At 33.7% G+C, this 72,089-nt stretch overlaps 5 protein-coding genes and 1 pseudogene across 5 annotated transcripts in view; 5 read left to right on the forward strand and 1 right to left on the reverse strand.

Annotated features, from left to right (window-relative positions):
• The first annotated feature begins 15,598 nt into the window (after positions 1–15,598).
• On the forward strand, positions 15,599–16,213 carry LOC120158051. Its single transcript, XM_039168990.1, has one exon. The coding sequence runs from the start codon at positions 15,599–15,601 to the stop codon at positions 16,211–16,213; it is 615 nt and encodes a 204-aa protein (XP_039024921.1).
• A 914-nt stretch (positions 16,214–17,127) lies between these two features.
• LOC120158052 lies at positions 17,128–18,235 on the forward strand. Its single transcript, XM_039168991.1, has 2 exons — positions 17,128–17,713; positions 17,874–18,235. The coding sequence occupies exons 1-2, from the start codon at positions 17,128–17,130 to the stop codon at positions 18,233–18,235; spliced, it is 948 nt and encodes a 315-aa protein (XP_039024922.1).
• A 1,996-nt stretch (positions 18,236–20,231) lies between these two features.
• Positions 20,232–23,377, forward strand: LOC120158091 (guanylate kinase 2-like). Its single transcript, XM_039169023.1, has 11 exons — positions 20,232–20,494; positions 20,865–20,899; positions 21,034–21,141; positions 21,279–21,355; positions 21,477–21,606; positions 21,703–22,065; positions 22,305–22,426; positions 22,509–22,644; positions 22,758–22,803; positions 22,887–22,992; positions 23,068–23,377. The coding sequence occupies exons 2-11, from the start codon at positions 20,897–20,899 to the stop codon at positions 23,183–23,185; spliced, it is 1,209 nt and encodes a 402-aa protein (XP_039024954.1). The 5' UTR covers positions 20,232–20,494; positions 20,865–20,896; the 3' UTR covers positions 23,186–23,377.
• Positions 23,378–44,056: 20,679 nt separating this feature from the next.
• Positions 44,057–46,170, reverse strand: LOC120158054 (galactan beta-1,4-galactosyltransferase GALS1-like). The gene is made up of 2 exons (XM_039168992.1): positions 44,949–46,170; positions 44,057–44,721 (listed from the first exon to the last, which is right to left on the reverse strand). Exons 1-2 carry the CDS (start codon positions 46,044–46,046, stop codon positions 44,314–44,316), a joined length of 1,506 nt encoding a protein of 501 aa, XP_039024923.1. The 5' UTR covers positions 46,047–46,170; the 3' UTR covers positions 44,057–44,313.
• A 15,463-nt stretch (positions 46,171–61,633) lies between these two features.
• Positions 61,634–62,711, forward strand: LOC120158055 (annotated as a pseudogene).
• Positions 62,712–72,035: 9,324 nt separating this feature from the next.
• LOC120158093 overlaps positions 72,036–72,089 on the forward strand; it is a 658-nt gene continuing 604 nt past the window's right edge. The window contains exon 1 of the mRNA XM_039169025.1: positions 72,036–72,089. This exon is cut by the window's right edge and continues 251 nt beyond it. Coding sequence (XP_039024956.1) covers positions 72,071–72,089 — 19 coding nt within the window. The 5' untranslated portion in view covers positions 72,036–72,070.

Genomic DNA, 72,089 nt, shown 5'->3' on the forward strand with positions numbered 1-72,089 from the left:
TGAATTGACCAATCGACAGGCATTAGTTCTGAAAACTATTCATCTAAGAGTTGTCCGATAATTCGATCAATCGATAGATAATATAAATGTCCTGAACCTTCATTTCTTCCTTATCAGCTCAAGTCACTTTCTGAATAACTGATGATTCTGTCAGTTATTGAACTCTTTCAATAGTGATTCTGAATTCCGATATTCTATCGGTATACTAAAGATCCGTGTTCCCCTACTTGTTAAGATTATCCAATATCTTTGAATACTATCTGTAAATTCTGGTGTGTTCCCTACTCACATGAATATTTTACCTGATTTTCGATTTGATTTCTGATCTGATACTTGACATGGATTCTGATCTGATATCTGACATGGATTCTGATCTGATACTTGACTTGGATTCTGATCTGTTACTTGACCTGATTTCTGATATGATACTTGACCTGATTTATGTTTTGATTTTTGATATATCCGTTTACGGACGGACATATCTTACTTGGGGGGTAATGTTGGAGGAAGTATACCTGGAGGCTCCTCGGCTGTGTGCTCAGGGCCTTATTTACCGGTTCCTCGGCTGTGTGCTCAGGGCCAACTGGACTTGATGGTGGGTGTATGGTTCTGGGGAACCTACACAACTTGGACTTGTTGGATGGGGGTATATATATATATGTTTTTAAAAAAAAAGATCTGAAAAGTTACATGATTTTTGGGAACACACTAGAAAACCTGTTCTGATCTCCTGAACCTAGACATCCGAAATATTTCCATCTGAAATGAATACTATTTGTTACTACATGCGATATCATTGGACCTCAGCTCATATAAAGATCTGTAAATATCTGAACCAATAAGGAAAATATGTTTATCTGTATCTGCACGTTTTTTCAGCATCATCTGGTAGTTCTGTATTACTGAGCTTTTCGAAGCTCACTCTATTACTCACCTTTTCAGGTTAAAAGAATTGTACCAGTGCATCTATCGACTTCAGTAAGGGAGTTCTTCCGGCGTTGTTGCAGAGTATGGTACATGTGATTAGGGGGCATGTAATTGTATTTTGATTTATATACGAGTCTGGAAATATGTTTTATTTTTAAATAGTGACAAATGATTTTATAAGTTTACATGTTCTGATAAAAAGTTTTTAATTTTCCGCTATTTTTACAGTGGGTCGCTCCGGTGGCCCTAATGTGACTTCCCGGATCGGATCGGGCTACCCCCATCGGTCTGGGGGGTTACATTTAGTGGTATCAGAGCTATGGTTTGAGTTAAAATTTTTCAAGATAGACCGGCCGGTCAAATGTCAAAATATGTCTGATCAGTACATGCCCCTAGACTGCAATCGTACCTCTCTGAGCCGGAACTCCAGGGCTGAGTCCCTATCTGTATTGAGTAAACCAAAGTTTCTATCTGCTAAGGCTATACTTGTACAGAAAGGAATACCAGTAACATCTGTCTAAACGCTGTAAAGTATATCATGAGCCATGTGAGAGTTATTCATCTGAGAATTTCTGACTCGACTCCGGAAATGAAATTGAGATATGTTGCTGCTCTACGAGCCTATTCACGTAACCATGGCTGAATTGATTTCACAAGGATAAAGTTGTTTTAATTATTTACTTGGACTGAGGGAGAATTCTGAAGAGATTGATTACTCGAGAAAATTTTAAATTCTTTATTGAAATAAGGAAAATTTATGATAAGAATGTATGCTCAGCTGGTTAAGGATAAGTGGAGGAATCATACTTTTATAAAAACTATTGATAGATTTGAAAGAACTGATGGAAGTTTCATTTATGCAATTATGTGACATAAATGAATTTCGAGGACGAAATTTTTTTTAAGGAGGGGAGAATTGTAACACCCCAATTTAGGGCTAAATTTAAGAAAATATAAATTGGTGGATTTAATTTGGTATTTTGAAAGAAATAAGGGATTAAATTGTAAGATTTCAAAGTTGACAGACCGTTTTAAGAAGTGCAGGAAGTTCAGTGGCTAAACTCTTGGTTTAGCCATTTTTAATTATGAGATGTTATAAACCCCCCATACTCCCGTAGTTTCTGGAAAATTTTCCAGTTTTCCTCTCCCGTTCTCCCTACTTCCAACTCCGATCTACTCGCCGTCCGACCTCCAAACGACAAGCCGAAACAACCATCGTGTTCGTTGTCAACCGAGGAACAAAACCCCTCAAACCTTTCGTCGTGAATCATCGTCGTTCGTCGTGAATTTCAGTCGGAAGTATCGTCGGTAATAACTCAGTTTTAGTTGGTTTTTCATCGATTCACGACGATCCGGTCATCCGTTTACGACACCTCCCGCACCATCGTGTTCCTTGTGCCGTTCCGAGTCCACCGGTGTTCTCCTTTTTCTCCGGCGACGGCGGCGCGTTGGGAGGTGAATCGGTCAAACTTTCCGATTTGTTGAAATCAAGCTCTCCGCCGTTCAAAATTGTGAACCGAGCTTTGTAAGTATCTCGAAATCGCTCAAAATAATTTTTAGAAATTTTTCCGGGATTTTATCACTGTTCACGCGCCCCCACGCGCCGCCACTGCGCGTGGGGAAGGGAAAAGTGACCGGTTTGACCGGTTTTGGAACTGTTTTGACCGGTTTGACCGGTCACAACCCGACCCGACCCGTTAACCCGACCCGACCCGTTGACCCGACCCGTTGACCGTTGACCCGTTGACCGTTGACCGGAGTTGACCACTGTTGACCAAAACTTTGACCGGCTTTGATCGGGCATTAAACGACCTTTGACTTCGACCGAGTATACCTATCCTGACATTTTTTCGACGTTCCAAATCCGATTCCGCTATCCGTTTTTCGAAATTCGAACCCGAAGGCCTCAAAATTGTCAGTCAAACCCGTTGACTTTGATTTTGACCGAAAATTCCAAATTTCCAAAAAGTCATATTTTATGCTTTCGACGTCCTGAATCCGAATCCGAAGTCCGTTTTTCCAAATTCGAACCCGGTAAGCCGTCTTTCACTAATTTATCACCCGATTCGATCCGTTTATCGTAATTAAGCTCCGTTTCTGATATAATTTATGTTGATATGTATCTGAGGAATTATTGGAAGTTGAATTGAAGATCAAAGGCGTTCGAATGGAATTTTTATGGTCGATCAGTATTGCACGAAAATCAAGGTAATACTTTACTACCTCTTTATGCTTTATGGAACATGTTGATATTGGTAAATGCATGAATAAGATAATGTTGGTCACTTTTGTGGAGTTGAATAATTTATTCACTCGATATGAATGTGGTAGAAATTCTGTAACTGAATACGGATCGAATGCCTAATATATGATATTGAAAGATTGTTAGAATTAAATTACAATTTTGTGAATAGTGATAAAGAAATCAGACATGGATTTGTAAATTATATTTTATATCATCAAAGGATTAAATGTTAAAGGTACTTGGATGAGAAATTATGAGAATACTTCGGTATGGTAAAAATAGGAAATTACCCTTATATTGGAAAATGATAAGAATTGTCCCTGAAGTGGACTAATAAATCTGAAAAGACATAATGATACGATAAATATATTGATGTGCATAAGAAATGATAGTTATACTTAGAAATTATGGATAACCGGTTTTTAACCCCAAGAGGGTTTATACAAGATACTAGAAGTGTGTTAAGGGAATTATTTCAAGATCAGAGAGTGTTCAAGAAAGCAATTAATCATAGGATCTCTAAATTATATTATTTTCGTTAAGAGCTAATATCGAACTTATCTGGTTAAGAAATTACGGAAATGCCCTTAAGAGGTAGAATAGTCTGAGATGACTCTGAATGAGAAAATACTTAGAGGATTCGTACTTAACTCAATTAAGTACGGATTTAATTGTTAAGATCCCGACTTCGTGCAGGAAAATTTATGATATTCCGTTTGTAAAGTCTGAGAAGACACTTGACCTGAAAATATTCAAATAATGAGTAAATACTTGAAGAGTAATTTATCGGGGGTATTCTGCTATCAGAATTGTTCGAACGGACTGGAATAGATAATAAATTGGAATTAAATAATAAGACCGGATTGAGGAAAAAGGTTGAAATACCGTGAATCTGTAAAATGACCAAAATACCCCTGTAATAGAAATGACCCAAGAATATCCCCAAGCTCAGAAATGATTGAATATCCTCGAGCTCTGAAATGAATGGAATAAAACTGAACATCAAAATTACCAAAATACCCTTATGGCCTAAATTAAGTAAATGTCTTGGATTAATTAAGGAATCCAAGTAAGATAAGTATTGGACTACCTTTAAAGGTAATGGAAAACAATTCAAGTGAATAGATCAACCCTAAAGCTATGTCAATACCTGAATGACATAAATATTACTGGAACATGTGTTCATCTTCTCAAGTTTGGCTCGATGATAAATTTTGGAAGTATTCAACTCAGCTCTAGATTGTATTCAGTACTAAGAATTGAACGTTTGTTCGACAATCAACCACGAAGACCAAATTGAATGGAATGGAAGTACAACATGTATCTGAAATTCAGGAACGTTTGAATTACTCTGGAAAATCCTGAAGTAACTGGAATAGAGATGACTGCTAAATGAAATAGGTAACTTCAATGACTGAGGATTTAGTAAGTGACTTGGATAAGTCTGGAAACTCTGATGAGTTTACGTAGTGTACAATTACAATGAGTTTGAACAAATTAATCAAGTACGTCAGCATTTCATGATATTGTAGAAGTGTGAAATGAAATAAAGACATTGGAATATCTATTCAACGATGATTCCGAAAATGGTCTATGGATAAGAATTGTGGTATTAAAGAGTAAATACCCTGGAAGAACAATGAATTGACCAATCGACAGGCATTAGTTCTGAAAACTATTCATCTAAGAGTTGTCCGATAATTCGATCAATCGATAGATAATATAATGTCCTGAACCTTCATTTCTTCCTTATCAGCTCAAGTCACTTTCTGAATAACTGATGATTCTGTCAGTTATTGAACTCTTTCAATAGTGATTCTGAATTCCGATATTCTATCGGTATACTAAAGATCCGTGTTCCCCTACTTGTTAAGATTATCCAATATCTTTGAATACTATCTGTAAATTCTGGTGTGTTCCCTACTCACATGAATATTTTACCTGATTTTCGATTTGATTTCTGATCTGATACTTGACATGGATTCTGATCTGATATCTGACATGGATTCTGATCTGATACTTGACTTGGATTCTGATCTGTTACTTGACCTGATTTCTGATATGATACTTGACCTGATTTATGTTTTGATTTTTGATATATCCGTTTACGGACGGACATATCTTACTTGGGGGGTAATGTTGGAGGAAGTATACCTGGAGGCTCCTCGGCTGTGTGCTCAGGGCCTTATTTACCGGTTCCTCGGCTGTGTGCTCAGGGCCAACTGGACTTGATGGTGGGTGTATGGTTCTGGGGAACCTACACAACTTGGACTTGTTGGATGGGGTATATATATATGTTTTTAAAAAAAAAGATCTGAAAAGTTACATGATTTTTGGGAACACACTAGAAAACCTGTTCTGATCTCCTGAACCTAGACATCCGAAATATTTCCATCTGAAATGAATACTATTTGTTACTACATGCGATATCATTGGACCTCAGCTCAATATAAAGATCTGTAAATATCTGAACCAATAAGGAAAATATGTTTATCTGTATCTGCACGTTTTTCAGCATCATCTGGTAGTTCTGTATTACTGAGCTTTTCGAAGCTCACTCTATTACTCACCTTTTCAGGTTAAAAGAATTGTACCAGTGCATCTATCGACTTCAGTAAGGGAGTTCTTCCGGCGTTGTTGCAGAGTATGGTACATGTGATTAGGGGGCATGTAATTGTATTTTGATTTATATACGAGTCTGGAAATATGTTTTATTTTTAAATAGTGACAAATGATTTTATAAGTTTACATGTTCTGATAAAAAGTTTTTAATTTTCCGCTATTTTTACAGTGGGTCGCTCCGGTGGCCCTAATGTGACTTCCCGGATCGGATCGGGCTACCCCCATCGGTCTGGGGGGTTACATTTAGTGGTATCAGAGCTATGGTTTGAGTTAAAATTTTTCAAGATAGACCGGCCGGTCAAATGTCAAAATATGTCTGATCAGTACATGCCCCTAGACTGCAATCGTACCTCTCTGAGCCGGAACTCCAGGGCTGAGTCCCTATCTGTATTGAGTAAACCAAAGTTTCTATCTGCTAAGGCTATACTTGTACAGAAAGGAATACCAGTAACATCTGTCTAAACGCTGTAAAGTATATCATGAGCCATGTGAGAGTTATTCATCTGAGAATTTCTGACTCGACTCCGGAAATGAAATTGAGATATGTTGCTGCTCTACGAGCCTATTCACGTAACCATGGCTGAATTGATTTCACAAGGATAAAGTTGTTTTAATTATTTACTTGGACTGAGGGAGAATTCTGAAGAGATTGATTACTCGAGAAAATTTTAAATTCTTTTATTGAAATAAGGAAAATTTATGATAAGAATGTATGCTCAGCTGGTTAAGGATAAGTGGAGGAATCATACTTTTATAAAAACTATTGATAGATTTGAAAGAACTGATGGAAGTTTCATTTATGCAATTATGTGACATAAATGAATTTCGAGGACGAAATTTTTTTTAAGGAGGGGAGAATTGTAACACCCCAATTTAGGGGCTAAATTTAAGAAAATATAAATTGGTGGATTTAATTTGGTATTTTGAAAGAAATAAGGGATTAAATTGTAAGATTTCAAAGTTGACAGACCGTTTTAAGAAGTGCAGGAAGTTCAGTGGCTAAACTCTTGGTTTAGCCATTTTTAATTATGAGATGTTATAAACCCCCCATACTCCCGTATGTTTCTGGAAAATTTTCCAGTTTTCCTCTCCCGTTCTCCCTACTTCCAACTCCGATCTACTCGCCGTCCGACCTCCAAACGACAAGCCGAAACAACCATCGTGTTCGTTGTCAACCGAGGAACAAAACCCCTCAAACCTTTCGTCGTGAATCATCGTCGTTCGTCGTGAATTTCAGTCGGAAGTATCGTCGGTAATAACTCAGTTTTAGTTGGTTTTTCATCGATTCACGACGATCCGGTCATCCGTTTACGACACCTCCCGCACCATCGTGTTCCTTGTGCCGTTCCGAGTCCACCGGTGTTCTCCTTTTTCTCCGGCGACGGCGGCGCGTTGGGAGGTGAATCGGTCAAACTTTCCGATTTGTTGAAATCAAGCTCTCCGCCGTTCAAAATTGTGAACCGAGCTTTGTAAGTATCTCGAAATCGCTCAAAATAATTTTTAGAAATTTTTCCGGGATTTTATCACTGTTCACGCGCCCCCACGCGCCGCCACTGCGCGTGGGGAAGGGAAAAGTGACCGGTTTGACCGGTTTTGGAACTGTTTTGACCGGTTTGACCGGTCACAACCCGACCCGACCCGTTAACCCGACCCGACCCGTTGACCCGACCCGTTGACCGTTGACCCGTTGACCGTTGACCGGAGTTGACCACTGTTGACCAAAACTTTGACCGGCTTTGATCGGGCATTAAACGACCTTTGACTTCGACCGAGTATACCTATCCTGACATTTTTCGACGTTCCAAATCCGATTCCGCTATCCGTTTTTCGAAATTCGAACCCGAAGGCCTCAAAATTGTCAGTCAAACCCGTTGACTTTGATTTTGACCGAAAATTCCAAATTTCCAAAAAGTCATATTTTATGCTTTCGACGTCCTGAATCCGAATCCGAAGTCCGTTTTTCCAAATTCGAACCCGGTAAGCCGTCTTTCACTAATTTATCACCCGATTCGATCCGTTTATCGTAATTAAGCTCCGTTTCTGATATAATTTATGTTGATATGTATCTGAGGAATTATTGGAAGTTGAATTGAAGATCAAAGGCGTTCGAATGGAATTTTTATGGTCGATCAGTATTGCACGAAAATCAAGGTAATACTTTACTACCTCTTTATGCTTTATGGAACATGTTGATATTGGTAAATGCATGAATAAGATAATGTTGGTCACTTTTGTGGAGTTGAATAATTTATTCACTCGATATGAATGTGGTAGAAATTCTGTAACTGAATACGGATCGAATGCCTAATATATGATATTGAAAGATTGTTAGAATTAAATTACAATTTTGTGAATAGTGATAAAGAAATCAGACATGGATTTGTAAATTATATTTTATATCATCAAAGGATTAAATGTTAAAGGTACTTGGATGAGAAATTATGAGAATACTTCGGTATGGTAAAAATAGGAAATTACCCTTATATTGGAAAATGATAAGAATTGTCCCTGAAGTGGACTAATAAATCTGAAAAGACATAATGATACGATAAATATATTGATGTGCATAAGAAATGATAGTTATACTTAGAAATTATGGATAACCGGTTTTTAACCCCAAGAGGGTTTATACAAGATACTAGAAGTGTGTTAAGGGAATTATTTCAAGATCAGAGAGTGTTCAAGAAAGCAATTAATCATAGGATCTCTAAATTATATTATTTTCGTTAAGAGCTAATATCGAACTTATCTGGTTAAGAAATTACGGAAATGCCCTTAAGAGGTAGAATAGTCTGAGATGACTCTGAATGAGAAAATACTTAGAGGATTCGTACTTAACTCAATTAAGTACGGATTTAATTGTTAAGATCCCGACTTCGTGCAGGAAAATTTATGATATTCCGTTTGTAAAGTCTGAGAAGACACTTGACCTGAAAATATTCAAATAATGAGTAAATACTTGAAGAGTAATTTATCGGGGTATTCTGCTATCAGAATTGTTCGAACGGACTGGAATAGATAATAAATTGGAATTAAATAATAAGACCGGATTGAGGAAAAAGGTTGAAATACCGTGAATCTGTAAAATGACCAAAATACCCCTGTAATAGAAATGACCCAAGAATATCCCCAAGCTCAGAAATGATTGAATATCCTCGAGCTCTGAAATGAATGGAATAAAACTGAACATCAAAATTACCAAAATACCCTTATGGCCTAAATTAAGTAAATGTCTTGGATTAATTAAGGAATCCAAGTAAGATAAGTATTGGACTACCTTTAAAGGTAATGGAAAACAATTCAAGTGAATAGATCAACCCTAAAGCTATGTCAATACCTGAATGACATAAATATTACTGGAACATGTGTTCATCTTCTCAAGTTTGGCTCGATGATAAATTTTGGAAGTATTCAACTCAGCTCTAGATTGTATTCAGTACTAAGAATTGAACGTTTGTTCGACAATCAACCACGAAGACCAAATTGAATGGAATGGAAGTACAACATGTATCTGAAATTCAGGAACGTTTGAATTACTCTGGAAAATCCTGAAGTAACTGGAATAGAGATGACTGCTAAATGAAATAGGTAACTTCAATGACTGAGGATTTAGTAAGTGACTTGGATAAGTCTGGAAACTCTGATGAGTTTACGTAGTGTACAATTACAATGAGTTTGAACAAATTAATCAAGTACGTCAGCATTTCATGATATTGTAGAAGTGTGGAAATGAAATAAAGACATTGGAATATCTATTCAACGATGATTCCGAAAATGGTCTATGGATAAGAATTGTGGTATTAAAGAGTAAATACCCTGGAAGAACAATGAATTGACCAATCGACAGGCATTAGTTCTGAAAACTATTCATCTAAGAGTTGTCCGATAATTCGATCAATCGATAGATAATATAAATGTCCTGAACCTTCATTTCTTCCTTATCAGCTCAAGTCACTTTCTGAATAACTGATGATTCTGTCAGTTATTGAACTCTTTCAATAGTGATTCTGAATTCCGATATTCTATCGGTATACTAAAGATCCGTGTTCCCCTACTTGTTAAGATTATCCAATATCTTTGAATACTATCTGTAAATTCTGGTGTGTTCCCTACTCACATGAATATTTTACCTGATTTTCGATTTGATTTCTGATCTGATACTTGACATGGATTCTGATCTGATATCTGACATGGATTCTGATCTGATACTTGACTTGGATTCTGATCTGTTACTTGACCTGATTTCTGATATGATACTTGACCTGATTTATGTTTTGATTTTTGATATATCCGTTTACGGACGGACATATCTTACTTGGGGGGTAATGTTGGAGGAAGTATACCTGGAGGCTCCTCGGCTGTGTGCTCAGGGCCTTATTTACCGGTTCCTCGGCTGTGTGCTCAGGGCCAACTGGACTTGATGGTGGGTGTATGGTTCTGGGGAACCTACACAACTTGGACTTGTTGGATGGGGGTATATATATATATGTTTTTAAAAAAAAAGATCTGAAAAGTTACATGATTTTTTGGGAACACACTAGAAAACCTGTTCTGATCTCCTGAACCTAGACATCCGAAATATTTCCATCTGAAATGAATACTATTTGTTACTACATGCGATATCATTGGACCTCAGCTCAATATAAAGATCTGTAAATATCTGAACCAATAAGGAAAATATGTTTATCTGTATCTGCACGTTTTTCAGCATCATCTGGTAGTTCTGTATTACTGAGCTTTTCGAAGCTCACTCTATTACTCACCTTTTCAGGTTAAAAGAATTGTACCAGTGCATCTATCGACTTCAGTAAGGGAGTTCTTCCGGCGTTGTTGCAGAGTATGGTACATGTGATTAGGGGGCATGTAATTGTATTTTGATTTATATACGAGTCTGGAAATATGTTTTATTTTTAAATAGTGACAAATGATTTTATAAGTTTACATGTTCTGATAAAAAGTTTTTAATTTTCCGCTATTTTTACAGTGGGTCGCTCCGGTGGCCCTAATGTGACTTCCCGGATCGGATCGGGCTACCCCCCATCGGTCTGGGGGGTTACAATTCATCTCTAAAATTTTAAAATTATTTTATATTTTAGATATAAAGTTATAGTATTTAGCTTAATTTTAAAAGGAAAATAATATAAAATGATATGTTTTAAAAATAATGTTTTTTTTTAAAAAAACTTAAATAACATTTTTCTGGAAAAGAATTGCATCATAAAAATATAAAATTCACTCTATTCACTATCATTAACCAATCCACATTCCTTTTAAATATTATGTTGTTTGTAATATTTTAAAATTATTATTATTTATTTGCCCTTTTCTTGTGTCGTCTTTAATCTCTCTCTTTTTCCCTTTATCTTTATAATAGATGACAACACAACCTTTAGTCATGAATTGGTAGCATTCATTATTTTTTTTAGGCCATATCTTTATATTTTCTCTTATTTTTAATTTTTAATAGTTTTATCTTTATGATATATTTTCTTCTATCTTTATTTTTATGACATGTTTCATCTATTTTTTTGGTACGTTTTCAGTCATTTGACCATCCATTATTTTAGTTTATTCTTTTTCTCAAGGTTGTATTTTAGATCTTCATGACAAATCAATATAGCGCCAATTTGTTATCATATCGAATTGATTTTGGATATGCGATTTAAGTTTGAGGATAGTTTTCTCACGTCACTCGATTCTAATTTACAATTTATCGGTGATCTTTCAATAGTTTGATTCTCTTTTATAGTTTGTTTATATGTTCATATCTATCTTTTATTCGAGTTTATTTGGTAAAGTTTTAAATATTTTCATTATATGGTCATTGTAATCTTAAATGGCTAGTTTCTTATATATTTATTATAGAAAAATGGTCTTATTATGTGTTTTAGTTTAAGATTATGATTGTAAACTTTTATTATAGTTTGATTATTTTTTTTTAATTTTAATAATACTAGCAACTTTTATCTTGTAAAAAAATATAATATATAATTAGTTTAGCAAGTTGAAAATGTCAGATTTCATAAGCAATGACAATGATTTAAATTATAACGTTATGGGTGAAGTAAACTGTATTGAAATAGTCACTACTATAACAAACCTATATAGTACTTTATTTGAATTAGTTGATCAATAAATTGAATACCGGTAATTATGTAAAAGAAATATATAATCTTTAATATTAAATTAATAATAAAATAATGAACAAGTCATATCACTACCATTAACCAATACACTAACATAATTAAACTATATTGACGTCTAAAGAGATTTGTGTGTGGAATTAAAGCTTTGAAAAACTTTTTTTTAGCTAATTCATTTGAATAAGAAATTTATTTATATATCATTTAAATTAAATACGTATTTAGTATACAAAAATTATAGGGGTCATTCTAATGTTTATTATAATAATTTCTTTTAGATTTGAAAGTAGTTATTTGTGAGTTTTGAATCCTAGTTTTTGTCAAGGTATTAACGAATACATAATCGAATCAACTCATGTTAATAGTATAATATAGTATTATTTAATTTTCGACTATTTAACTCCTAACATGATAGAGAAAATGAGCGTTTATTGTTAATTGGTTGAGAGTCTTTGAACATATACTACTTTATATTTACCTAAACTTATCAAAAAAATATTTACATGATAATAAAAGGAGAGTTAAATTATGTTACGAGTCTTTGTACTCTTTATACATTTGAAATTTAGTCATTTTATTTTTATTTTCAGAAATTTAATTTTTCTATTTTTCATAATTAAAAATTTAATACCGATATTGTTTTTAAATTTATTGATGTGACATTTTAAAATAAAAAAATATTAATTTGGGAACCATATCATAAAAGAACAACGTTGTGATGGATTTAAATTTAACAGAAGAATTTAAGAACACTAATAATTAGACTTGAGTTTTTTAATTTAAAAAGTATAGGACTAAATTCTTAAAAAAGAAAAGTATAAGTAGTAAATTTTAAATATTTAGCCCATATATTTAGTGATAGACTTGATGTTGGATTAGATAAAAATTGTAGTAAAAAATAGGCCCAAATATTTCTTACCCAACAATATGTAAAACCATTTGTTTTGTAGAAAGAAAATAAGAAAATTAAGGCATACAAGTGTAGAAACACATCAAGAAGTCCCACCACGGCCTTGCATGTCGAGCCCCATATGGCATCGACGTCGAGACATCTGCCCCGGATTCAGTCAGGTGGAAGGTTGAAGTTGGACAATAGGATCACAAGCATGGATGGATTGATCGAGTAAGTACAGTCGTACAGCTAAAAATTTAAAATTATAGTATATTTTAGATTTTTTTATTTTCTATTGAAAGTCTATTTCCGTCATATTTAGAATTTTATAAATTATTTCTTTTTTAGAATTTTAAAATTTCATCACTAACATAAAATTTTATACATGTCTCTAATCACAAACATCAAAATAGTCAAGCCTACAACTTGAGGCATTAGCCACTGGATCAAAAAATTCAATGTGTCGGATGTCAAAGATAGAACCGTATTCATTTCGACGAATTATAGGATTTCAAGATTAAATGACCAACACCGTTGAGGTAGAGGAAAAAAGAGTTGAGGATTCAAAAACATTATTGTCTCTAAGAAAGAAAATAAAGAGTTGATAGTAGTGGTCTTCCCGTGAGTATGAAAATTAAGTAGGAATAGCGATATATTTAAAAATTTCAATTGTCGGTACTTGCTCACCTGGATCAATATGTAAATCCGTCAATAGAGAGAGACAATTACTAAGACAGAGGTCAACCATAGTTGGTAACCATGACAAGTGTAATATTTTAATAGAGCTGTTTTTTATTTTAAAAAAATTATGAACAAATTGAGCCAAATTCGAGTCTATAATGAAAATTTTCTTATCTCACCCGATACAAGATATGAATACAATTTTCTTTTATATATTTAGGGATAATTACTATAATATCTCTCTATCTATATTTTTTTTCCAATTTGATTTATACTTTAACATATCTAGTCAAATGTGACTTTTTATCATAAAATTTGAATCGAATTTTAATTAGATGAGATATCTTTAAATTTAAATCAAATTAAATTTAAATAAAAATATATATACTTCTCGGCTTCCTCAACCAGATAGGACATCGATTTTTTTTCTATTGTGAAGTCCATGCTGTTTTATTTCCACAACTAGGGGGAAAGCTACAGTACTACTGAAAAACGACCGAAGTACATGACGTCTTCCCATAAGACGATCGAAACACCCGACGTCTTCCCAGAAGACGATCGAAACACCCGATGTCTTCAAGGTTTCATCACTAAACTTCCATGGATAAAAAGCTTGAAGACGCTGGTGCTTCAGCCATCTTTCGAGTCATGTACTCTGGACGTCTTCTAATAACATTGTAAATTTTATCCTATTTCAACAAATAATTTTTTCGTCTTTTATTTCAACCATTTTTTCTTTCAACACCTCCATCGGAGCCATTTTTCCTATACTTCTCATATCAAAATAACAATAATAATAAAAAAAAAAAACAACATACTCCAACCCTATATCATCCATAACCCTTAGGGATGGGCATAGGTCGGGTTTTTCGTCCACCTGACCCGACCTGAGAACAAGGAGTCATCCGCTTGAGACTCGACCCGACCCGACTAAAACAAGTTTTCACCTGACCCGATATATAACTTAAAAACTCGACCTAGCTCGACCCGAAATAATAAAAAAATTATTTTTATTCAATAAAAATAGTGACTTGATTGAAATAATATATAGAGGGATATTATTGTAATTATTCCTAAATATATAAGGAAAATTATATATTTTTCGGGTCGGGTTAGGTATTTTTCACCCTAAACCCGAACCCGACCCGAACATCACATTAAAAAAAACTCGACCCAATTTTTTTAAAAAAAATCTGACCCGATCAGGTCAGGTCGGGTCAAAACCCATCAGGTTCGGATCCCATGTATATCCCTAATAACCCTAGTTAAAGCATGAGTCGCCTTGTTTGTATCTTGACCAGTTCGCTTCAATGGAGGTACAAATGCTAAAACACAAAATATCAACATTAAACAATCACTAATAACATTACTGATTCGATTAGATTCACCAATTTTAAGGGTAAAAAATTTAAAATTTAAAAAAAATCATAAACATTAAGAATAAAATTATCTTTATAGGCGCACGATTTTTCTCTCCAGGCGCACGTTAGCAAGTCTAATGGAGTCTGATTCTTCTTGTCGCGTCGTCGTTGATCTCACCGTCTTTCTACCGTTCTCTTCTTTTGTTCTCTTCGCATCTCACAATTTCTTCTCCCCTATGGATTGGAGAAAACTCTTTAGATGTCAAGAAGGTCAGAAGTTATCTTATTTTCCCCCCAAATCGATTGATAATTCCCCGATTGTCTGTCCACCACCGGAGGTCTTTGAAGCAGGAATAGCAGACTGGAAATCTTCCTTAGTTGGCCAATTTTTGGGGGCATCTCCTAATTTCTCTGCTTTGCAGAGAATCATTGACAACCTCTGGAACAATCATTTGAAAGGGGCAAGAGTTCAAGTCACTCTCGCTAGTAATAATCTCTACATTTTTTCCTTCAATTCTGATGCTTCGAGAGATTGGGTCCTTGAAAATGGACCATGGCACATCCTTAATAAGCCTCTTATTTTAAGGAAATGGGAGCCAAATTTGCAAAGACTAGACTTTGATTTAGCTCGACTGCCTATCTGGATTAATTTGTACAATGTTCCTCTAGATTGTATACCCATGATGGTCTAAGTTACATTTCTAGTGCTCTTGGAACACCTATTTCTATGGATACTATCACTGCTTCTAAATCTAGATTGCATTATGCTAAGGTTTGTGTTGAAATAGGAGCCAAAGAGGAAATTCCAAAATCTATCAAAGTAGAACTTGCTAATGGTCAAACCACTCTTATCTATGTTGAAGTTCCCTGGTTCCCGAGTAGATGTAGCAAATGTATCTCTTTTGGTCATTCTGATAAAAACTGTCATGCAAAACAATCAACATCTCATTCCACTTTGAAAATATGGAGAAAAAATACTGACTCTTCTGCTAATTTATCTTCTAGTAAAGAAGAATTGCAGAACCAAAAGCAAAACTCCTCCATCTCTAAGGAGCAGTCTGATACTACTGACAGTAATACAGAAGATGCTACTTCTAGTCATTCTCCTATCCTAACTGATCTTTCTTCCAAGGATGATTCTTCAGTTCCTCATAGTATCTCTGCTAGGGATGGAATCATTCCTTCTTTAGTACCTCACAGCAACCCGACTAGTGATGTAATTATTTCCTTAAATCCTACTTTACCTCCCAGTGATGAATCTGTCCAAGAGGAGATTCCCCCTGTGTCTCAATCTGAAATGATCAAGAGCCTCTCTTTATTCCAAAAAGAGGTAGACCAATAAAGGCCAAACCTAAAGTTTCTCTTAAAGGTTTAGCTAATAGGTTTGAAATACTCAATGCTGTTGATGAAAATCCTCTTAGTACTGAAATTCAAGTTAAGAAAACTAGACCTGCTGCCTCAGGAGTTGCAAACCTTCTCGAGGAACTTAAAGTTAAAAAGAATGAGCAAATTGTTAAAGTTAAAACCCCTTCAAATAAAGAAAAAGGGGAAGCCTCAAATTCTTTATCCCAATGACTATTTGCTTTTGAAACATCAGAGGATTAAACAATCCTCAAAAGCAAATAAAAGTTCTCAAAAGGGCCAACCTTTACAAAGTATATATCATTTGTTTGATGGAGACTCGTATTAAGGCTGATAAACCTGACAACATTTTACATTCTAATTTTGGAAGCCGAAATGTGTTCACTAATTATGATTTTGCCTCTAATGGAAGAATTTGTCTGCTATAGAAAAAAAGGAATTGATTTAAGTTTCTGTAATTTTTCTGACCAATCTATTACTGTCAAAAGTCATTACAACAATTCCCCATTTATCATTACTGCTATTTATTGTAGTAACAATGGCATTACAAGAAGACATCTCTGATAGCACCTTAAAGATCTTAACCCTCAATTTAACTCTCTCTCTTGGATCCTAGGGGGTGATTTTATCTCTTTCATTCATTTCAAAGAAAGCTCGGACTCTGAACACCTAGGACCTTATCTCTCCACTGATATAAAAGACTTCCAAGAAGTGATTCAATACCTTTTTCTTCAGGACCATCCTTTTTTTGGCCCTTCCTTTACTTGGAGTAACAAACAAAATGATGCTTACCTTGCAAGGAAACTTGATAGAGTCTTAATTAATTCTCATTAGATCAATTTATTCAAGAACTCTTTTGTTGAATTCTTAGCCCCGAGACCCTCAGATCATTGCATGGCTCTTGCTTGGTTAAACAAAGAAGCCCACATCAACCGTCCCAAACCATTAAAGTTCTTCAACTTTTGGTCCAATCATCCTAATTTCCTTGAAGAAGTCACTCTTTCATGGCAGCACCCAATTTATGGTAATCCTATGCATGCTCTTTTTCTTAAACTTAAACGTCTCAAGCCTTGTTTACAAGCTTTGAACAATAACTTTTACAGTAACTTATCTGCTCGTGTCAATCTCAAAAAATTAGAGCTGGAACAAGTACAAATTTATACTCTTAAAGGTATCAACCCTCTTGATAAGGAAATGTCCATTCAAAATAAGCTTGATGCCCTTGAAGAAGCTGAAAATATATTTTTGAAGCAAAAAACTAAAGTCAAATGGCTAAAAGAGGGATACAAGTGCACCAAGTATTTTCACTCAGTCATGGCCACTAAAAATAAAAATGGCACTATAAGGGTTCTTATCAATGCTCAAGAGAAAAGGCTGGATTCTTTTGAAGATATGTCCACAGAAGTCCTTGATTTTTTCAAATCTCAATTAGGTACTGCTGATCCTAATTTACAGCATGTTGATCCTCAGTACTTGAAAAGTTTACTCCAATTTGATTTGCCTACTGAGTTATCTTCAGACTTAGTCAAAACTGTTACCAATCAAGATATCAAAGATGCAATTTTCCCAAGGAAATGATAAATCCCCAGGCCCTGATGGATTTACTCATCTTTTCTTCAAAAAAGCTTGGTCTGTGGTAGGAGATGATTTTATCAAAGCTACCATATTCTTCTTCCAAGAAGCTTCCATCTTGCCTGTTTTTAATTATACTATTATATCTTTGATTCCTAAGCTTCAAAATCCCAGCACTGTTAAAGATTACAGACCTATCTCTTGCTGCTCTGTGGTGTACAAAACCATCTCCAAAATCCTTTTTAAAAGACTGAACAAGCTGCTGCCAGAAGTTATTTCTCCCAACCAGTCTGCTTTTGTTAGAGGAAGAACTATAATAGACAATACTCTCATTGCTCAAGAATTAGTGAAAGGTTATGGAAGAAAGCAAATATCTCCTAGGTGTGCTCTCAAAATTGACCTCCAAAAGGCATTTGACTCTCTTCATTGAGACTTCATTTCTGCTACCCTCAAAGCCATTGGCCTCCCAATTATCTTCTTAAGGTGTATAGAGGCTTGCTTTAAAGAAGCCATATATTCTATTTCTTTTAATGGCAACTTAGTTGGATATTTTAAAGGTCAAAGGGGGATTAGATAAGGTGATCCTTTATCCCCTATTCTGTTTGTGATTGCCATGAACATTCTCTCCAAAATCCTTAATATTGTTGTTTCTAAAGGGATATTTGGGTATCACCCAAAATGTAAAAAAATTGGGTAAACTCATCTCTCATTCGTCGATGATCTCTTAATTTTTTGCAAAGGAAACCCTGAATCTATTACTAGAATCATTATTGTTTTAAATCAATTCAATGATTTGTCTGGACTCAAGCTTAATGTTAGCAAGACTGAACTTTTTGCTGCTGGAATCTCACCTATAAATCTTGAAATTATTCATTTTATTTTTGGTTTTAAGCATGTCCATCTTCCTGTTACTTGGGGGTTCCCTTAGTCACTAAAAAGTTGCCTGAAAATGATTGCCAACCTCTGCTGGACAAAATTAAATTAAGGCTGTTTCATTGGTCTAGTAAAATGCTTACCTATGCTGGGAGACTTGAACTAATCAAAACAGTTCTTTTTAGTGTGGAAAATTTTGGTGCAGGCAATTCATGCTTCCTCAATCTGTTATTAACATAATCAATCAGCTATGTTCTCGATTCCTTTAGAAAGGAACAGATCAGGCTGCTTCTGGGGCTCAAGTCAGCTGGAATATTATCTCCTGCCCCAAATCAAATGGTGGTTTAGGCCTGAAGAATATCAAAACCTGGAACATTGCTTGTATGATTTTGCTTATTCGAAACATCCTGGCAGGTGAAGGATCTCTATGGGTTGCATGGTTGAAATGCTATGTTATCAAGATCAACGACTTCATTGACATGGCAGCAAACACTGCCCACAACTGGAGCATTAAAAAACTTTTGAAACTCAGATCTTCAGCCCTTCTTATTTTGAATGCATGAACTAATTATACTAAAGACATATAGGAAGCTGTCAGAGAAAGAAAAAGTAAGGTTCCTTGGCACAAAATAACTTGGTTCCCCTCTCATGTTCCTAAGTTTAGTATGATAGCTTGGATGGCCATCTTAGACAGACTTCCAACTCGGGAAAGACTGTTAAAAATGGGAATTCTCAATGATGGTCAATGTGTTCTTTGTAATGAATTTCTTGAGACCAGGAATCACTTATTTGCTGACTGTAGCTTTGCGAAATCTCTGTGGAACTCTATCTTAAATCTTTCTCATTTGCGAAAACCATATCTGTCGTGGGAAGTAAGGATTGAATGGACATGCGATGAATGGAGGGGTAAATCTCTTTTATCCACCTTACTGAGATTATCTTGGACTTCCTTCATCTATTTCATTTGGGAGGAGAGAAACCGAAGAATCTTCTAACGAAGATCTAGAGAAGCTGATCAAATCCTAACTTCTATCAAGGAAATTGTCCGGATTCAGTTTAGAGGCAAAATCATTAATAGAAACGATAATGTTAACCTTAATCTTTGTTGTAATTGGGGTATATACTAATCATTTTTATTGTTGTATATATTGTTTATACTCCCTTTTGGGATGATCTTGTAGCAACATTGATCATTGGACAATAAAATATAACTTATCCAAAAAAAATTATCTTTACACCTTAATTTATATTAAAATCTTACTATTTAAATTTATAAATGAATTCAAGATTCAAGTAAGTATATGTAAATTTAAATTCTAATCTTAAAATAATATAGATTCCTTAAATTTCAAAAAGATAAATCAATTTAAAAAACACACCAAACCATAATATAATAATAAATATACCATTATTTTTTTTTTTTTAGAAAAAACGAAGCTTCGCAAGCACCTTACAAGAAAATTAAAGTTAACGTTAGTTGAATGCGACCGGAAAGGAAGCTCCACTCTTGATAAATATAAAAAGAGAATGGATTTGAAGAGTTCTTGTTAACTTCTTCAATCCACCTTCTTCATCTCTTTTATTTTATTTTTTATTTTTGAATTCCAAGTTTTTGATTTGATTTTGACACTCCCCAAATTCCCATACTTTGGCCTTAATTAATAACTTTTTTTAAAAAAGGATCATCAATTTGAAGCAAACCCCTTTTTTCTCCCATATTCTTTTGTTATTATCACCCCTTTTTGCTTGCATAATCTGCCTAACCAATACAATGTTTTGATTTTGATTCCCACCCTTATTAAAAATAGTATCAAAGGTATGACTTTGATTTTCCAGCTTTTGTTCTTCCTTTTTTAGTTCTGTTGTTGCATCGACACATGGATTTTCTTTCGTGTTTTGATCTTTTTCTGGTTTTTGAGAAATGGGTTGTTTGAATTTCGACATAAAAACAGGCTGAAACTTGATTTTGTAGCTTGTTTCTCTGTTTTGTTGTTTTTATTTATTGTCTGCTTACACTTTTGATGTTATGCATTGTAATGTTTTAGAGTGAAATCTGGGTTTTTGCTGCTAATCCTCTGTAAATTGATTCTCTCTTTCACTATTTGTTGTTTTTGTTTAACATTGTATGATAGATCCAATAAATTTGAGTTGTTTTGATTTGATCCCTTATTTCTTCTATTGACCAGGCTGAATATTGTTTAGGAGGCATTTGTTCTCCATGGTGAGCCATTAAAACCATCATATAAATATTCATATACATATATTGCTGTAGAACCTTTTTTAGCAATGGCAATATGTATAAAAAATAATTTTTATTGTGATTTGATTTGTTTTTTTTAATGTTATGATCATCAGGGAGAGGCTCCAGCATTGTGTGTTGAGGATCTAAAAGTGGGATTTTCGAATGGATTTGGTTTAAGATCCAATGGCTTTCAGACATCTACTGATGTTGGGGACAAGACTGTAAGCTGATCTAATGCCTAAATTTGGTGTTTGTCTTCATAAAGTGATTTATGATTTGTCTGTCTTTATTATGTTTGTTAATATGTTTCAATCACCCTTTTTTGATTGAGGATTTGTGTTGGATCTCCCTGTGGCAGTTTGTGATTGGTTGCAATAACCATGATTCTACATCATCCCTTGAGGTTCAGATTTGTGACAAATCTCGAGGGAAATGGTTAGTTTCCGGTGTCGATATTTATCACAAATCACAATTTAAACCGTTGCGGGTGGCACAGTTTGTTTCTCCAAGTGTTAGTTTAGATTTTCAAGTTAAAATGTTCTGGTAATATTTTCAGGGTGATTCCTTCGGTGCTGGGAATAAAACCGAAGCCGTATGAAGGCCATTCAGCCATTCTTTTGAATGAAGATCGAATAATGATTATCATTTCTGGTTCCACCCCCGATGACTGCATTTGGTTTCTCGAGGTGGATGTTTCGAAAGCTTAAGATTGTTCTAGTTTAACTGTGGCCTTTTGGTACATTTTGAATATTTAGTGTTTGATATGTTTGAAATATTGTTAGGTGGACACCGAGTATGTTAAGCAGCAGAAAAAAGCTTCGGAGGCTGAAGTTGTTGCCTGGAGTAAGGGTGTGAGAGGTGATGCCGAGAAGCCGGTTGTTATCAGTGGTCCTTCCGGAGTTGGTAAGGGGACATTAATAAACATGCTTATGAAGGAATTCCCATCCATGTTTGGATTCTCCGTCAGCCATACAACCCGTGCACCAAGGGGTACAGAGAAGAATGGAGTTCATTACCATTTTACTGAGCGAAGTATAATGGAGAAAGATATAAAAGATGGGAAATTCCTCGAGTTTGCTTCCGTTCATGGAAATCTCTATGGAACCAGTATCGAAGCAGTTGTGGCAGTAGCAGACTTGGGAAAGGTAAAAGCCATCTCTTCTATTATTCTGTTAATAGTGTTTACTGTTTACATGATGCTCTGTGAGTAGCACATCTGATACTCGTTATTCCGGACTATTGAATCAGTTCCGAACATTGCACTTGATGATGCGACATTGGTTTTGGATTTTAAGTTGTATTTCTTCTGATTATACCATTTTTGTTCTTCAAATTTCTCGCTTTGCAACATTGAGGTTTCTGTTTTCTACTCGAGATTATATAGAGGTGCATTCTTGACATTGATGTTCAAGGAGCAAAGTCGGTGAGGGCCAGTTCGCTTGATGCCATTTTCATCTTTATCAGCCCACCCTCGATGCAGCAACTTGAAGAGCGGCTCCGTTTAAGGTGTATCCAAACTTTCCATTTGATCTTTTCTACCATTATACTGTTTTCCTACCTTTGATACATGTAGAAATGTTGTAAATAGGGGCACTGAAACAGAGGAGCAAATCCAAAAGCGCCTCCGGAATGCCAAGGCAGAATTCGAACAAGGGCAATCCTCGGGTATCTTTGATCATATATTATGTAACGATAATCTCGAGAAGTGTTATGAGAATCTTAAGGTGACATCTCTTTCTCTTGAACCATCATATGCATCTTAAATTCTTCTGTGATCCCTTTCCGAGCGATTAGCTCTTTAGCATACCCCGATCTGATGAGTTCAATTTTGTTATAGAAACTTCTGGGTCTAGATGGAAGCACACCGATTAACCCTAAACCTTGTAAGAAGACTACCTTTTGATGACTATTTTCTCAATTTCTTTTAATGCAAAGGGACTAAATTTATTTAAAATCTCAAATGCAGCCCTCGATGGGATCAAATTGCCTTCAAACCATTCGGTGTCAAAGATCGATAATAAGATCATCATTAAGCGAGAAACTCCGGAAACCGGGAGAGCATCAAAGAACCTGTAAGTTCATATTTCATTTTAAAGTCTCATGAATCACTCTGGTTGTTGACTAAGAATTTGCTGTTGTGTATTTAGGATCGGTCTCGATGTATCCTTGCTTAAAGGTGGAGCTCCCAGTCGGACAAGAGGACTGAATGTTTACACCATTGATTCTTTCTCGGATCTCTTAAACGGGATTCATAAACTGAGCTAACGACTGCGTCACATTACAAGCATCTCTGTTTAACTATGATACAAACTCTGCTGTTGTTTTAAGACCATTGCATAAGTTGGATTTTCATTTTCTTTTCTCATTCAATTCTTTGCTTGTCTAAGAAACAAAAAATGTAACAATCTAGTATTCCGACATGAGCTGCTATGAGAGAATTCATCGTTCAGGCAGCAACCGAACATGATTTCATTACACGATATGAAATTGTCGAGCCAGTTTCTGCAAGGCATAAAAAAACCTCAAAGGGTTAGTTTCGCTTCAGGTTTATGGTAAGTTTACGCTCAAATTGATCGGATCTAGTTCAGATTAACGAGTACGATTCACATGCATGTGAAACAAAACGAACAAGTTGGGGAACGAGAAGAGGATGACCGTTAATGCAGTTTCCAGTTGGTGAACCCACCAGACAAGTTGCATATGGTCTGTTGGGGTGTAGGCCCTCAGACAAAGTACTGTGATGGGGACTCGAGAAGCATTTAATTTCCCTGGTAGAGGTCGGCACTAGGCATGTTCTTGCTTTTGTGAATGTATTTTACCTAATATTTTTGCAGATTGGGGACCAGACAGAGAGAGTAGAGACAAGTTGATGTTGGGGACATGTCCATCCATATGTAAGTGTGGCTTGTGATACGTTATAAGGTCTCAAAATTTAGAAGTTCCACACATGAATGTCACCCAGGTTGTATTTTTGTTCGAAAGAAAAATAAACTTTCTGTTTAATTTTCGGGAAAGTTTGAAGATTTTGACAGTTTCTTTAATTGTTTTTCTTGACAAAATTTTGTTAAAAAAATTCTTTGATCTCTCGTAATTTTATATTTAACAAATTAATTCCTTTTATAAAATATTTCAATGATCTTATTTTAAAAAGTGATGCAGAATTTACCCATCTTTTGAGACGGATCTAGTTGGGATGGCTATGGGCACTTTGTTTTGAAGTTTTAGTTGTTCTGTAAGAAAGAGATCACATGATCAACAACATAACATGGATGTCTGTCCTGCTTCATTAAGACAGTTCTATTACAACCTTTTCGAATTTCAAGTTCTATTTGTTTTTGTTCATTGGTTGTATTGATGTGCGGTTTTATCGGGAGAAAGTTGGTAAAATATAATTTATTTAATACGAATTAAGCGATTTTAATGATTAAAATAATATTATTATCTCTCGAAATTTTAAATTCGAACACGACATTTCTAGGGATGTTTATAGAGTTTGTACTTAACAGTGCTGGACCTCATGACCTATGACCAGGAATGGAAATATTTGTTGGGTGGAAGGGACTATATTTCTTTATTTTATTTTTTATAAAATAATATTTTAAGTCATTATCAGTTTAATTATTAGTCAAATAAAATCTTTATTCTTTTAATTTTTAAATTTAAATACTTAATTGATCTTTATTCATCTTAATTGTTCTAAAAATTTAATTATTCAATGTCTAACAAAACAAACGAGTTCAAAGAAGATTAGAGTTGTTCATGAATTGAACGAGTTATTGAATTGAAATTAGAGATTAGATTTTTTAAACATTTTGGGTTGGTTTTCCGGACAAAGATAAAAAATAAATAATTAAATATATATTTCATTTAAATTTAATTATAAAAATATATAATTATTGATACAAACTTGTATTCTAATTATTCTAAATTGAAAATGAGTATTATGGGCGGACTTGTCTAAGCCCAAACCCAGCCTAGAAATTTATTCTAATTGAGCTTCGGTCCAATTTTTAATCCCTCTCGTTATCTCTAATATCTTTAATGTGTCGTTTTTAGGGTAAAGTTCACACATGATCCCGATTATAGGGGTTGTTTTGTTGAGTCTTCCAACTATTAAAAGTTATAAAATGATTTTCTAACTATAGACACTACTTTGTTGACCTAATTATTAAAAGTTATAAAATTACCAACTAACTATTCATAGGTTTTAAACTCATCATTTTTTGTTAAAAAATCACTGATCTTATAGGCTAGACGTTAAATACTAACTATGATATAATAAAATCAGATCAAAATCACAAACAATTGGTTTGTCTAGTGGACGAGGCACTAAATCTCTTAAGTAAAATGAAAAGTTCAAAATCATAACATTTACGAATAAAGTAAACTGAATTGATATGATCGCCTTCATGTGTATGAAAAACCAATTAAGAATAGTAAATAAAAATCAAATATAAACTCTTAAATTTTATATTAGGGTTAATACAAGTCCACGCCATTAACGTCCCTATGTATGAACCAAGCATATAAAGTGTTCTTCCTACTTTTCTCATTTTGTGTCTCACATATTTGCAAACATATATCCGACATTTTTGTGTGGTATGCGAATTCTCATTTTTCAAATTTAAGCAATAATTACTACACCAACTACAGTAAAATATACGAAATTGGTATTTTTTTTAATAATGAGATGAAAAATAATAATTTATTTAGGATATTGGAGATATATTTTCTGATTTTTTTTAAGAAATCACTAATTTTATTCAAAATAAGAAATATCTTAAATTATAATAAAAATTTACAATCATAATCATAAATTAAGCATATAATTAGGACAATTCCTATAATCATTGAAACAAAACTAACAACTTAAAATCATGTAAGGACCATACAAGGAAATATTAATATTAAAATATAACTAAGAAAACTCGAGCAATGATAAATACAAACATATCTGATTGTATCGGTAAACGAACCATAAAAAAAGATCAAGCTACTGAATGACCACCGTTAAAATCGTTAATCAGACTCGAACGACATGAAAAACTATCCACGAACGCATAACAAGTATCCAGGTTCAATCCGAGAGTCTAAAGCAGGGAATATCAACAATATAACAAATAAACGTCATGTTGATCAGTCGTGGTAATGTCAAATCAATCCTTAAAAAAATTGAAAACAACGGCCAAACGAACGAAAAACTTGCTAAAAGGTAGAAGAAAACATACTATAAATGTAGATGAAAATGTATCCTACATACAAACTTACTGAAAATAAAAAGCAAAAGATAATAAAGATGTAATATAAGAAAATAAAATGACAACAAAGAATACTAACAGGCAACAACCAATATTAAAGTTGGTGTCACCATCGATCTACAAAGACAAAAAAAATGAACATCTTACTAATAAGAGAAAACATTAGGGCCGCTCAAGAACTATATTTTCTGATATTGGATATTTATTATAATATCAGCAGGAAGACATATTAACTATATGGGATCTTTAAGAAGACGACGTTTTTCCATGTTGTATGCAGTAACAATATCGAGTATATAACAAAGTAACAAACCAAAAAACATCATATCTTTCTAAAGGTGGTAGATAGTCTGTGCATCTTCCTCCTAATACTATAATAAACACCTTATTTCAAAATATAATTTCTCCCAACACCCCAAATTAATGAACCAACCTTTCTTTCTCAACATATTATCCAAGTACTTTTGCCAATAAAGTTTCTTATATAACGCGATGGAGAGAAAAAAAAAAAAAAGGCTTAAATGAGTTGCTAGAGAATTTATGCTTCATATCTTTGGGGAAAGACGGATAGAAAACATGACAATTTTTTCAAGTTATATACAATTCAATGAGTTGTATAGTCCTTATGTCGCCAAATCATTCGATTGTCTTCTAAAAAAGTCAAACGTTCATACGTCTTTCCACTGACATTTTACAAACAAAGAGTAATGTGGATATATATATATAAAGGGTGAAAATCCAATTGCAACTACCGTAAAATTAAAAGTTTTATACCTTTTTATGTTTATTGAATGAGGAAAATCAAAGGTTGAGATTAATAGTAATAAATAAGAATATATTCATTAGAAAGAAAAATAATGACTTAATATCAGCATTTGATTTTCCTCATCTAACATTCCTGAAAATATGTAAAACTAAAAGTTTTACATTAAGTGCAAAACGTCTTAACCCATATATATAATATTATATTGGGGTGAATTTTAAAATTTTAAAAAATAGCAAATTTATAAAGTTCCCAAGGGTAAAATAATTTTTAAATAGAAAAGATATAAAAAGAATCTAAAATGTATAATAATTTTAAATTTGAAAGAAAATTATCTCCAGGCGATTTTCTCGAAAAATCACCGGTTATCGGTATATTTATCTGTTGAAAACATTTTGATATTTCGATATAACAAATTAAGTTAAATGAATTTTAAGATTTTCCAAAAAGATTTTCTAAGTATATTCGATATAATTATTCGAATATCAAAATATTACTCCAAATCTTTCAAATATCATTTTTAATCCTTACTCAAGTGTAAAATTAAGTTTTAGTCTTAAAATAATTTCAAAATAATTTTACAAAATATTTCGAACCATTTCAAAGCCAAAATTTCCAGATTGCTCAGAGGGAACCGATTCCCCCCAAGGGGGTACCGATTCCCCCTGAATGGTTTGGCTCCGAGATTTCCAATATGCTCGGAGGGAACCGATTCCCCCCAAGGGGTACCGATTCCCCCCTGTGTAACGGTCGAAATATTTGAATTTTACACTTAGGGAACCGATTCCCCTCAAGGGGTACCGATTCCCCCTACGCTCCAAACTGTTTTATTAATTGATTTCACACTAAAAAGGCTATATTAGCTTCACTAATCATCCCCAACGTTCAGAAGTGATTCAAGGTGTATTTAAGCAAGCTTAGAAGCCTTTGATTAACAAGAAATCATAAAGAAACAAGAGAGAAAACATCAAACACCAAGTTTGTGCAAAACAAGCCAATTTTCCTTTCAATATTCATTTTGCTTTCAAGAACACCATTTGTGCTCATTTGTAATTATTTTTAGTGTTCTTTTCTTGTTCTAGAATTGTGCAAACAATCTACCTTGTGAGGATTTCCTTGTAAGTTTGCAAAATTTGTATTATTCTCTCTGGGAGAGAGTGTTCTCAAGAATTTGGGGTATAATTCTTGAGGGTTTGTAAGGTTACTCTTTGTCATCAAAAGAAAGACAAATTAGTGAATTTGTGGAAAATCCTTAGTGTGGATAGCTAAGGTAGTGGACGTATACTTTGGTTGAGAAAGTCGAACCACTCTAAATCGCTGTGCAATTACTTTCAATTTTCTACAAAAGCTTTCACCAAATTTTTAAATTGCCAATTCACCCCCTCTTGGCCAATTTCATCAATCGATTAACTCAACAATTGGTATCAGAGCCTAACTCATTTGAAGGTCTCTTGAGTAGATCCGAGAAAGTTAAATCGATAAAGATGACGTCCACTTCCGGTTCATTCTCCATGGAAGAATCCAGACCAATTGACGTGCCTCCACACTTCAATGGAACAAATTATCGTCATTGGAAGAGGTGTATGATGATATTCATCAAAGCATTTGATATGAAGCTTGGATGATAATCAAGAAAGGATATTCCTCTCCTACTAAGAAGGCAAAGAATTGGAGTGTTCAAGAACGGAATGAAGCTCAACAAAACTCAAAGGCTATGCACATGTTGTGTTGTGCAATTGATCCTAATGTGTATAAAGAAATTTCTTCTTGTTCAAGTGCCAAGGAAATGTGGGATAAGCTTGAGGAGATCTATAGAGACAAGGAAGAAGAAGAACCAATAAAAGTGATGTCTCTATTAGCTCTCACAGAGCCAAAGGTATCTTCTAACTCAAATATATCAAATTCAAAATCTTTTAATAAGTTACAAGATGCTTATGATAAATTATTTTCGGAGTTTGAGACCATGAACTCCAAATACAATAAATTGATTTCTAAATTTATTGCTAAAAATGATCTTCTTTTGAAAGCTAAAACATACTTGGAAAATCAAAATGAAATGTTGAGAAAGGAGTTGGAGCTTTCAAAAATAAAATCTGAAAACTTTGAAAAAGAAACTTTCAAATTAAACGAACTTCTTCTAGAAATGAAAATGGATTTTGAAAATAAAAATGAAAACTTGAAGAAGGATTTAGAACTCTCAAAAATGAAATTTGAAAGTTTTGAAAAAGAAAATTTTGATTTAAAAGTTAAGCTTGAATGCTTAACAAAAGAAAAAGAAATAATTCTAAATAATTCATCTAGTTCAATAATGACAATATGTTCACATTGTCATTATCATGGTCATAAGGAACATACTTGTCCTTTAAAGAAAGGAAAGCGATTTAAAATTAGACAAGTATGAGTTCCAAAAGGAACAAGAGGCATTGAAACTAATGTTCAAGGATCCAAAGCAATTTGGATATCAAAATCTACTTAAATGTCTCTTGTAGGTGTGTGAGAGCAATGGTGATAAAGATGATGATATTCAAGATGCTCTAGCCACACAAAAAAAGGGAATGGGTAACCTCTAAACTTAATGTTTTTATTATTTGGTTGCTCATTTAGATTATGCATGCATGAGGTTTTAAAATGTTGAATTATGTTTTATCTCATGTATGTTGACAAATATTATATGATGAACATGGTAATTTTTGGAAATGTTTTATAAACTCTAGTTCATCATATTAATTTTTTGTCAAAATTGTTTTTAAAAAAGTAATTGATATCTCTTTAACAATTGATATCGATTTTTCAAGAAATTTGGTTTTGCAAAATTTTGACCTGAAATTTTTCTTAATGTTTATGCATAGATTTTTGTTTAAATATTATAAAGTTTTAATGCATAACATTTTTAAAAACTTCATGCATGTGCTCTTAATCTCTATAATCAACATTACATAATGTTTTATATGTGAATGGGTTAAAAGCATAATCTTTTGAAAAATAAATTTGATAAAAGATACAATGTTTTATTTTAAATAATTGCAAAATTGATTGGCATTGCATCTATTTTCGATTATGCTTGTTGGTCATAAAATAATGATATATACATGATGCATTTAGATTTTATTAATATGACTATTTTGTGCCTAGTTGCTAGGGATGAGCATGATGATTTGTTATGGCATAGGAGACTAGGACATGCTAGTATGAGTGTTTTGCAATGGTTAGTTCAAGGAGAATTGGTTCGAGGGCTGCCTAAACTAAAATTTGATAATGATAAAATTTGTGATGCTTGTGCTAAAGGAAAACAAAAGCAAGTTTATTTTAAATCCATTAATGACGTATCAACTAGTAGAGTATTACAATTGATCCATATAGATCTTTTTGGGCCAACTAGGACTACTAGCTTGGGTGGAAAACAATATGCATTTGTCTTGGTAGATGACTATTCTAGATATACATGGGTTCTATTTTTAAGTACTAAAGATGAAACATTAGAATATTTCATCACATTTTTAAAAATAATCCAAAATGAAAAAGGTTACTCTATAACTAGTGTTAGGAGTGATCATGGCACTGAATTTGAAAATCTTGGATTTATTGAGTTTTGTAATTCTAATGATATTAGCCATAATTTTTTAGCATCTAGAACCCCTCAACAAAATGAAGTTATTGAGAGAAAAAATCAAACTTTAAAAGAAATGGCTAGAACCATGCTTTGTGAAAATAATTTGCCAAAATATTTTTGGGTGGAAGCCACAAATACCGATTGTTATGTTATAAATCGAGTAATGATTAGGCCAATTAAAGAAAACTCCATATGAAATTTTCAAAAATAAAAAGCCTAACATTAGCTATTTTCATCCTTTTGGATGTAAATGTTTTGTTTTAAACAACGGTAAAGAAAACCTTGGCAAATTTGATGCTAAAAGTGATGAAGGAATTTTTCTGGGTTATTCCTTAAATTCTAAAGCTTATCGAGTATTTAATAAAAGAACTTTAGTTGTAGAAGAGTCTATACATGTTGTTTTCGATGATAATCCCCTTCCGAGAAAGGATTCTTGTGTGAATGATGATGTAGGTGTTATAAATACAAATGACATTAGACATGACGTTGGAGAACCATCATCAAAGGAAGAAACGAAAAATGAGGAAACTCGTGATCCTCTTGAGAATCCAACCATTGAAGAAAGGGAAGTATCTTATCCAAGAGAGTACAACTATGTCAAGGATGGTGAAATTATAGGTGATCCATCCAAAGGGGTAACAACTCGATCTTCTCTTAGAAATATTTGTAATTATGTTGCATTTATCTCATGCATAGAGCCTAAGAATATTAAAGAAGCATTAAATGATGAACATTAGATTATGGCTATGCAACAAGAGTTAAATCAATTTGAGAGAAGTAAAGTATGAACATTAGTTGAAAGGCCTAGTAATAAATCTACTGTAGGTACTAGATAGGTATTTAGGAATAAGCTTGATGAGAGTGGTAATATAGTGAGAAACAAGGCTAGACTTGTTGCTCAATGGTATACTCAAGAAGAGGGCATAGACTATGATGAAACATACGCTCCCGTAGCTAGGATGGAAGCAATTAGAATGTTATTAGCATTTGCATGTTTTCATGAATTTAAATTATATCAAATGGATGTTAAAAGTACATTTTTAAATGGTTTTATAAAAGAAGAAGTTTATGTGGAACAACCTCCAGGTTTTGAAGATTCAAAATTTCCGGATCATGTTCTTAAATTGACAAAAGCACTTTATGGTTTAAAACAAGCTCCTAGAGCTTGGTATGAAAGATTGTCAAATTTTTTAATTGAAAAAGGTTTTTCAAAAGGGAAGGTTGACACTACATTGTTTTTAAAGCATAAAGGTAAAGATTTATTAGTAGTTCAAATTTATGTTGATGATATAATATTTGGTTATACTAATAATGTTCTTTGCCAAGAATTTTCTAAGCTAATGCAAAGTGAATTCGAAATGAACATGATGGGGGAGCTCTCATTTTTCTTGGGACTCCAAATCAAGCAAAGAAAAGATGGCATCTTCATCAATCAAGTTAAGTACGTCAAAGATATGCTCAAGAAGTTTGGACTGGAAAATGGCAAACCTCATGACACTCCAATGAGTTCTTCAACAAAGCTTGACTTAGATGAAGGAGGTAAATGTGTAGATGTTAAATTATATAGGTCTATGATTGGATCTCTACTTTATCTAACTGCAAGTAGACCGAACATTATGTTTAGTGTTTGCTTATGTGCTAGATTTCAATCATGCCCTAAGGAATCACATTTACTAGCTGTTAAGAGAATCTTTAGATACCTTAAGGACACTCCTAGTTTAGGACTTTGGTATCCTAGAGACTCTAGCTTTAGCTTGCATGCTTTTTCTGATGCGGATTATGGAGGATGCAAATTAGATAGGAAAAGCACCTCCGGTACTTGCCAATTCCTTGGAAATATGTTGATTTCTTGGTTTTCAAAGAAACAAAATTGCGTTGCATTATCTACCACTGAAGCCGAATACATTTCAACTGGTAGTTGTTGTGCACAAGTTTTATGGATGAAACAACAACTTTTTGATTATGGAATTGAAGTTGGTACTCCTATCAAGTGTGACAATACTAGTGCTATTTGTCTCACTAAAAATCCCATCCAACACTCTAGAACTAAGCACATTGAAATAAGACATCACTTCATTAGAGACCATGTCACTAAGGAAGATGTAGTTCTAGAATTTGTTGATACTTTGCACCAATTAGTGGAAATCTTTACAAAACCTTTAGACAAGGAAAGATTTTGGACACTTAGGAGAGAATTAGGTTGACCAACCTATCTTCACTTAGTGTTTAAAATAATTTTACACTTTTAAGACTAAATGAAAAATGCTAATTTTTGATTGCATTAATTGCTATTAGTTAGGGGAGTTTATTATTCTTGATGAAAATTAATTTTATGTTCAAATATCGTTTAAAGATTAATTTGATTGTTTGAACATGATTAATTTTCAATATATGAGTTACCAATACCACTAGAGAAAATTAATTTAGCATTTTGTGTGTTTAAAATCAGATTTTAGCATTTTAGTGCAGAGGGAATCGATACCCCCATGAGGGAACTGATTCCCCCTTTGAAGGGGAACCGATTCCCCCTAGGGGAATCGATACCCCCATGGGGTTCTGGTTTTTATGGGCAGAACACCCTATTTTTCTCAAACCTCTCTTCTTTCTTAAACGTCGTTCATCCTCTCTTTCTCTCTAAATCTCCATTTTTGCCAAAATCATCAAATGCAAGTCGGAATTAGATCGTTCTTCAACTTCTAATCCTTGCAAACAACATCACTTTCTCATAAAATCCAAATTTTAAGGGTAATATTTCAAAATCCTCTACTTCATTGATTTTTGAACTTAGGACTAGTTTTGATTAGTTCTAAGATGAACATTACATCGGGCATTGGTTATATGATGATTTTAGAATCAATTTCGTAAAAAAACTCAATTTTTCAAAACTATCTTTAAATTTTGAAATAAAAAAAATTTGTTGTTTTATTTGATTCAATTATGTTTTCATAAAAACTATACGTGTTATGATTTTCAAACATTATTTTCCAAATAGTTTTTCAAAACATTGCCCTTTAGGATTCGGTTTAGAGAACCTTGAAATATTGAGGACTCATTTGAGTTTTGGGTTTGATTATATTGAATACATGTGTTTAAATTTGCAGGTTACATATTCTATTTTGATTCTTAAACCTTGTCAAATACTAAAGAACCTAGGACATTGTCTAGTAGCTCAAGTCAAAATCGACCTCTTATTCCTCCACCCAATCCAAATAACCCAAATATGACCATTATGAACTCTTGTTTCAACGTACCTGGTTGTGGACAAAATCTATACCATATGTACCATACTTGTTTTGAGTCATACAAAATCCGGGAAGAACATATCCCTTCGATCCAAGCTATAGAAGATATGGACTTCCAATATCTTCATACTCTTAAATCCTAGAAGTTTGATAAACTCTTTAAACTCAAACCTTTGGTTTATCATCAATTAGTCTGTATTTTCCTATTCCAATGTGGTATGTGTCCAAAACGAGCACCGATATGAAACTATAGGAATTCGATCCTATCTTTTAGGACAATTCGTTTTTATTGACTCCGACATAATCGCTACCCATTTTGGACTAGATAACTCAAGTTTAATGAAAAAGAGACTGTGGATTCACCCTATAAGTATAAGGATAGTGAGAGTACCCTAAGAACTCATCGTGATAGATTCCTTCATTATTTGATCTCTTGATAGTTTAGACCATCCGGAGGTAGGTACTCCTCCCTTAGAAACATAGATATATGGTGGATATATTGTCTCCAACATAAAAAGAAGATTAATCTGCCACAGATCATCTTTAGTGAGTTTCCATAAACATTGTTCCTTCCAAGAATATAGAAACCTTGGTTTATGGTTGTCTCCTTAGTAATTTGTTTATCAATCCCGGTCTTTGGGTCAATGGGTTTATCGTCCCGAACTCAGAATTTTTAATTGTGAAACATTTTGATGTTCATGGATTGTTTTATTTTGGGTGTTTGAATTTGTTGGATAATTGGATATTTGAACTTACATGCTTATATATTTGGTTTGATTTTCACTTTCATTTTGAGCTTAATGTTTATTTTTGCATCATTTACATATTAGTTGCATTATGACCAATTTTTGTCATTTCACATTGTTTATGAATATTGAATTATGGAACTAATGGCTAATCTTTCTCTTGATTATGATCTTAGCAGCTTACGCTATATTTAGTTATCAATTGGCTAAATGATTTCAAAACCTTGTTTAAAATCTTTTAAAAGTCTTTTTGATTTAACAAAAAGGGGGAGAAATGTTTGTGTTTTTAAAAGGGAGAAGTGTTAGTGTAAGGGGGAGTAATTTCAAAACTTGATTTCAAAATCTTAAAATTACTCAAATGTTTTGTTATATCAAAAAGGGGGAGATTGTTGAAAATATTTTGATATTTCGATATAACAAATTAAGTTAAATGAATTTTAAGATTTTCTAAAACGATTTTCTAAGTATATTCGATATAATTATTCGAATATCAAAATATTACTCCAAATCTTTCAAATGTCATTTTTAATCCTTACTCAAGTGTAAAATTAAGTTTTAGTCTTAAAATAATTTCAAAACAATTTTACAAAATATTTCGAACCATTTCAAAGCCAAAATTTCCAGATTGCTCAGAGGGAACCAATTCCCCCCCAAGGGGGTACCGATTCCCCCCTGAATAGTTTGGCTCCGAGATTTCCAGTATGCTCGGAGGGAACTGATTCCCCCCAGGGGGTACCGATTCCCCCCTGTGTAACGGTCGAAATATTTGAATTTTACACTTAGGGAATCGATTCCCCTCAAGGGGTACCGATTCCCCCCACGCTCCAAACTGTTTTATTAATTAATTTCACACTAAAACGACTATATTATCTTCACTAATCATCCCCAACGTTCAGAAGTGATTCAAGGTGTATTTAAGCAAGTTTAGAAGCCTTTGATCAACAAGAAATAATAGAGAAACAAGAGAGAAAGCATCAAACACCAAGTTTGTGCAAAACATGCCAATTTTCCTTTCAATATTCATTTTGCTTTCAAGAACACCATTTGTGCTCATTTGTAATTATTTTTTAGTGTTCTTTTCTTGTTCTATAATTGTGCAAACAATCTACCTTATGAGGATTTCCTTGTAAGTTTGCAAAATTTATATTATTCTCTTTGGGAGAGAGTGTTCTCAAGAATTTGGGGTATAATTCTTGATGGTTTGTAAGGTTACTCTTTGTCCTCAAAAGAAAGACAAATTAGTGAATTTGTGGAAAATCCTTAGTGTGGATAGCTAAGGTAGTGGACGTAGACTTTGGTTGAGAAAGTCGAACCACTCTAAATCGCTGTGCAATTACTTTCAATTTTCTGCAAAAGCTTCCACCAAATTTTTAAATTGTCAATTCACCCCCCCTCTTGGCCGATTCCATCAATCGATTAACTCAACATTACCGATCTAACACCGGTCAGACTATATTTCCCGATCTAACACCCGTAGCAGTAAAGCGCACCCCCTGAACCGCGCTATATGCTGATTTGGCACCACGTGGAGTATAGCACGTGCCCTGAACCGCGCTATACGCTGACTGGGTTACACGTGGGGTATAACGCGCCCCCTGAACCGCGCTATACGCCACGTAGGGGTATAGCGCGGATCAGGGGCCGCGCTATATGCCGTACCAAAATTATATTTAACGCGGTCCCTGATCCGCACTATATAATTACATATAACACGGTGCATGTACCGTGCCTTATATGCTTATAAATACACTTCTCCGGCTCACATCTCCTCGCATCTCTCCTCTCTTATAAATTAATACAACAATTCCATCAACGAGTAATAATTCTCGCAATCTTCTCAAATTTGATTTAGAAGTTCGTGCGATTTTTCGTTATAAGGTAATTTTGTTATAATTTTTTAATTATACTTATTGTTTATTATCATTATTTGAAAAAATATTATACTAATTATTTTCAATTAATTTTTATGTTTGTAAAATTGAAAAATGGGAGCATACGTCGAAATAGTTTTACGGTGCAGGTAATAATATAAAATTATATTATTTAAATTATTTACGTTGATGTGTAAAAAATTTATTGTGTTAAATTTTCGTTCATATATAATTTATTTAATCAGGTTTGTTTAAGTTATTTTTTTTTGCAGATATAATATTGCCGCACTTTTAAACTCAAAGAATGACGCGACTTTCAGCTATTGTTTATTATGATGGTGAAATTCGAGAAGATGAAACCGACGTTGTTTTCGTATCAAATGAGCGTGTTAAAATATCATTCAAGAGAAACATAACTCTTGAGGAGCTAATAACGAAGATTTCGAGGAAGATTCATGTTGGAAATAACAGAAGAATGTCGTCGTTGCAGTACAGATTTCCAACATCATTGTTGCCATTAACTTATACAACGTTCGAACTTTCGAACAATGATGATGTTCAAATGATGGTTGAAGCTCAAAGTAATTATTCAGATGTCGCTATTGAGATGTATGCATATTTTGTTCAAGTGTGTGTTGTTCGGGGTCAATCTTTAAGCTTACACTATGGGCTGGCTGAACAAGTTGATCAAGTTGACAACCCGAATACAGTAATGTGTAATGATTTTAATGCCATAATGGGGAGACATTCATCCGCAACTCCTTACGATATGTACCGAGGTGGGTCAACGAACAATCCATATGGCAACACCGCGTCCAGTTCAAGGGGAAGGCATTCATTTGAAAATTTCTTTGACCATATGGAGATGCCATCGACGCAACCATCTGTGCAGTTTCCATTTGACACGATGGCTTCAAGCTCCAGGAGGAGACATTCGACTGCGAGCTTTTTCGATCTCAATATCGATATGCCTTCCAGTTCAAGGGGATGGCGTGCAAGTAGTAGGTTTTTCGACCTAAATGTGGAGAGCATGGAGGAACCATCATCTCTACCAGAAGAACCGCTTTGTGAGCCTGGTACAGATGGTGCTGAGACTGGACTATTCATTCACCCAGAATCACCACAATTCAACTCCGATGATGATAAAGTTCCAGGAAATGTGGCACAAACTGACCCTCCTGCACACATGAATGAAGTTGATTATGGTGCAATGTACGGGCCATAATTTGCGGATATGCCTAATCTCGGTGACTATGGATATTACTCGTCAATAAATAATGGTGAGTTATCTTTATCCATGGAGTTTTCAAGCAAAGAAGAAGCGATGATGGCTATAAAAAATTATAATATCCGTAATTCTGTTCAGTCCAGAGTCAACCGTTCGACGACCGAAAAATATGTATGCTACTGTGCCCGATGCGAAAACAGATGCAATTGGATGGTTCGCGTATCGAATATGAAGAGGAAAAACAACATATGTGAACTAATAGTATACAACGATCCTCACACATGTTGTGCTGGAGGGGTCAACCAAGATCATCCGAACTTGGACTCTGAAGTGATATGCCAAGCCATCATGCCCATGGTAAAAGCAAGCTCTCATATAGCTGTTGCAATGTTGATTTCAGCTATACAATCGCAGTATGGGTACACCGTCTCCTATAAAAAAAGCTTGGTTGACAAAACAAAATGCCATTGTCAAACTTCATGGCGAATGAGATGCATCTTACAACGAACTTCCAGGTTGGTTTAGGCTGGTGCGGACGTTGAATACTGGGACAATTGTGGACTTCGAAACCTCATATGCATACCATAATGATCGAGTTCTTCGCGATAGATGCCAATTCTACCAGGTTTTTTGGAGTTACCCACAGTGCGTTAATGCTGCCAAATACTGCAAGCCTGTGGTCCAGATCGACGGGACTTTCTTGTATGGAAAATACAATCAAGTTTTATTATTGGCAGTTGTCCAAGATGGCAATCGCAACATTCTTCCAATTGCTTTTGCTCTTGTCGAAGGAGAAGATACAGATTCTTAGGCTTTTTTTCTCCGAAATTTACGTGCACATGTTATCACGAGGGAAAAAAATTTATGTCATTTCAGATCGCGGAGCTGGGATCAAAGCAGCAATAGAGTCTTTGGGTCCAATGTGGCAACCACCTTTTGTCCAACATAGGTATTATCTCCGAGACATTGCTGCGAACTATCATGGAAGGTACAAGAAGAATGATGAGCGTCAATTAATTGTGCGCATGGGTAAGTGAAAGCAAGTTAGTAAGTTATACATTTTTTGATCATTTTAATTTTGCAAAGAAAGCAAGTTAGTAAGTTATACATTTTTTGATCAGGTTACGAACAACTTCCTCGAACGTTTGAATCAATGCTTCAAGATTTACGGGCGAAGAACGAGGAAGGATACGATTACATCAGCCTCATCGATAAAGAAATGTGGACGAACGCATATGATGGTGGATATCGATATGGACACATGACGACCAACTTGGCTGAGGCAATCAATTCAACCTTAAATGGTGCACGTCACTTACCTGTAGCGGCTTTGGTAAAAATTACATATTTTCCTTTGGGGGTGCTTTTTGTGAAGCTCGGGGGACAAGCTCAAACCTGGATGCAAGACGGTCATGTCCATCACCCTAGATTAGTTGCAGATCTACAGAAAAAAATTGCTGCATTAAATGGAATGTCTGTAACAAGTTTCTCTAGAAGGCATGAAATGTTTCGTATCACAGAGTTGCCCCGACCTCTTCAATGGATTGAAGCTATGTCGTTAAGAGTAAATCTAAGGGACAGAGCGTACGACTACGGGTTTTTTCAAGCTTTGAAGTATCCATGCTCTCATGTGATAACAGCTTGCTCGCATACACGTCAAGACTATAACCATTTTGTGGATCCCGTATACCTACTATCTGAAGTTTTTAAGGTATACGAATTTGAGTTTCCCCCCATAGGTAATGACAAAGACCCTGATGAGGTTCAAGATTGGCTTCCGATTGTACCAAATCCGAGTTTATTGAGGGAGCATGGTCGTCTAAAATCCAATCAAATTCATTGCGATATGGATATTCGAGAAAGATCTAGACAAGACAGAAGATATGGCCATTGTAGAAACCTAGGACACACTAGAAAAACATGTCCACTTCTGTTGTCATCAAGTAACAATTGATAAGGAAATGATGTATTTGTTTAATCAATAATAATTCTTGTATTTTAATTTGCATTTACTTCAAGTTAATGTCATTCGATAATCGCTGATGAAGATTAAAAAAACGAACACAATTATTAAATTTTATCAAACTAATAACAATTTGATATTTAAATACAACAAACTTACAATAAGAATTAAATGGTAAATGATAACCAAATTACAATAACTGATATTAAATGTTAATAAACAAAATTAACTAAAATATATTAAAAAAAAGTCCAACAAATTTAACAAAATAAAGTAAGTATTAAATGAGAAATAATAAAAAATTACAATTAAACAAAATAAAGTAAATACAAATATAATAAAAAAATTTATCGATGCCTGCGACGCAAATGTGTTCCGCAAAGCGGTGGCTGTCGGTCTCGAGGAGGATTTCTTTGTATCACTGGTTCTGACTCCTCGCTGTCATCGTCGTCGTCGTCACCATCGTCATTGTTATCGTCGTCATCCTGAGCAGGTACATTAGGTTGATGAGGAGCTGATGACGATGAAGCACCTCCATAGAATAAGGACCCTGGAGGTGTATGACTGACTATCCCACCGGCCTGCGAAAACTGGGAAAACCCAGACATCGCTGAGTGTGAAAACTGTACAGGAGGTGTCTGTGCTGCGGCCATGGGTGATGAGGATGAATCTGCCAAATATCCAGTATATGAACCCCAAGTCGGATATGCAAACATAGACTCATAATAGCCTCTAGGAGGGATCATATGTGACGGTGGCGGGGTCATAAAACCAGGTGAAGGCGGCGGCGGCGGCATCTGGTAATGGAAAGGCGATGACGGCATCATATATGGTTGCAGCATCATATATGGCTGCGGTGGCTACTGGGAAGGTCCTGCTGGTGCAGCTGAGGATGAATCGAAAGCACCTGCTCTCCGTCCACGAGTCGGGGGATGATGGTGATGTGTCGGTGAACGTCTCTGTCGACGTCGTGGAAAGGTCTGCCCTCGTGCATCCTCGGGAAGTAGAAACGATTTCCCGTTACTGTTGAACCACTCATAATAATCCTCAGCATACATCAAGAAGTCAGTAAAAATGGGCTCTCTACGTGGAATGCGCCGATGTCGATCCTCCCACAACACGACCCACTCATGATGCCTCACCAGCCAATCTGTATCTGTCTTGCCGTGTCTATCTAAGCTATGCAACTCGTCCATATTGCTAGGTGCTTCCGGAATTGGTTGAAACAACGAAACTGCCAGAGCACGCGATTAATGGAGTACCACTCGACGATCGCATAACAGATCAGAGGGACCATCACCATCTAAACATCTGATGGACCCCTCAACTCAGGTGGGATCACCGCCCTCACATCATCAGTAGAATATGACAACCATTCAAACTAAAACAAATAATGTATAATTTTTATCAAAATAATAATCTAATTATATAACTATAATCTAAAATCGATTTTTAAACATTAAAATTCATACCTGTGTGCCAGCCTTATGATCGATTAGCACCCTAATTTTTTCTAAATCATCAGGTAGCTCCTGATGAATTTTCCTATCAGTAGACCACCTATTCAAGGAAAAAAAATTGTTATACGCTGTATAAAATTATTAAAATACAAAATCAGTTTTATAATTACCTCAGAAGTAGTGGAAATACGAATGGGTTCTTCACAACGGGACATAAAAAGGGCAATCGATACCATGCCCAAGACTGCAGCAACAGGAGACATCCGTCGATAGCATTACGCCTGTAGTCACTGGCTCCACACATCTCCCTGTACAGCAAAACCAAAACTGTCGAGCCCCAACTGAATGATCCGACGAGAAGAAAGTCGCTAAGATGTCGCAACCACATGCAGTGAACTAGGTTGCGCGATTTGTTCGGCATCAGCAACCCTCCTATCAGCTACAGTATGCATGCCCGTGCATACATCTTAACCTCATCCTCAGAGGCGTCTGCGCTCAACTCCCGAAAATTGGCATCTAACCAATTTAACGGTATCCTACCTCCGATAAAAATTTTCGGGACACGTCCTAGACTATCCCAGCACAAAGTAGTCCAAGAACCGGAAGCTATCCCCGATATCACATATCCATCCACCGGAAGGCCCAGGTGCATAGAAACATCCTCAAGCGTGATCGTGCGCTCTCCACACGGAAGATGGAATGTGTGGGTCTTCGGCCTCCACCGCTCTACTAAGGCAGAAATCAGGTCTGGCTCTATCTCACAGTGACCCTGATATCTACCTATGTAATCGAATCCAGCCTCTACTAAATACGGCAAGACACGACTGGGTATCACTAACTTAAGATTCCTAATAAAAGGATCTAATACACGATCCTTCTCCTAAAAATAAATAATTACAAAAATTAATTCTTAATCTAATAATCATGCATTAAATAAATCAACTAATTATTACTAATAATTTAAATTAAATTAAAACGTTAAAATGTTATCGTATCAGCAAAGTGTCGAGATATTTAATTCTTAATCTAATAATCATGCATTAAATAAATCAACTAAATATTACTAATAATTTAAATTAAATTAAACGTTAAAATGTTACCGTATCAGCAAAGTGTAGATATATGATTTCCATCCCGAGCGAAGTAGACTGCCTTCCATTATATCTGCAAAAGAATTATATTAGTACAATATTAAATAAAGTAAATACATAATAGTAAAAATATTATAAAATATACCTTAAAAATAGAGTATTTGAGAGAAATTTATAGAATTTGGTGTGATAAAAGTGATTGAGGATAGGGTATTTATAGGGAGGATTGGGACGTGAAGGGCCGGGTATTTAGGAGTATAGCGTGCCCCTGTACTGCGCTATACCCCACGTGTCGGATACCCAGGTATAGCGCGGATCAGGGAGCGCGCTATACCCATGTGGCGTCAGATCACCGTATATCGCGGGGCAGGGGGCGCGCTATGCCCACGTGGTGCCAAATCAGCGTATAGCGCGATTCAGGGAGTGCGCTTTACTGCTACGGGTGTTAGATCGAGAAATATAATTTGACCAGTATTAGATCGATAAATATACTGATCGATAAATATACCGATCACCGATGATTTTTCGAAAAAATCACCTTTTATCTCCATCATCCTTCAATCCATCCCATTATCCTTCAATCCATCCCTTATATATATTGGTATATGTACTTGCTCGTATATTGAGAGAAGTTAACTCAAATCGGAGTATTTATGATAAATATGCTTTCACTTTTACAAACATTTTAAGCATTTGAGATCTCACCTTCATTGCTTATATAGAGAGGAATTGCTTTCACTTTATTATTATTTTATGAAAATGGGTTTTCATTATAGTAAACAAGCATAAATTAATGACAAAAAGGATAGATTAGTGACTAATCATATAATTTATCTTAAACTTTAATCAAACATCAAAGTAAACCTAGAAAATATAACAAGATAATATTTGCATGTGACAGCTTCATTGGAAGCCCTACACGTGTCTGCCAGCTCGCAAATCAAAACGCTGCCAGGTGCGACCCACGCACCCCGTCATTCTACTAGCCACGTGATTGACGGCAAATGTTCTGCGTTCCGTGATGACGACGACGCCGTCATTCTGTCGTGTCGTTGGGTAACAAACCAAGTCGTAGTCCCCACCAAACCTAGTGGAACGAAGCCACGTGGGAGCTGTGTAGACACGTTCCCAAAGTAAAGCGTACAGCTCATCCAAGCGCGTACAGTTAGGCTTGTATTATTGTTTCTTTGATTGCAAGGTAAATAATTTTATCTACCATAACAGTACTTTCAAACTTCAGTTATTGAACAATTTAGAATATGATTTATATAGTGAATATTCGATTTGAATTTAATAAATTTGAATTTAATTTAATAAGATTCATTTTTATTAAAAAGTTAAGTCTAGATTCTAATTTAGGTTGAATTTTTTTATTCAATATGTTTCAATAATAATAGTATAATTGAATTTTAAAGTTATTATTATAATATTTTTCTTTGTATATTTTTAATTGTAGTCATATTTTATTTAATAAAAATAAATATATATTTATTGAGTTAAATGTATATTTTTATCATAAAAATCAAATTTTATTTTACGTTGAGTATAATTTCTCTAAATCCAAATCACAAATCACGTTTAAATGATATATTTTAATTGATTTTTTTTCAGAATAGTTTACAAGAATTCCACCGTATTCAACTATTATTGAATAAATCAAAAATTGACGATCTGATTAATATGCCTACAGTCCAATATTTAACAAAAATGATTTAATTATTTCTACTAAAACTCTTAAACATAATTGATTTTGCACATTCAATAATATAAATAATTTATGTTATTATTAAAAAAAAATCAGAAGCTATAAATTTATCACTGATATGAATCCATAAGGCAAAAACATAAAAAGGAACAAATAAAAAAATGTAAAGAAAATAAATGTTACAAGTATTCCCACCATAGATATAAGGATAAAAAATTAATTATTATAAAAGAAGGGGACCCTATGCGCAATTTTGATACAAGTAAAACACTCGCCTATACAGCCAATACATTGGTCCCTCTTTCCAGCTTTTTCCCATTCATTTTAGTACTTGTGGGGTCGAAACTAAAAAATCCATGGCTGCAATGGAGGAGTAAAGCTCAAGCAACTCCCAATCCAAGAATGATGACAAATAAGCACGTGAGTTGATCCCCAAAAATGCTTGGCCGGATCGGATTAGTTTTGGGCCGAATCCATCTGGATCGGATCAATTAGGTCGTTGTTAGTTAAGGCTTCGGGTTTCTTTCCGATGGTCTTGAGCTCGAATTCTTTGATGGTGTTGGCTAGTTTCTTCATGTTGTCGTCGTAGACATAAGGCAACTTGTTGAACCAATTCACATTGGTTTTCGCGGTGTCGGGGAGGTACTCCCGACATAGCTCTCCATGGTGTGTGATCGTGTTGTGGTAGTGGTAATAACGGATCTTTGTCTCCGTATTGTGTAATGTTTTCCCGATCACATTCTCCGACATGTGTACTCCGGCTGAGTATGCGTTTTTTGCCTGGATAGCGTATTTCCGATCACGTCGAATCTTGGTTCTTGAATCTCTGAAGAGTAGCTTCTCAAATCCCCATTGCCTGACAAATCATATGAATCATGAATCAAATCATCTCTTAAATCCGAACTTTAAAACATTCTAATAGACTCAAAGCATTACTATCATATCAATCAAGCCCGTTTGTAAACCTGATCTTACAAACGTACATGTTATACCTCAAATACTACACGTAAAATATCTAACACGTGAATCAAATTATAAATTTATGTGTATTTATTGTATGAACAGAAAAAAACTGATTCATACAACAATACTAGTAAGATTTGAAGCTTAGGACTAAATTGATATCCGAGGATAAATTGGGGGCTTTTAGTGAAATTAATCCAAGTTTTATAATGTCGATATCTGTGCAAACAATCATTCACCACCAAGAACTGGTTATAATAGTACCCATCGTACTCGGCTTGGTCCCTTATATCCTGAACCGTAGCTCTCCCGGCTCGGACCCACGGCTTGAGAACCGCCATAACATCGGGCGACACCCCGCCGGCGTCGTGGAACACGAAATGAGAGCTGGGTCCGAAGAACCAAGCATGGTAAGCCATCCATTCGCGGATCCTATCGGCGCTGAGATTCCCGTATAAAGACGATCCACAGTACAAATACTCGTATTGATACGGCGGTTGGAATTTCGATTCGTTGTAAGATCCGGGCGATTCTTCTAGAGCCATGAATTTTTCGTATTTTTTCTGGGATTCGCCGTAGTAAGCGTTCACCATTAGCTTCCCGCCGGTGTTGTCTTGGTTCGGGTTGAACGGGAAGGTGCAGTTCACCACCACGACGGTGTAGACTCGGCCGTAGCCCCAGTCGGGTAGCATTTTGTAAGCTTTGGATCGGTAAGAAGATCCGTTGTTCGAGATCCACTCGCATTTGAACCACGGCTTGCCGAAGACGTGAACGGGCTTCGAAGCCAATCCGACCACCGCGAACGTCGTCGGTCCGCCTCTGTAAGCGCCCATCTGAACAAATAAAGCCGCCGCGTTACCGTAGGCTTCGAAGACTCGCCTGTTCGGATCCCTGGGTTTGGGTTTAGGAACCGAGTTGTACTTTTTAGCTATCGGTTTAGCCGTGTAAGGAAGTGAAACATTAGTGGATAGCAAACTTGTAGCGGTGGTGTTGGCAACGGCGGAGACGGCGACGGAGGTGGTGAGTGGAGCGGTGCAAGGACGGGCGGTGGAGACGAAGTTCTGGTAGTAAGGAGGGAGATGCCAGAGGAACATAACTAAAGTAAAAGATAACAATGTCGCGACTAATAGTTTTGTTTCGACGCAAACAAATAGTTTCCCGAAGGTGGTAGTGGTGGTGGTGGTGGTGGTGGAAGTGTGGGAGGAGGGCGGTGGTTCCTTCCTCATTTTGGGTGTCGGTTGCGGCGGTTATTGCGGTGGTGAAATTTTCTTTTACTGTTCGAACAAAAAAACAAAGGAAAAAGCAAGGGTCAAGAGAAGATCATACCGACGCTATTTTTGTGTATTTTATTTTGTTCTTATCTGGTGGTGGTGAGCACTAGACAGCTTTCAATTGGCATCCGTCGATGGAATAATACAAGACTATTTATATATTTTTGTAATCATGCATGTTTTTTTTAATAAATATTAATATTTAATTTATTAATTGATTAATAAACAGATATCTAATATGATAAACATCTAGACAAATCAAACTTTTTATCATATGATCTAAATTTAAAACTTAAGAGTTTTACTCAATTTTAATTTAATTTGATATGACCTCGAGCTCGACCTAACCTAAAAAAATTTAACCAAAAAAAAAAAGTCAATTCATTTTTCCAGACTCGACTCTAAATTTTTTAACAAACTATACATCTTTACTTGTCCCGACTATCGATTTAGAAAAAATGATCTTATTCGATTTGAATTGGATCAGAGCACGTCGAGACCATAAAAAGTTTATTATCTCTAATCGATGATACAAAGATTTATTATGATCGACCCTATAATTATTAAAATATTTAATATTTTGTCTCATTTAACACAATTCATGCATGATAATTTTATATTATGCATGAGGTGGTTGGGTCTTAGGCCTCCTTTCATTTAACATTTATTTTTTCCTTTTTTAGGTTTTCCTTTTCCACGAAGTTTCAATAGGAAGAGACTAAGTAGGAATATTTTATTTATTTTTAGTCAAAATATGATGTCTTTATATTATATAAAATCCTATTGAGTACGATAGTGAGATACAAAACTTAACTTTCAATATTGATATTTATAAATAATATATCTTTTAAATTTATAAAAGATTATATTAACAAAGTTTTATATTTTAGTTTATGTAATTTTAATTTGTTAATTTTTATATTTTTAAAATTTAAAATTTTCATCACGAATCAATAATAAATTATAGGGTTTAAAGCTATATATGTTGTTAATCCTTGCATTACGTGTATAGATGGATAAGAGTCGGGTAGGGTTAATTGGTTAAGTTTTGATTTATCGAAACTCGATTTAGTTATTCTATTCCTATACTCGTCCCCTAATTTAATTCGACCCAAATTTTAGGAGGCTCTACCCATTCTCTAAGTATACTTGATTTTTAAGATAAAACCTTTATCTAATCTTACCCGACACAAATACATATAGATATATATATATTTTTTTTTTCATTTTTATTAGGTAAGATAAAGGCCTAATTGAAAAATATAAAAAAGTGATACTATTGCAATTATCCATTAATATATAAAAGATAATTATACTATTATATTAGGTCAGGTCGATAATTTTTCACCATAAATTCGAACTTAACCTTATCTTTAAATTTTTTATATGAAATTGAATTAAAAGGTGATCGTATCAGGTTGAATCGAAACTCGCCGGGTCCATGTCCTATGTTCATCTTTAATTATGTGTAAGTTGTGGATTCAATTCATATTATCAAATATGTCCTTATATTTAATGTCAGATTCTCCGTATCCCGTTTAAATTAGAACTGAATTTTTAAATTTAAAAAATATAGGGACTCAAAGTTATCGAATTATAATATGAGGACCAGATCTATAATTCAATCGTATTTCCTTTTTACTTCTAAATACCAACAAATTAATTAATTAATTAACCAAGTCCATAGTTGATAGCTGTGGCACATTTGCGTACACAAATTTCTTTTGTTGCCATTTGAACATAAAACAAACCTTTGCCAAATCAACACCTGCTGGCGCTTTCGTTCCTTAAATGAAATATTATAGTTTTATCAAACTATCAAAACTTTAAAGTATGCTTTCATATTATATTATATACCTCGAACATTAATAAAATTAATATTAACATTGACATAAAATTGTTGAGAGAGCTGCAGCTATTAAACTAAGAAACTGCAACTTAGAAACAAATGTTTTCTTTCTCATTGATTAACACCATCCTTTACATGCATTATACAACAATCATTCATACGGTTACAAGATTGCTAACAACTCTAATTGAATAACAAACTAACTGCAACAACTCCAAGAGCAGATATCAGCTGCACCTGCAGCTAGCAACGATCCATGCACAAGCACCAGAACCATCCATGCACGAGCGTACTAGTGTACTTCAACATTTTTCCTGCTTCCTCTCCTCTCATGCTTCTCAACACAGCTTTACACACAACTTTGCACGAAATTCTTCAAGAGCACTTCGAGCTATGGCTTGGCCAGTCCATCAACAATCTGATGAGCAGCAGGCACATAATTGACATGCACTGGTGTTGTCACACCATATGACTGGCTCTTCTTTATGACAGACACCAAGTTCTGTAAGCAAGGCTCTAACCCATTCGCGCTCATAGCCACAGCACTGGTGTTGTCACACCATATGACTGGCTCTTCTTTATGACAGACACCAAGTTCTGTAAGCAAGGCTCTAACCCAGACTGCATCTGCTACAGTGTTAGCAACACTCTTGTACTCAACTTCCATTGTAGAATGAGATACTGACTTTTGTTTCCTCGAGCTCCAAGCAACCAGATTGTTGCCAACAAAAACACTGTGTCCAGACACTGATCTTCTGTCATCAAGGTTACCACCCAATCTGCATCCGCAAAGGCAACCACATTCACTCCAGTTCCAGCAGCAGTAAACACTAGACCAAAGTTCACTGTACCAACCAAATAACGTAAGATTCGTTTAATTGTAACCATATGCGACTGTCGTGGTGCATGCATAAATTGTGCAACTTTGTTTACACAAAACGCAATATCAGGCCTTGTGTGGCACACATACAACAACCCTCCAACAATGTTGCGATAGTTATGTGCATCATCAATAAGTTCTCCATCATCACAACGTAATTTGGTGGCTGCTGCCATGGGAGTTGGTGTAGAAGTGGCCTTCAACATGTTAGCTTTCTCAAGAAGCTCAATGACAAACTTCTTTTGTGACAAAGCAAGATACTCATTAGTTCGTTTGACTTCAATGCCCAGAAAATATGAGAGTTAACCTAAATCCTTCTGTGAGAACCTATCACTTAGCAATCGAACTACTTCATCTACCTCAACACTCGAATGGCCTGTGATGATTATATCATCAACATATACCAGCAAATATATGTAGTGCACACCCTCCTTCTTGATAAACAAGGACACGTCAACTCGTGACTCTTTAAAGACAATACTCAACAAGCTGGCTCGAAGCTTGGTATGCCAACTACTGGGTGCATGCCTCAAACCGTATAGAGCATTTTTGTAACATTCTAAAAGTTGGGTCAATGACCAAAATAGAATTTTGGTAAATTTAGTGACCAATTTCAGAAAAGATGAAAAGTTCAGGGATTTAAATGAAAAGTGTTGATGTTGGATTTAATAACAAAGTTTGAAAGTAATAAGGGTATTATGGTCATTTTCAGGGAATAATTTTTTATTTTCCCTTTATAAAGGGTAATAAGCACGTAGGAAAGGAAATAATTTCTCCAGAGCCTTCTTCAGTCTTCTTCTTTCTCCTTTCCACCGTGGAGTCTTGTATAAGGTAAGTGGGTCTTCAGTCGGTTAATTCTTTCGTTTTAAAGCTTGTTTTGATTCTTGGGATGTTAAGAAAGATTAAGGAAAGCTTTAGGTGGCTTAAAACTCAAGGATTAACAAGTTATGAGAAATTAAAAAAAATGAGTTTTTAAGTGAATATTGGAAATAGAAGGAGTTAATAGAGTTTGAAGATGAATTTGACTTGTCGATGGTTAAATTAATGAATATGAAGTGTTAGAATTAGATTTAGAACATGTTGGAAATTGAGTGTGATTCTTGAATATCATATAAAGGATAGGATGTTGAGTTTAAAGAAATGATTATTGAGTAAAAATGAGTTTAAGTGTGTGTATGAAAGTTAGGAATATTAAAGGAGGTGAAAGATGAAGAGTTGAGATGAAAAGAGAGTGAATTTCGTGCTTAAAATGGAAATTATGGGTTGTGTGCATCGATGCATCTTCAATGTGTATCGATGCACTCTCAAATAAATGAATATCGAATGCAATTAGTGCATCGATGCATAAGAAGTGCATCGATGCACCCCTTAAGATTAGAACATCGAAGGTGATTTGTGTACCGATGCATAGATAGTGCATCGATGCACATGTTAAAGAATGCATCGATGCACTGTAGAATGTACCGATACACTTCAATGGGAAATGGAATAAATCTTTCTTTCAGTCTAAGAAATTATAGATTATAGTATATCAATGGGATACTGATCGTATAAATATATGATTGTGTAGACATCGATCAAAAGTAAAGTTCAAATAGGTCGGCAGAGTAAGATACGCAAAGAAAACAAGAGCTTAAGAGTGTTCATTGAGACCAGGTGAGTACATGATAGTAAGTGTACGTTATGTTAAGGAATTAAGACTTGCGATGAGTCTAATTCTGATATTATATGATATAAGTACTAAAGCATAAACATGTAGCGATATGGTGTTAGATGTATGGTATATGAGTAAATGTATATGTTTAATTGTTGAATGCATCTTTATGTGTGAACTATGTAAATGCATGTATTTATGATAATAGGTCATGTGATCATGAGATACATGATAAAATATATGTGAAAGTAATATGACTCATATATGTTTCTATTAGAATGTTATATGATATGTTATGTATGTGAAATGAATGATATAAATACATGTTAGTATAATAAGCTAGATTAAATGTTATAATTGAATGAAGGGATTGTATGAGAACATGTATATGCGAACATGTGTTATGAGATAAGAATCATGACTATGAACTATGTGAAAAGGAATACAAGTAAAAGTGAAAAGCTATGATAAGTGAATGTGGGACATATATGTAATTCTGTGAAACATATATGTGGTACTTCGGTACACTTATTTGGTCCATTGTATTATGTGTATGGTTCTTAAGGAGTGGTCCTTCGGGACATAGTGGTCCTTCTGGACATAGTGGTTCTTCGGGACAAATATACAGTGCCCATAGTGGAAATTTATTCAAGCTGTGGTGACAACATCAGTGCACAACCTCAATGAACTCACATATCTTTAGTTCTCCAAGATGTACATGGGCCAATAAAGAAATAATATACAAAATTAACATGATTGTCATATTGATTGAACATTGGATGTGAATGTATGAGTTTCATTTATTGCATACGTATGTTCTATGTGAAATATGTTGATATGATATATGGGAATATAAGTGAATATAATATAATTATATGATATAGAGAGTAATTTCATGAGAAATCTAGTGAACACTATATATATATACACATAGATAAGGAAGTGGTGAACTATATGATTAATGAGAATTGAGACCAAGTAGATAGTATATTAATTAAAGGAAAATGTATATAGATAAGTATAAAAGGATATTAGATAAGTGGTACATGAAGATATATACGTTTAAAATAGAACTGTGAACTAACCTTGCTAAATTAGTAAGGATATGAAATTTAGTATAAGAATCTAAGAAAATCATATGAGAATATCAGGAATCAAATAACAATAAGTTGTGCAAATATGTTTATTAAATGAAGATTCGGCGAGGATGAATTAAGAGAATATAAGAAATTAAGATATTAGAATATGTACGAGAATTTATGGGTGAAATGTTAAATAGAAAACATATAGAAATGAGAGATAATATGTAGGATTGTGATCAAAATTACAGGATTAAGAATAGGGTAAGTAATGAATTAAATGAAGATAGTAGAATGTGATATAAGCTAAGTAGTGTGAATTAAATGATTATAGGAATATAAAATAGTAAAACTCATATGTGATATTATAAGGTTTGTGTATATATGTATTCATTTTATGAAGTGTATATGAAGATGTATGTTATAATAGCATTAATTATTCATACATTGTTAGAAGTTTAGTTTATATTATATGCTTTATAAGCCTCACTAAGTCATAGACTTAGCGTGTGATTGTTTCACATGTAGGTTATAGAAGCGAGAATAGAAGTTAGAGGAGCAGATAGGTCAACATTTTCATACGATTATCAGAAATATATTAAATATATGCATTTGTTTTATCGAATGTAGTTGGCATGTAGTATAAAGATTTGAATAGTATAAGCTCTGATATGTTTTGTAAAATCCATTTATATCAATTAATGATAAAATATTCATTTTATCGAATAGTGAGTTGGATTTTTAACCACCTATAAAGGAAAATGTTTTGAAAAGTCAATGTGATACCTAGGACTCGTATCCGGGTCGGAGACGGGTTGAGGGTGTTACAATTTTTCAAACGACACACCAGCTTACTTCCATCAGGAGTAGTTTGTTCAAAACCTGGTGGCTGTTGTATGAAGATCACCACCTGAAGATCACCATTCAAAAACGCATTGTTCACATCCACTTGTCGTCCAGTTGTTAGTCACTGCTAATGAAAGAATAACATTCAAGGTGGTGAATTTAACACAAGGCTAAATGTGTCTCTAAAGTCATAACCAGGGATTTGCGAGAATCCTTTAGCAACCAATCGTGCCTTGTAACGGTGGATCAAACCATCAGGGTTTTTCTTGAGTCTGAACAACCATTTACAGCCTACCACATTCCTTCGTTCTGGTAACTTAGTGAGCTCCCAAGTCTCATTGCGTTGTAGTGCATTATATTCCTCATAAACCACTGTCTTCCACTCTGAAGACTTAAGTGCTTCATGCACACTGCATGGAACATTGTCAACAATAGATCCAATATATGCTTTGGGTTTAAACGCCCACATTTTCTCCGAGTCATCATATGGTGCGTGTTGCCACAACTTGCCTCTATTTCAGTACCATCATTTATGGTCGAGATCCGTATGTTGTTCTGAGCCCATTTCATGTTCTACACTTCTACAGGTATTGGCTATAGGTACCGCATGAGCAATCTCAGTTCATTCCATAGCACGATTACTATCTGACATTTGCAAGCTACCTGATGGACTATTTATGGAACCCAAGGATAGCCTGTAGTTTTCAGGTTATTGAGACCTGAACCTAGTGACATCTGTAATACCCCAAATAGTAGTTCAGTGACTAATTTGAAAGGAATTAAAAAATTGGAGGACTAAATTGAATAAAATGTAAAGTATAAGGAATGACTTAAGTAAGACCAATGTGTAAGAGATAGATTAATGAAAGGGGATTTTGGTATTTTTAAGTGAAATAAATTTAAAAACCCATTTAAATTCTAGGGATTTAATTAAAAAGGGAAAAATTAGTCAAAGAAGTTATTTCTTCTTCTTCTTTCTTCTTTCCCGTGGGTTTTGCTCTCCTCCATAGCTCCAAAGGTAAACTTTAATTAATCAGTTTTTCCTTTCGATTATGGGTAGTTCTTGTAACCTTAAGTGATATAGAAGCTTAAAGAAGGATTAAATGAGATTAAAACTATGAAATGGAGGAAATATTAGAGATTTTAGAAAATGGGTTTTGAAATGATATGTTAGTATATTGGTGTTTATTGATGATTACTGGTAGATTTGACTTGTCAAAGAGGTAAATAAGATATTAGAAACATTAGATATGATTAAGAACATATTAGAAAAAGTGGTTTGATTCTTAGAATTGAATGTTCTTAAAAGATTTTAGAGGTTTTAAAAGGCTAAATGAATGAATGTTAGTATGGATAGTTATAGAAGAGTTTAATAGTACTGTATGGTGTAAATATAACAAAATTTGACCTCATTTGGGTGATAATCGGGTTGAAAACTGGAAATTCTGGTCACAGGTATCGGTACTGATAGAACAATACTGATACTATAGTCTAAAATAGGATGAATATACTAAGTAGTATCGATACTGATTCAATAGGTATCGATACCAAATGTGGAGTATCGATACCATTTCAAAGCAGAATTCAAAAATGGTATTGATACCATAGCATAATATCGGTACCATAGTAGGGTAGTATCGATACCATGTATGGGTATCAATACTGAAGAGCCAGAAATTGTAAGATAGACTGATAATGTTGTAGAAAAGTTAATAATAAGTTCTTTTGAATAATGTTTAAGTGTAATTGTTAGGAAATATACTAACAATTGATATTATACATGTATTTATGGATGCTTGGGTAGATCGAAATAAAAATTCCGAAACAAGCAAAACGAAGGGCAAAGACAAAGTACCTGAGTAAGCAGCTTTGCATTTTGGATACAATAACGAAGATAGACATGTGAGTGCATTTAATGATGTAATTATATGATGTACTAATCATATATATATAACTGTTTAAATATGTATGTGGTGATTACCAGATAGGCACTAATTGTGCATTTCACGGAATTCATCCTATGTGGATAAATAACCGTTTCGACACTAAGTGTGCATTTCACTAAATTCATCCTATGTGGATGAATAACCGTTTCGACACTATGTGTGCAAAACCACAGAATTCATCATTAGTTAATGAATAATTGTACAGGCACAATGTGTGCAACCCATGGAATTCATCATGAGTTGATGAATTACCGTATATGCACTACGTGTGCATCTTAATAAATGAACAGAAATAAGAAGTTGGTAAACTACCATGTGAGCACTAAGGGTACAAATGTATAAGGTTTAAAATAAATTAAAAAGAGTTAATTGATATTAAAAATAAGTATTAGAGTAGAAACTATTCCAAAATAAAAGATTAATGGCCTAACTGTGCATTTGACAGAAAGGTGTCATTTATGCCGGTTAGATGAAAGGCTAAGTGCCTTTAAGGTCTAACTGTGCATTTGACAGAAATGTGTCAATTATTCTGGTTAGATGAAAGGCCAAGTGCCTTTGAGGCCTAACTGTGCATTTGACAGAAAGGTGTCAATTATGTCGGTTAGATGAAAGGCTAAGTGTCTTTGAGGCCTAGCTTTGCATTTGGTAGAAAGATGTCAATTATACCAGTTAGATGAACGGTTAAATACCATTGAGTAAAAGATTAATGGCCTAGTTGTGCACTTGGCAGAAAGGTGTTAATTATGTCAGTTAGATGAACGATTAAATATCGTTGAGTAAAAGATTAATGGCCTAGCTGTGCATTTGGCAGAAAGGTGTCAATTATGCCAGTTAGATGAACGGTTAAATATTGTTAAGTAAAAGAATAATAGACTAGATGTGCATTTGACAGAAAAGTGTCAAATATGCAATTAAGATGAAAGGCTAAATACCTTTGGGTAAAAGAATAAAGGAATTATAATGTATTGTGATATGAATGGTGCATAAGTGATATAAAGGAAAACGTAAACAATACATGAAAGGATACCATAAATGAAATATATAATATCGTAAATAAGGGCATGAAATGATGCCATAAATGAAATGTATAATAGCGTATATAAGGGCATGAAAGGATGTCATAATTGAAATGCATATGGGTGCATTTTGGTAGGAAAAAATGTCATAGATGAAAATGCATAATGGTGCATTATAAGTACGAATGGATGATTTCAATGAAAATAAAGAATAATGACTAAAGAGATAAAGAGGAAAAGAAAAATATAAAGAAAGATAGGTATGTTAGGCATACTAAAAATAATGAAGATAATTGTGAATGAAATACGGTTTAACTGAGAAGGATTATAGGATCCTTAAAGAACATACAATTTAGTACGAACTAAATAAACATGACATATTTTTGTATACATAAAGATTTCTTTACAATATTATATCTCACTAAGTAAATACTTAACGTGTGTTGTTTCCACACGTAGATAAAAAAAGAGACAAATCAAATAAGGAGTGCAACAGTAGCAATGGATATCATCAATTAAGGTTGACTCATCAGTAACTATAGGATAATCTGGTTTGTTTTGGAAAAATTTAGTTGGCATGTAATTAAAGTATGAAAAATGTTATGAATTGTATTTAAGTAGAACTTCATATCATATTTCAATTAACTTTTTGATTTATATTAAAATGTTATGTTTTAAGAAATCGCGAACAAAATTTATGGGCTTTTAGTAAAGAGGAAATATTTAAAAAGTGATGTGACATCTATATTTCGTGTACAGAAAGGTATACGGAATATGGGTGTTACAACATCAGTGACCAGCTCAAGCGATCGGGATTGCTTCCCACTCGAGGCTGCAGCAGAACTCCTGCCAAAACAATCTGTAAAAGGAAATACATCCTCATTAAACACCACATGTCTGGAAACATAAACACGTCCATCACTTTCTAAACACTAAAATCCTTTGTGATGCGTACTGTATCCTAAGAAGATACACAGCTGGGACCTAAATTCAAGCTTGTAACGCAAAAAACGGTCTTAGATGTGGAAAACATCTGCATCCAAACACCCGCAGTCCACTATAATCTGGTGTTTTTATACAACATCTCAAATGGAGATTTATCAAGCAACATTCGATAGAAACCTGTTAACGAGATGCACAGTGGCCTGAATGGCATAGGACCAGAACTTAATGGGCATGGAAGCTTGAGCAAGCAAAACTAGGGCCATTTCAATAAGATGTTTGTGCTTTCGTTCCACCACTCCATTATGTTCAGAAGTATGGGGAAAAGTAAAGCGATTAACAACCCTAATTTTACTTAATTCATCTGTTAGTGGTCAAAACTCTCCGCCCCAATCAGTTTGAAGTACTTTAATTGTTTCACCGAACTGTGTAGCAATCAACTTCTGGAACAACCGAAATACAATTACAGCCTCAGCTTTTATCTTTAATAAATATAACCATGTAAACCAAGTGGTAGCATCAACAAATGACACATAAAATCTAAATCCATTTGAGGAAATGTGTGGAGGTCCCCATAGATCAGAATAGGCAAGCTGAAATGGTTCATTATATACACTGTCAGATTGAGGAAAGGGAAACTTATGGATTTTACCCAAAAGACAAGTAACACAATTCTTATTAAAATCATGAAGAGTCTTTACATCAATTTGTTTACAAATTTTAACAATAGTATCATAGGCAGGATGACCAAGTTTTCTGTGCCAGATCTCTGATATTGTGGACGATGCCATGGCAGCTGCACTTCAGCTACACCATTTCTGTGTCGAGAACTACTAGTTTTGAAAGTATACAATCCATCACACTATTCACCTTGCAGCAACATAGCCTTGGTGACTTCATCTCGAACACAACACGTTTTGGTATGAAACTCAAGACATGGTTATCCATAGTAAGCTTGGAAACATAAAGTAGGTTCTTAGTTATTGAAGGGACATGGAGAATGTTACTTAAAGACAAAGTTCATGATGAAGCAGACAATTCAGTCTTGCCAACTATATGAACATGTAGAGAATCATCATTCCCTACCATCAACTTACCAGGATTGCTACAATTCGAGTGATGGATGATCGAGGCTGCGTTGAAAGTAACATTATGCGTTACACCAGAGTCAATCACCCACTGATCTTGACCAGTAGACACTGCATGTGTCTGACTTTGCCCAGCAGTTATGTTATCATCACGATATGTGCCATTGTGATTATAGTAAGTGCACGTACTATCATTGTTCTCATTTACAACATAGTAAACTTTTGAGGATTCAAAGCCAGAAACATGATCATCAAGTGTTATTCTAGAGAAATCCTCATCGAATTTGTGCCAACACTGACTGACTAGATGTCTATTATTGCCACATATCTGACACTGAACTCTAGGTCATCCTCTTCCTCTGCCACGAGACCTCCCAGACGAGTAGGATGGATGATTGGATTGATACTGTTGCTTTTCCCGATTCTTGTTAGAGTCAGACTCAACCTTTCCTTGTGCAAGATTGTCACTAACAGGCAGAAATTCAGGCTGGTAATCAAATCCCTCAAGCTGTGTTTCAGCATTAATAAGTATGGTACAGATGCTATCAAGTGACAACGTGTCACGCATAGAATATATGATTGCTATGAAGTGTTGATACTCCCTTGTAAGAATGCTTGCAACATGTTCAGATACTAAAACTGGACTTCCACAAGAATTCAATACATCAGTAACCTCTTTTACTTTTGTAAGATAAACTCGCATGTTATCTCCTCATTTCTTGAGGGATTGAAGCTTGTAATATACGCTCATTACAGCAGTGGCAGAACGATTAACAAAGAATTGCAAGACTTTGTTCCATACCTGAGCTGATTTTTCGGCACTAACAAACTGAGGGAGTAAGTGAGGACTTACCGTTGACAGCAACCAAGAAGCCAATGCACTATCTTGAGCCAATAATTCCTCATACTCTTTATTGATGACTACAACTGCTTCTTCACCAACCACCGTTTCCGGAGGAGGAAGCATCGTTCCAGTCAACATTCACTCAAGACGATGGCTCCTCACAGTGAGTAACACTTGTTGTTTCCACAACAGGAAGTTTGTTTCACCAAGAATCACGTTCACCCTTTTGTTGGTGAATACTTTAGTGTTTCTTGAAGAAAACTCCATTGAAGTGGTTGTGGAGGAAACACTTTGATCCATAACAACACGAACAGCGAAAGCAAACCCTAGGATACAATAGCGAATGATACCATGTTGAGAGAGCTTGCAACTATTAAACTAAGAAATTACAACTCAGAAACAAATGCTTTCTTTCTCATTGATTAACACCATCCTTTACATGCATTATATAACAATCATTCATACGGTTACAAGATTGCTAACAACTCTAACTGACTAACAAACTAACTGCAACAACTCCAAGAGCAGATATCAGCTGCACTTGCAGCTAGTAACGATCCATGCACGAGCACCAAAACCATCCATGCACGAGTGTACTAGTGTACTTCAACGAAAATATATTATAATATAAATATATCGATAATTCGTAACGAAATCTTTTTTTTATTAATTAAGAGATCAAATTATAACATTAAATGTGTAGACATATAAATTTATATTATTTTATTTTAAAAAATGTACTCGTACTTTTTGCAAATTATTCATGAGTGACAAACGATGATATAATCTAAATATGATGACTTATTTGCAAATTGTTATTTTTCAACGATCAAAATAAAATTCTTGATACTTGGGTGATCAAATATGTAGTTTAACCCATTTTTATTTTAGTTTATGTCACACATGTTCAGATCCTATGTATAGTTACTTTGGTGTATATTTAAATATATTTCGTTTATCAATTCATTCATTTATATAATGATTAATTTTGATTATAATTATATACAAAATATATTTTTATATAACACTTAAAATATTCATAACTTATAAACTTATAAAGTATAACAAATATAAACATATTTAAAACTACGATATATAAGACACAAATAAAATAATTTTAGTGGTTAAGTGATTTGTTGTCATCTCTTGAGGTCTTGAGTTCAAGTACTGCATATGTAAATGTTTAAATATTTATTGTCAAATGATTGAAAATCTTTAATCACTATTCTAGTTTTACAAAAAAAGTACAATATTTAAAATATTATACCAATAACAAATATAAACATATAAAAACTTAATAAACATATGGAAAATGCATTCAGTATAATTATAACTATATTTTTATTTATATTAATTAATTTAAATCATAATCACACAAATATATTAATTAGAGTTATTTATATTTATATTGTGTAATTGTAAACGTTGGGTCCCAAAATCAAATTCGTTTTGTCTAATAATTAATCATAAAAGATTAATATAATAAAACATAAGCTTTATAAAATTATAAATAGAAGATTGTGCAGGAATTTCATAATTGAACATCAGGGTGACCATGTGCATGCCAAGACAGCCCAAAATTATGACAATCGTTACTTTTAATTGTTATCACCTTTTTATTTTGGGATTATTTTTACTTAATTATGGTATTCACTGTTAATTCAGATTTAAATGACATTTTTAATTTAATTTATCTATTGATTTATATATATTTTAAAAATAACAGTACTTATTGTATTTTTAAATTGTTTAAAGTTATATTTAATGTTGTTTTTTATAAGAAGAAAGTGGGAAGAAGGAAAAAGGAAAACAATTTAAACCTTTTTTTTAAAAAAAATGGGTATTAATTTAATAAAAAAACTATTAAAATATTTTTATTTAAGGAAACAATACAATTTATTTACTACTCCACTTAAGATTACTGGTTGAATAAATTTCAATAAATATATTTTTTATATAAAATATTGTATTTCTCACATGGTTAATATGATTAAAATTTAGTATTGTACTCAAGGATAGATTGAAAAATATGTTGAGACGAAGTCGCAACTCTAAATTTTTTTAAATCATTATAACTTAAATTTTTTAATATTTTTTATTGATGACTTATATTTACACATCTATTTTTATAATTTTTAAATTTATAATATAAATTCTTAAATTCACACTAGCAAACTTTTTATCGGTGATTGTATTAAAAGGTTAAAAATGGGAGGGTGATATCTAATGATTAGATTCTAATGTGTTTTAATTTTGGTAATGCAAAGTGATTTGTGAAGTGTCGGTGGTTACAAATGATAAAATCAAAGGTAGTCGTTAATGACGAGGGTAAACTATATTGTTACTTTAGGTTTTGTATTCATTTTAGTATTGAATTTTAAAATGTTTTAATGTAAAGATAGTCGTTAATAATGTAAATATTAAACTTTGATTATAGATATAACTGAATTATTAAATATTTAACGGTAAGATGAGGTTGTCGTTTTTCTTTAATTTTTTAAAACAAACTGTCAACTCCGACTATCATCGCTATAAGTTAATCAACATCCATCATCGATCATTTTACGTGAAATAATTGGTTTAAAAATATTCACTTTTGATTATTTATTTTTCTTCGTATATTTTTTTTCCACAAAATCTATTAATAAGTCGATGAAAATCCATATAAATGTTTGACATTTTAATGTTTAGATCCTCCTACGACCACCTGATGAGACTAGTTTCAAAGTACATATGTTGTTGGTCTCCTCAAAAGAATGTCTTCTCATCTTGACAAATACAAAAAAAAAATCAAAAAAGCATATCCCTTATTATTTAATTATACTTTATTATTAAACATATTTATACTAATATTTGTATAGCTAACAATAAAATATATTTTATTATTTAATTTAAATAAGGTTCAAATTAAATTAAATTCAATAATACCATATCTTAAATTCAATATATACAAACATAATATGCTGAAACGTATAAGCCATCCTACTCGTGTACATATACCCTAACTATATGCATCAGTCTCTATTATTTGTGGGGACACTTACCCCTTTTGGCCTATTCCTATACCAGAAACTCTGGAAAGGTTTTACTGCCTAATTACAATAATTGAATTAGCCCACCCTAAAAGAATGATGGAATTTCATTGATTTTACTTTTAGATAATTATTTGTAAATATCTCATTATTAATGGTATATAGAATTATATATTATCGTTACATTAATTATTATTCTATAAACATTATAATAATTAATTAGTCTAATGGGATGAGATACTAAATATTTTAAAATATAATTCACATTTTAAATTTTACCTTGTGAACAAAATAAACTAGATTAAAGACCCTCGTAAATAAATATATGTAATACCCTATCAAAAACCATAATCGCAACGATCTCTTTGTGCTAATTGTTGCAACAATAGCCAGAACCAGAACCGCAACGGGGTCCAAGAGATAAGATCCCTAGCCATTCACTTCCATGGTTCCACAGTTTCACTCCACTCTCATCTTCTGCGCAATGGACACCTACGTACAGATGCATTGAAGCCGTGGAAGAAAGGTCCGGCTCGAGCCAAAGGCGGCCTCCAAAATGGCTCTTGTCAGTACCGCGGCGGCGTCCGCCAATGGGCGTGGGGAAAATGGGTGGCCGAGATACGAGAACCCAATAAGCGAACCAGGCTCTGGTTGGGCTCCTTCGCCACCTCCGAAGAAGCCACCATGGCATATGATGAGACGGCGAGACGACTATACGGCACCAACGCTTACCTGAACCTCCCTCACCTTCAACAACTACCCGTCAATCCATAAAACAGATTGCACAAATTTAAATGTGTAACTCAAATAGTGGAGGTTTAAACTTGATATTAAGTCACCTATATTTTTTGATAATTTCCCCCCTTTATTACTCTTATAAAGAGTGTAAAATCAACGGTTCCATATCCTTGCTTTAAAAATTAAAATTTAAAAATACAAAGCTTAAAATGTTGTGTTAATCTTAAGGGTGACATTCATTTTTAATATTACATAATTTCAAACAAAATTACTTCTAAGACAATAACTTCTACTATATATTATGTTAACATTATTTTCTTACAGCATTCATATTTTCTAACAAAGTGGATCGCTTAAGAACTTCATCTCAATATTCCCTTCTTCTTCTCCTGGATTGCTCAACATAAACGCTCCAAGAACTTAAAGAAAATGGGATTTTGAAACCGAGTTCGTCTTCGTGTGAATTGAAAACCATGACCGAAGATCACGGAATGAAGGAGAAAAAGGTGTGGAGGTTTCGTCGGAGAAGCCGCGGATTGATTTGCATGAGTTTCTTCAACAGCTGGGGATAAAAAAGGAAGAAAATAAATCTGAAGAAGCAGCCGATGATGATGATGATGACAATGTAGAAAGTAGTTCAACGGCAATGGAGACGTCAATGAAAGATTACGATGATTTGCAGAGAAGAGGGACATTCACACAATAAGTCACTGAACTTTGACAATTTTGAAAGCATACCATTAAATTATTAATAAACTAATAAATTATTTCAAATTAAATAAAAAATAATTGATAATATTGAAGAAAATTTTAATTATTTTGAATTTAGATCAAATTTGATAGAACGTGTAAGTTTTAGAAATTAAAAAGATTATTATACCGATATCACATCATTCTTTCTATTAAGTTACAATCAAATCTCAACGGTGACCAAAAGTAATATAATGTTGTGTATGATTGAAAAATAATAATTAGATGACTAAATAGAAACACAAGAATATATGAGGTCGAATAGGTAGTTTACTCAAAAAGTAAAACCATGTCATTTTAATTTTTAGCTAGATAATTTGTTTATTTTATGATTTTGTCTTTAATTTTTAATAATAAATTTCTAACTTTTAATTTAGTACCTCAACTTTATATTTTTATTCAATTTAGTCCTTTAGTTACTACTCTTTGTAAATATTTTCTGTGTGGCTCCTTTGTACACTCATTACTACTTTCCTCAAAATTCATTCTCTAAAAAGCAACATTATAAATATGTTATAATTTTAGATGGTATTTAATCATAGATGTGGGTTGTAATCTGATGTCTTTCTTATTTTAGACTATACCAGATGTATTAATTACTGCTAGTTTTTAATAAATGTCAAGGCATTCTTTTCCCCTTTCGCTTTCTCGAATGAGTCTCAACTGGATCGGGTTATGAAAGGGATTTAATGATGCCTCATTTACTTTTCAAAAAATAAAAATAAAAAAATTAGTAAATTACATTACAAAACATACTTACACATTTGAAAAAAATTCTATATGAAAAAAATCTATATGTATATCGTATATGATTATAAAAAGTCATTTAATTTGAAATGAAGCAGTACCATAACATTATATATATAATTACATTTAAACTTGAACAAAAACTCGACTATTGACTGTGAGGTTGTTGTAATTCCTATGACTTATTCTTTTTAGCTTCGAGTTGATAGGTTGATGGTTGGCTATGGTGAGTCGAATGTTTTCAATTGGTATTGATTTGAGCACTCTTTTTCTTCTACGTAGGTTTAGGGAGGTTTTTTTAACGAGACTCAAATTAATGTTGTCACCACTGTATGATTCTATCTTTTAATCATATTGATCATTTCAACAACAAAAAAAGCTCGATCAAATATATTTAGTTTAGGTAAGTTTAATTCAAATTTTATAAACTCATTCTTGACTCGAAAAAACAAACAAAATTTACAATATAAAATAATTCATAAACTCAATTAATTTTTTTATTCAACTAACTCAAAAATTTCTCATTTAAGTCGATTAAATGAAATGAAAGTACTAACTCGGAAGAGCATATTCTCATTTATTTTAATTCCATTGTATTTAGTGGGGTTTATTAATGGAAGAATCAATTGATAGGTTGTGATAATCACTGTTAACAGCGAAGAAATTGATTATCAAGGCACCTTGCTTCCATATATTTCAGCATATGCCCTACGATGAGGAAACATCTAATCTGGCTACAACTTTGCTAGATTATTCGCCACTAACTTTGATTAAACTATATTGCATTTTTTTTAAAACTTTAAGATACTTGAGTTAACTTTTTTAAATATGAAACAAGTTGAAATTTATAAAGTTTGAATAATAAAAAATTGATTAATAATTTTAAAATATATGGTTAAAAACTTTCGGTTGACATCTCTCTTATCCCTTAGGTTATAAATTCAATACCCATTAGCAGTAAAAATTCCCTTTCTTCCTCCACTAAATATGAATTGTTTTGGATTTCAAAAAGAAAAGGTAGGAATTGCTTTGAAATAAAAAAAAATTAAAAATTAGTACGATATTGTCTTAGTCTTTAACTATGTAATTTGGGTTAAGAGCCACTTACACCCATTGTAAAGCTCTAATTTTACATATTTTTTGGACAGTTGGATAAGGAAAATCAAAGACTGAGATTAACTTCTTATTGTTTTCCATTGAATATATTCTCATTTCCTATTTTTAATATCCTCCTTTGATTTCTCTTATCAAAAGATCTTAAAAAGATGTAAAACTCTCACTAGGTGTAATTAGATCATACCTTATGTAATTTCATTATTTTATGATTTGATCTTTAATTTTTTTTGTTTCTTCAATTACTCGTTCATTTTAAGTTTGTTTTTATTAGATTTGATTCACTTAATTCTCAATCAATGTAGAATGTATGTGCAACTTTAATTCATTTTTGACAATATTTTTATATAATTTAATCTCTCAATTTTGTGTTTTATTCAATTTGGTCATTCGACGACAACTATTTAAAATTGTTTTTTTCCTATCAACCCCTTGACTTCTTTATGCTTCTATCGATACTTTATCCTAAAAATTTATTCTTTTAAAAAATAACATCATAAATGTATTATAAAATTTTAATTTTAAACAATATTTGATTTATTTAACCACTAAAGGCGCTTAATGGGTTCTACAAATCTTACTTATAAATATGAATAGGGTCAATTGGTAGAGCTCAAGGCTCTTAACCTTGTGGTTGTGGGATCGAGTCCCACTGAGGGTAATTCATAACGGAGGTATTCCATGGAATCTACTCTTAATCTGACGTTGGGGGCAGCCTACTACCCTACCTCCCCCTTATCCCGTTACATATGGGAATAGGGCTAGCTAATTTTTTTTATTTATCATAATATTATAAATCATACATTTAGATTTGAACAAAAACTTATAAATATATTCGATTAATTTAACTAATTAAAAAAAATCATTGAACTTAATTTAATCTAATATTCATCCATAAATTCTCGAAGTTGACATTGCTATAACATTGATCGTCCAAAATACTAATCACGTGTTACAATTTGAATGATCGTTAATATATCTTAATAACAAAGTTCGAATATCAAATCGATTTGAATTTTTTTTACTAAAAGCAAAACTTAAGTGAATTTGCATATGAAACTCAAATTAGACCAAATGATTTGGGTTCAGTCCAATTATTTGTGAAATTTGTCCAGTTGTTAGCTAATTACTGAAGTTGAGACTAGTTTTAGTGTTTTGATTAATACTTAATCAGTTAAGCTTAATAAGAAACTGCTGAAAGTCTATATCATATAAAATAGAGATATTATGCTCAAAGAATCAACTTCATTACGATGGTGGAATGAAGTAACAAAGAATGAAATCTCACACACAAACACTCAAATCAACACAAATAAGCAATGGAATTCAAATTCTCAAGAAAGAAAGGAGAGAGATTATCAAAGAAAGGCCAACTGCAGCGCTGGAAACGGTCCCAGAGAATCCAGCACCGGCGTCTGGTGCCGGAGACGGCGATGGAGCCTCACTAACTTGCGCCGATGCGGCGGCGATTAAGATTTCCATGACTAGAGCCACCATAAAAGCCTTCAAGATGCTAACTCGAGCCATTCCTGAATAAGAGAGAGGATGAGAGTATTGAATTTTTTTTTCCTTCTGGAATTCGCGAGAAAAATTTGTTTGTTTGGCGTTTGGGATGGGAGAGTATTTATCAGGGGTGGGAGCGGCGCGTTGGGCCTACTGACAGCTGGGTATTTATAAGGAGAGTATTCACAACGTTCACATAACGGCTAATTATATATATATATATTGGTTCATTTAACGGCTAATAAATTAAACGTTCACGTAACATTCCTAAATTTATATTAGGGTAAAACACACAAATGGTCCCCCAACTATAAGGTACTGCTTTATCGAGGCTCTCCACTATTAAAAATTATAAATGATCTCATGATTACATGACAATAATTTATTGAGTCTTTCGACTATTGAGAGTTACAAAATGGTCATTAAAATATTCATATGTTTCAAACTAGTCCTTTTTTGTTAAAAAATAGTTATTGTATGCGCTGGAAGTTAATATGTTAGTTGTGATATGATAAAATATGATCTTAAAACTATTTGACTTGCATTTTACGGATTGCCTCTTCGTTTACATTATACGTTGAGGATGCGCTTGAAACATTATGACGTCGAGTCAATGCTTGAAAATAACGTCTGTTCCAATAAGCATCAGTTAAATATGATTTTATCATATCTAAATTAATAAAATAAACATCAAGCTTAGACAATCACCAATGTTTTAATAGAAAATAATGAGTTTGGATCATACGAATATTCAAGTAACCATTTTGTAACTTTTAATAGTCGGGAGACTCAATAAAATAACACCCTATAGTTGTAGGATCATTTTATAACTTTAAACAGCTAATGGACTAAATAAAACATCGTCCTATAATCGATGACCATTTGTATACTTTATCTTTTATATTATTATTTGGGGCAAATTACAAAACTTAATGACTAAATTTTTTGTCACTCGTATTTTATCAGTACTCTTAACTATTCAAAAAGTTAACTCACCAAACTCATATCTCTTATTACCGTTCATGGGATTCAACCCTACCTTATCTATTATTTTATATTTCTTCGAGGAATACATATTTTATAAATTAACTGTAAATGACATTTTGAATTATAGAATTTTCTTTAAATAGAATTCGTTAATTTTGTTTAAAATAATAATCATAATTACAATTAATGTTTACAATTACTATTCATAAATTAAACATATAAATAAGATATTTTTTATATACATTGACACAATAAACTAGTTACTTGAGATCATACAATGACAAATAAGAAAAATGTTAAAAATCCAATCAAAAAACTCGAACAAAGATAAATACGAATAGATCTGACAACATCGAATCAAAAAATGAGATCAAAAGTATTGAAATACTATAAAAAACACATATCAGAGTCGAGTGACGAAAGATAACTATCCACGAATATAATTACATATCCAAATCCAATTTTAGGGTCCAAGACAAGGAAGATCATTACTCAATAGGATAACAATAAGCGTAATTTTATCTGTTGTGACATTGTCAAACCCAACCTTGAGAAAAAGATAAAACGAAAAGAACGGTTAAATAATCGATAAATAAGATCGAAAACGTGTCAAAAGATAAAAAAAATGTGTCATAAAGATAAAAAAATTGTGTCATGAACTTAAAATGATTAAAAACTGAAATAAAAAAATTTCAAACGGCGCAAGAAAAATTTAGGATTTTGCTTAAAGATATGAAATTTCTAAAATGTTACAAATTATTTACTATCGTATATGTACGAGACTTAAAAGAAAACAACATACACTTCAGACGACTTCCAAAAAAGTTGTCTGTATGACCAATTCAAATATCACGTCATTTATTAAAAGCAGAAATATAATATTTATTGATTAAAAATTTATCATTTAATTTTAGAATTTAAATCCCCTTATCTAAAAAAAAACCTTGGTCAAATTGTTATTCAAAGTTTAGCCGACGAAGCAGGTAAATCTTTTCGCCAAGGAAATCGGCAATCCGTTTCGTCACTAAAAATAGCCACAAATGTCACCTATAAAACCATCTCCCCCACCACCGTTCTCCTCAGACCTGCAACCACAAAGCAAATAATAAAAAGAACAACGACGAAAATCCGTCACCGATAAAAAGGCAGGTCTCACTCTTCTTTTTTTGGTGAGTTTTTTCTTTTAAGCAACCTTCTTTTCTTATAAGCCATGGACATGAAGAAGGTTTCCTGCGCCATCGTCGTTGCCGCATCCTCAATGAGCGTCGTCATGGCCGCCGGCGCCACCCCAGCTCCTACCCCTTTGGCAGATGGCCTAGTTCCAAGCGCTGCCGCCTCAGCCTTGGCACCAGCACCAGGCTCTGAGTCCGGAGCTGCTGCCACCTTGCCTGTGCTTGGATCCCTTGTTGGAGCCTCAATTGTTTCTTTTCTTTCTCACGTCTTGCAGTAAACTGATTAATGCATGAAAGTGAACGAGCGGATGTTGAAGAAGGAGAGAATGGAGCTTTAATTTATAATATATTTTTTTATTATATATGTTGTCAGTTGGTGTTCAATTGTTGAAGAATTTATGTTTATGATATTAAATTTATGAGTTTTGAACAATTCCTTCAATTAAGTTACGAAATTAAATCTTAAAATATATATTCGATAATTATGAAATTTGTATATAAATTAAATGATATAATATATAATCAGATCGGTTGATAATAGATTCAATAATTATATAATTTAAATAACATATAGTTAATTACATCATATGTTCTCAAAGTATGACATTCATTTTAAATTGGTGTCTAAACTTTTAAATGTCCCAATTTCATACATAAACTATGATTATCATTCGAAAATAATACTCAAACTTTTGAAAAGTTTAATTTCATCCCCAAATTGTGACCTTTATTCTAAATTGGTCCCTAAATTTTTAGAACATTCCAATTTCATCTCAAGCTATACATATATACTAATCACATCATTTGTTAATAAAATTGTTAGTTTAAGTTATATTATTATATGTTTGAAAGAAAAAAAAATTTAGGTTAAATTATGATTGAAACTAATTATATAATTAGATGGATTTGGGGATGAAATTGGAATATTCAAAAGTTTGGGGACCAATTTAATAAGATAGTAATAGTTTAGGGATGTAATTAAAATGTTCAAAAAATTAAGGACTAATTTAGAATGAGAGTCATAGTTTAATGATGAAAATGAAATATTCAATAATTTAAAGACCTACTTAAAATGAGAGTTATAATTTAAGAATATATACAATTAACTCAAAAAAATTATAATATACAATTTCAAAAATTATATTATTGATAATGCTTACCTTAAAATTTTATTTGTGTTACTTTTATTTAAAAATGTTATATTATTAACATATGCGTGCACACCTACCCTAAAAAAAAAATTTATGGATCAACCCGGGTGAGCACTGCATTTTAGTTACCTCTGTTGTAGCTGAAACCAACATGACAGTTCTCCAAGCTCCAACAATGGATCATCACCTCGGCTCCAATTTCAAGATCCCCGCCGGTTCAATCACGATCGTGGCTTTAATCTCTTCGGCCACCTTCATCGCCCTGTTAGATAGATTTCTTTATCCTCAATGGAGGAACCTGATCGACCGGTCGTTAAAACTCTTACAAGAAATCGGAACAGTCCACGTTTTTAACATCCTAAGCATGTCAATCTACGCCGTGGTGGAGTCAATGAGACTAAAAACAGCCCGCGATAACCACCTCCATAGCCAGCAGGGCGGTGTCGTGGTTCCAATGCTAGCCTTATGGCTGTTTTCGCAACTCATCGAAGTGGGCATGGGAGAAGCTTTCTATTTTCCGGGGAACGTTTCATTGTTCTATCAAGAATTCCTCGTTTCCATGAATAGCAGAGTTACTTCCATATGTTCGTTGTCATAAGCATCGCTTTCTATGTCAGCGCAACGATGGTTGATATGATACGAAACGTCACCGGATGATATTAACAAGCGAAGATTATTAGCTAGAGAAGGTTGAAGGAGGTTATCAGTCTACGGTAAAAAGGCAAAAGTTGGAGTATGGATAACTCGACTGTAAACTTCTTTTAATTTGAATAAAAATCATTAATATAGGTGTCATTAAATTATTGGTCCGACACAGTTTGATCTATTTATTTATTTGTTAAGATTTATAAATTATATAAATTTAACAAAACATAGTTTAATTGAAATATTTTTTATTTCTATTACGAAATAATGATAAACGATTAATTATAGTGAAAAGTAGTCAACAACAGATTACACGAGAGATGCCTGAATCATATTTAGAATAGGGTAGAGTAAGATTTAGGCTTAATTAGAGAAAAGTGTCTGGATCATATTGTTTTTTATTTAAGTGCTTAAATTTTTTTCCCGATTAATCTAAATGTCTAACGTTACAAAAATTATCATTTTAGGTGACACGATCGTAACATACGTTAAAAAAATCTATTAAGTAACATGTGCCACATTTATATATTTTTTAAAATAATATATTATTTAAAAAACATTTAAAAAAATATTATTTCCCAGTGCAATACCCTCGTGCAGTCCCTTCCAAACCCCCCTGTCTATGCAGTCCCCTTCCTTCTTGACCAAATCCCCCTTTTCTCCTTCGTCCCCTTCCTCCCAACTCCCCTGGTCTCTTCGTTTTCCTCCATATTTAATCCCCAATTTAATTTCCTCATCCATTAAATTTAAGGTTAGAGATTTAGTATTCCACCCATTAAATTTAGGGTTTATGTATTTCAGGGCTTGAGATGATAAAAAAAGGTGATGATTGGTAAGTGGGTGGACAACGGTAAAAGAGATGGCCTAAGATGAACGATGAGGATTGAAAATATGGATTAAAATAAGAGATTTTAAGATTTCAGGTTTTTTTTATAAATTTAAAAAATAATTTTTTTTGTGTGGTTTACATAACAGATGTCACTCAACAAATTTATTTAACGTCCGTTACTGCCTATGTCATAAATTCTAAAATCAGGTAATTATGAAAAGTTATTTGGGCTCAACAGGCCCAATAAATTTTTGAACCCCTGAAAATTTCCCACGACTCGTATAGCCAAGAAGAAACAGACACGTAATATAAAAAACTAATGGTACAGATTGTAAATATATAATATTCCAAGGGTAGTGAGTCAAGCATCAATAACTCAGTGGAAAAGCATCAATAACTCAGTTGGAAAAGCATTCTATTTAGGTTTTTTTTTGTTTAATTTTAATATTTTTCTGGTTCTGGTTAAGTTTTTTTTAATAAAGTTTGCTTGAAATTAGATATGAGGAAGGGATTATTTATTAGAATTTTCATCTTAACTTTTGAATTTTCTGTTTAATTTGAATGAAATTAGAACATCCAGGTTCGATTTTGTCAGATAAGATCGGCCAATTGAAAATTTTAGGTAAGAGATTTTCTTTATTAATTGATTTCTCCCATTTTTGTAATTTTTTTTTGATAATGCAGGATCTCCCAGGGCCAGGCTAAAGAACCCGACCCTACAAGACAACCTCCGAGGTGGCTCAAAAAACCCACCACTCTATCCCCCACTTTTTTACAGGATTCCCAGCCAGTGCGATTCGAACCTATGACATGAGACCAACTCATAATCCCAAGAGCCCTTGCCACGCCTGCAGTGGTTTTTTTTGTTGTTGTAAAATTAACCTTTCTATTAGTTTTTCTTTTTCTTTTGATGATTTAGGTTGCTTTTTGGGCTGATTACAATTGGTTTGCGCTTTGAAATTTCGGGTCAATTGGATGTTTAGGGTTTTTAAAGTGAAAACTATGTTTGGTGTTGATGTTAGCTGTTAATTATGACAACCGCATATTAAATAATTAAAGAAAAACCAACATGTGAATCATAGACTAAAATCAAACTATCAAATATATATGGAAGAAGAACACAACCGAACCAATTGTGTAAGGTACTTCTATATATCAAACTAAGACGATGGCTGCTCCAAGTGTTA

Source organism: Hibiscus syriacus, unplaced genomic scaffold (assembly GCF_006381635.1).
Source record: "Hibiscus syriacus cultivar Baekdansim isolate YM2019G1 unplaced genomic scaffold, ASM638163v2 tig00111303_pilon, whole genome shotgun sequence".
NCBI classification, from domain to species: domain Eukaryota; kingdom Viridiplantae; phylum Streptophyta; class Magnoliopsida; order Malvales; family Malvaceae; genus Hibiscus; species Hibiscus syriacus.

Excerpts from the sequence above, each read along its gene's own strand:
- LOC120158051 (XM_039168990.1), top strand. The coding sequence starts at position 15,599 with ATGGATACTATCACTGCTTCTAAATCTAGATTGCATTATGCTAAGGTT.
- LOC120158052 (XM_039168991.1), top strand. The coding sequence starts at position 17,128 with ATGGCTCTTGCTTGGTTAAACAAAGAAGCCCACATCAACCGTCCCAAA. Across the intron at positions 17,714-17,873 it reads TGATCCTCAGTACTTGAAAA|GAGATGATTTTATCAAAGCT; the intron begins GTTTACTCCAAT and ends GGTCTGTGGTAG.
- LOC120158091 (XM_039169023.1), top strand. Across the intron at positions 21,142-21,278 it reads CTGATGTTGGGGACAAGACT|TTTGTGATTGGTTGCAATAA; the intron begins GTAAGCTGATCT and ends TCCCTGTGGCAG. Across the intron at positions 22,645-22,757 it reads AGTGTTATGAGAATCTTAAG|AAACTTCTGGGTCTAGATGG; the intron begins GTGACATCTCTT and ends ATTTTGTTATAG.
- LOC120158054 (XM_039168992.1), bottom strand. The coding sequence starts at position 46,046 with ATGAGGAAGGAACCACCGCCCTCCTCCCACACTTCCACCACCACCACC. Across the intron at positions 44,722-44,948 it reads CTAAGCTTCAAATCTTACTA|TTTGTCAGGCAATGGGGATT; the intron begins GTATTGTTGTAT and ends TGATTCATATGA.